This window comes from Lissotriton vulgaris, chromosome 6 (genome assembly GCF_964263255.1).
Source record: "Lissotriton vulgaris chromosome 6, aLisVul1.2, whole genome shotgun sequence".
NCBI classification, from domain to species: Eukaryota; Metazoa; Chordata; class Amphibia; order Caudata; family Salamandridae; genus Lissotriton; species Lissotriton vulgaris.
The window spans coordinates 1,040,345,706-1,040,417,794 of record NC_141694.1 but is presented as its reverse complement, the minus strand read 5'-3'; positions in this window follow the sequence as shown (position 1 = coordinate 1,040,417,794).

Below are 72,089 nucleotides of genomic sequence, written 5' to 3'. Positions count from 1 at the left end.
GCATCTGCCAAACCCTGACCTCTTAATAGTGCACTCTGGTGGAAATGACTTGGGCACTTTGACTGGGGTAGGTCTGGAAATGCTTTTAAAGGACACCTTTGGTCAATTGATGACACTTTTTCCACAAACTGCCTTGGTATATTCCAATATATGTCAAAGACAGAAATGGAACTGGTCCAACCAATTTTGTCCACAATTTGAGAAAGCACGGAAACATGTGAATAAATCTGTTTCTGCTTACATGAGAGACTATCCAATGGTTCAATATACAACAATAACTTGTGTTACAACATGCAAGATATCTACAAAGGAGATGGTGTGCACTTCTCAGATGAGGGGAATAGAATATTCCTCCTGAATTTAAGACTGTGCTTCGGAACCTACTTGTAGGTACCTAAATCAGACACAGACAGAACCCAAAATCTCTTTTCAGGGCTACCCTACCTCTGATCAATCAAAATGATTATTTTAAACTTTTTTCACTATTTTTCACCAAAGTACGCTTCCTGGTACGCTTCCCGGTACGCTCCCCGGTGCACTCCACGGTGCGCGTATCGGGCGCTCCCCCACATATTAAAAAAAAAAAAAATGTTTGGCATACATAAGCCTCCTAAGCCCCCCTCAGAAAACCTAGGGGTCAGGGGCTGTCTACCGTGCCCCCTTCTACCCATTCCCAACGTTGTTTGTCCTCCATCTTGTGTCTCAATTGTTCCGAAACACAAGATGGTGGACTCCCGTAGCGCTCTCGATGTGGGAACTTAATTTTCATAAAAACCAAAGGGAAGATGGGAAATAGCTGAGCTTAATGTAGAAGGTAGGAAGCTAACACTCTGTAATATCTATGGCTCGAACCTAGATGATTCGGAGGCTTTAGTAGAGATAAATATAGAGTTAACTTCTTGGCCCCAACCCATAGTGATTTGTGGGGACATGAACATCAATTTGACTAATACAGCTTTGAAGGAAGGCTTGGTTAAGTACAAGGGCCGAAAACCTAAAGTGTATAAGGCTCTGGTAAGCTTAGTGCAAGATCATGGGTTGGTGGATGTGTGGGGGCATTTAAGATCACAAGACAGTGGTTATACGTTTTATTCTTACCCTCACAAGAAATTGGTTAGGCTTGATTACTTTTTTACCCCTGTTTCAATAACTCAAGGTGCAACAATTACTGTATATCCCAGAATCTCATCAGACCACTCACTGTTACTGCTAGAAATTGATATGGCTCTAAATAAACCTAGATACAACAGCTTTACATTTGATAGGAAACTAATTTTCAATGTGGAGTTCATAGAACATATAAGAAAGTGGATAAAATTATACTTCGAAGCGAACAAGGGGTCTAGCTCTCAGGCAATAATATGGACACGTTCAAAGCTTGTTTTCGGGGAGAGTGTATTAGTTTTTCATGTAGGAGTAAAAAAAAAGCTAGACAAGAGATAGATAGATTATATGGGCAACTAATACACTCTGAGACATTGTTAATGCAGGAGATAATTAATAAAGGAGACTGTTTAACTACACTAGAGGATAAGGTAGCTAGGGATAGAGCGAAAATATCAGATATTTGGGCAGAGGAAAATGCTAGGAAATTTCTCTCTTCCAAGATGGATAAACATGAATATGGAGCGGCAATTGGGAGGAAATTGGCGATTCAGCTACGTATTAAAGAGTCGGCAAGAAATATTGACCAAATGATAGATGCCGCAGGGGTGGTACAATCGGAACCACAAGAGATACTTAAGGTTTTCCAACAATTTTACTCTGCGCTATATGAAGGACCATCTACTTCGGGATTAAATTGGAATATAATATTAACAGAAGGATTAAAAAGGGTGGACTTAGCTGAATCACAGGGGTTAGAGGATATAATTACAGAGGAGGAGTTGGAGAGGGCTGTTAAAAGTTTAGCTAAAGGGAAAGCTGCAGGGCCTGATAGATTTCCCAGCGAAATATATGTACAATTTTATCACGACATTAAAGAAGAACTATTAAAAACAGTGCGAGAAGCCCAGATGGGAAATCCACCAAAAACATGGACAGAAGCTACCATTGCAGTCTTCTGTAAAAAAGATAAACCACCAGAACGTGTCGGGTCATATCGACCTATTTCGCTGTTAAATGTTGATAACAAAATATATTCCAAAATTTTAGCTAATAGGTTATCGGATTGCATCACCCCCTTAGTATCACAGCACCAACATGGATTCATCCCTAGAAGGGGGATGGTAGAACACGTCAATAAAGTTATCTCTTTATTTGATATTGCCTCGGTGAACAAAAATGACCTAGCGCTGATTCTGTTAGACACGGAAAAAGCGTTTGATCGTGTGCAGTGGGGGTATCTCTGAGAATTAATGGGGAAAATGGGATCTGGGTCTAAATTTATTAGAGCTATACAGTCCCTATATATAAATCCTGTGGCCAAGATATCAGTAATGGGTCAGCTTTCTCAAACTGTCATCATATCATGCGGTACTCGACAAGGTTGCCCTTGCTCCCCCCTTTTATTTGCCCTTTATATAAATCCCTTAATCGCGTTATTAAGTCGGAATATTCTGATTCCCCCTTATAAAGCCCAGGACTATTATTTTTCAGTATTTGCATATGCTGATGATATTGCAGTGGCTACAACTAACCCTGTAACTGCCATAAAGGAAATAGAACGATTAGCACAGGTATTTGGTTCTATAACCGGTTATAAACTGAATGAGTCAAAAACCCAAATTCTGTGTTCTGATACGATTATAAGGCAAGACAGCAGGGTGGTCAAAGAAGTGACGTATTTGGGAATCCTAATAAGGGCAAATATGACTGAATTAGTGCAGGCCAATTGGAATACGTTAATGGAAAAAATTACTTCATCTCTGGATAGATGGGAGAGGTTGTATTTAACGATTATTGGACGCTCAAATGTCATTAAAATGAATATACTCCCAAAAGTTCTGTATTTATTCAGATCTACACCTTTAGAGATAGCTAAAGATAAAATACAGGCGCTGCAATCTAAATGTGGTAAATTCATATGGAGCCCTGGCAGACCTAGAAGGGCAATGAACTACATGACGCTGCCAGCTCTATGGGGAGGAATGGGGGTACCTGACTTTTTTCTTTATTATATAACCTGTTTTTTGTTGAAAATTAAAGTTTTGATAACAGGAGAACAAGATAGTACTGATGCTAATCTGTCAAATATCTTTGATATACAGTTAGGGACATATGCAAAGCATATTCTAGTTAAAGAAATCGATGGGAGCTATTTTAAGCGAAGAAGGTTTAAGGTAACCATGGGGGCCTTTAGGGTTTGGAAATAGTATATGAAATATATGGATTTACCGAGAGTGTCATATTATACTCCGCTTAATGCGCATAGGATTTTACCTGGAATTTTCTCTGATGTAATAATCAATAAGTGGCAGCGGAAAGGCATTAAGATCTTAGGACATATTGTTAACGAGAATGGGATCTGTAAATCTTTCGCAGAGATCAAGGATGAATACTCACTGCCCAGATGGTATTTTTTCAAATACTTACAAATTCGGGACTATTTAAATCGAAGGGGCAGGATTTTAATTCAACATCCTGTCATTGAAGAAATTAGGAGATCAGGTCAAATTGGAGTGATTTATCAATACTTGGTCTCTGCGAAGAAAGATGATGTAGAAAAAGTGCAGCTGAAATGGAGAGAATCTTTAGGAGATGTAGAGATTGACGTAGAGGATCTTTTAATTTTGTCAAAGGAGGCGCTCATGTCTGCAAACTTGAAAGCTCAGTTTTTTAAATCGCTATATGATTTATATTATACGCCTAAGCGAATGGCAAAATGGGGAGCTGGAAACAATGGTAAATGCTTTCGTTGTGGGGATGAGGATGCCGGGGCGATTCATATTTTTTATAGTTGTGTTAAGTTGAAGGAATTTATTGAGCATTTGGAAAAATGTATTTCTTTGGTGATTAAAACAACGTTTTTTATCTCTCCAGCAATGATGCTGCTAGGTAAAACTCAAAAAGATAACAACTTGGAAACAACTTTCAATATCGACATTTTATATTTGTCGCGATGACTGTTGCACGTCTATGTATAGCCAAGGAGTGGCTACAGGAAAAATCACCGGATTTTCATCAATGGCGTGCTAAAATGCTGAGCTTATATAACTTGGAGTGGAGTTTATTTTCAATTAAAGGATCAAGGAAAAAGAGACTGGGTATCAAAATTTGGAGCGCCTTTCGGGACTACTATGAATCATGAGTTTTTTTTCTTCTTTATTGAAAGTAAAGAGATGGATATTGTTATTTGATGATCAATGCGCTGTACATTAATTTCTGAGGTTGTTTGCAGTTTACTGTGCTAATAAGAACAATAAAAAAAATAAAAAAATAAAAAAAACACAGGAGACACTTTCACAAAATATAGAATAGGCCCTACTACATAGCAGTCCCTACCATTTACCCAAATTTGGTGGTATTCCATAGAGCCATTTAGGCTGTAGCCCTGTCTAAATATCCTGAGGTAAATTACATGACAAAAACACATATGAAACTGTTGGAATTTACAACCAATTAAAATGTTACTTACATTTTGTACTTTTATGTGCTGACATTTGATTGGTTAAGTACATGAATATATATGAAAAATGAGAAGGAAACACAGCCATGTTGACTAATACTACCTGAGGTACATTTTGAAAGAATTTTGACAGAAAACTTCAACTACTTTGAAAAAGGTAAGTTGTTAATTTGGAAGGGGAACTATGGTGTGCACTTTAAGTTAATTTGGGAAAACGTTTTCTGATAGTTATATACTGTCCCTCTGTAAGAGTTGGAGATTGAGATAGACTTCTCTGTTATAATTATGGATTGAGGTAGGCTTCTCTGGTATAATTATGAATTTACTTAGGCTTCATCACATGCACTTTTTAATAGTTCTACTTCCTGCCTGAAACCATACACTGCCCAAAAATTACTTCACTGTTAAAAACTCAGAAGTACCTGTCTGAACTTAAACCCAACAGTACCCTAACTCTACTGATATAGTTATTTTTTATGCAATTTTCATAAAGAAAATGGAAGGAGAAAAACAATCAACTGTTATTTCTTTCGAAGTAAAGGTGGAAAATCCAGAAGAACAAAAAGAAGAATTTGATTTCATGGATGACTCTTTGGACCAGCAGTTAATAGAATGTTTAGAACAAATTGAATCATGTACTAATAATTATGAGGAAATTCCGGACAATATTATGTTAGAAGTTTAATTAAATTTTGAAAAATAATCAGAAGAATCAATTTATATTTAATAATTTTAAATTATTTGAGACATTATTCATTTTTATGTGTAATTCATGAAGTAGTACCAAATTGATAATATTATAAAGTGAGACTTATAGTATACTGTACAACTTTTTTGTGTTACATAGTGAGTTTACTCATAGTTACTACCTTTCTCCTACTATATTATCTCCAAGGTGTATTTTACATCTCTTTTTCATCTTAAGGGAGCAGGATAGACTACCCATGATCCCCTAGGATTTCTCAGGGAGTGCTTAAAGGATCTGTTTCTGCTTTCCTGACAGACTATGGTATGGATTCCATATACCACAATAACTTCTGTAACAACATGCAAGATATCTACAGAGGAGACGGTGTACATTAAATTTAAGTCTCTGCATTGGTACCTACATGTAGGTACTTAAATAAAAAAACAACAAAAAGATTTTTTTTTTAGAACAGCTACTTTTTTTAAAAACTGTCATTCTTTTTCCCCATGGTACGCTCCCCGGAGCGCGTACCGGGCGCTCCCCCCGCAAAAATCGAAAAAAACAATTAAACAATATATATAAGCAGCTATGTTCTCTGTTGTTTTTACGCTACAAGAGTAGACGCCACACGATGGAGCCGGCCTGAACTACTCTCGCAAGTAAGTGAAATGCCGCCAGAATAATTACGCGCTGTAAATTAGATAGATCCCCCATCGACGGTACTGCTTTCTATACCCTAGTCTACAATTCCATCATAGCCTTTGTAATTTGGGCACTTGGCAAATAGCATCATTGCCAGTTTTTGGGATATTAATCCATCCCAACTCATAGTTATACAAAGGAATTGTGATATCACAACATGGCTGCCCCTTTACTAGAAGGAAACACTACATTGTGATAAAGATGCCCTTCTGTACAAATCGGTTTGTTACAAATCGCCTTAAAAACCTGACCCAAACAGCAAATTTGGTTGCTCAAATCTCTGAGCGCTGTATAGCATTTAATTCATGTAGCAGACTAAACTAAAAAATAACAAATGACTCAATTATACTAATTTGCACTTTTTTATTCAGATTCCTGACTTAATGAAATTGAAGTGTCTGTCATTTACCAAGAAAAGGTATGCTATTACCTTGAAAGTGACTATAATAACAACACTGATTATATAATATGCTAAATACTAATAAGGCTTTAAACCTTTCATTTTAGAATATTTTTAAATAACACTGCCTCTAGACTGGATGGAAGAATATATATTTATTCAGTCCTAAGAAGAGTTCATTCTATTTGGTAAGCTAACTTTCAGGCTATATAATAAAGAAAAATTCTCTGTTCTATTGATAACCACACAGGCACAAAATCAACCAGTGCATATCAATATAATATCCAAAACCCACCATAAACTCGTATGTAATGAGGTTGTTAGGCCCACCACTGTTCCTTTTTCTTAGTCTTAACTACTATTTTTCTGCACAAAGTTATGTAATAGGAAAAGAGAGAAGCAGAGTTCAGTATAGGAAGATGCTATAGGACTCATCCTGTCATAGATGTGTTTTTTGTAAATATGTAAATTTTGTAAAAATGTGTTTTGTGGAAATGGCACGCAATCAGGTGTGCACAAGTCTCTAGGGACCATTATTTGGACTCTATTGTTGCTCCTTTTAATATGTCGAAATTAAATGAAATGTATTTTAAATGTAAAATAGTGTATATATTGTACATATATTAATTGTGTGTATATATATGTATTATTTGTAGCCCTGAAGAAGTCCGTGGAGGATGAAACGAGTTGGCTACATGTGTGAAGAACCAAATAAAGATTGAACTTCTAAAAAACATTTAAAGATTCTGCTACTGAATGACTTTCCATCTTTTGACTTATGAACTGTGACTACTATTGTACAGATTTCCAAAATATTGATTTGTGTGCTGGATCATTTTTGCAAAAATTGTATGTTAGAACAAATTCTTTGTTCTGGGAGGTCTAGGGAAAAGAATCTCCGATCCGTGGCACCATAAAGAACGAGGCAATATACAGGATAGGTGCAATTGTGCTTAAAACCCCTTTTCCCATTGTTCTGTTCTCAAATAGTATTTAACAACGGGTCTTACTCAGACAACAAAAAATAAGTTCCTCAACATGCGCCTTGGCAATATACCCATAATGCCTCATTTAGCACCCTGGAAAAGAGAAAACGCAGCAAACTGCTGCCGACTCTGCTTCACTGGAAAAGAGGACCTGACGCACATAATATGCATCTGCACAAATCTCCTGGATATAAGACGCTCCCTGCTTCAGCCCCTATGGATTCAGAAGGGAACAACACGCTGCAGACAGGCTGTGATGCTCTGCTTTAACCCCGGAGAAATCCAGTTAAACTGCAGAATAACAAAATTCTTTGACATTGTGGCCAAAAGACTAAAAGAAACAGCTGCCGGGCCAACTGGAAGCACTGCCTAAAATAAAAAAAACTGTTAGCATCCAGTCGCCCCAAGGACAGCATCAAACCAAATTTTGTTTTTATTAACTAATAAGGAGAATTCACCTGTTATTTTAATCACAAACACTTTAGCTAGTGATTGTCTTATAATTTGCTTGTTTTAATAATTGTGACTTTTCATTAACTGTACAATAAACAAATCTTAAATCTTAAATCCAAAATGTTTGTTAACATCTACAAACCTGATTGTTTGTATGTGTTATGAGCACTAACAGATGCCTCACCAAGAAACACCAGAAATTGCAAGTAACCCATGATGAAATGTATTCACACCTTATTGAGGGGGCCATAGGACAAACAATGGACTCTTGTACCTAGGTGTGGTGGATGAGGTAATTTGCCTCTGATGGATGTGTCTAGATGTTGGAGAGTAGGGTCTGCTATCCTATGGTCACCCCAAATATTTGCATTTTGCTTCACTGGTTTTCGACTTAATGTGGCTATGGGCCTGCTAATCAGACCCACAGCCTGCTGTTCTCTCTCTAAATTCATACATGTACTATGGGTACATAACCCAATTGGAACTGGACTCCTTGTCAGCCCCTGTACCATGCACTATAGGTGCTCAGGGCATAGGTGCCAACAAGGCCTACCAGGGGCTGCAGCATATCTTTTGCCACCCCTGGTTGGTACTTAAATCGACACAACTGGCTGATCACTCAGCTGGGGCAAGGTGGTGTAATCACCCCTTGCTTAGATATAGTATACCTATATCTAAACCTATATCTGGACACATATGCCTATAAGTCACTCCTATTGCAGGCCTTAACAATCCTGGAGGCAGAGTGCATGGTTTTATGTGAGATGGTGCTCTAGCATGAGCTGAGCCTGTCTGCAGCTGTCGGGACCAATTCCCTAAGCTGTTCCGGGATAATGCCATACCATATACTCTTTAGTGCATTGTAATCCATCGCAGTTATGTGCTAACTTTGGTTTGGCTTTATCAAAACATGTCTTGTAAGGTGTCATACGATTTGGAATGCTATCCCCTCGGCAGTCCTGTTGACGGGGATAGCATTCCACCCTTCTAGAGGGAGAAGACATGTTACTTTACTAAAACGCGGTTAATCCTAACCAGAGCCTAAGCATCACAAAATGGATGCTACTGCCACTGACACAAGTCTGACCTCCTGCTGCTGACCGAAACTTGGCAGAGGAGGCCTGGACAAAGGGTTTCCCGGGGCAGGGAGGTGCTACACCACCCCAGACAGGGAATAGTGTATTGGGGCAGGGAGGGCTGAAAGAAACTAGACAGTGCCTGGGGCGCACAAGGCTTCCCCTTGCTTAATCCGGTCAAACCGGTTCTGGGGCACACCAGCCCCAGTCCCAGCATGACCCTGGACAAAGGGAAAGGGGTGTAACCACCCCCTTCCTGGGTCCCACCCATAGGGGGGACCTAGCAGATAATCCAGCCCCCTAGATTGGTATAAGAATGGGAGCAGTGCCAACGCACTCAGATTATCCTGACTGAAACTTATGAGACAAAACTCTGGACCCTTCGACATCCTACTCGACGTAGAAGACTGAAGAATCTCCCTTTTGGTCATGGAGTGACCCCCCTGTGCAAACAGGCACCATCCAGCACCTCGACATTTGCTTTGGTGCAATTCCAGCCAGAACTCGAGCGACAGAGATTGACAAGACCCAGCGTGCCTGCCTTCTAACAGCCCGATCCACAGTCCCTGCAGAGCTGAGACTTGTAGAGGCGACCTGAAGCGTGGGACCGGCCATTTTGGAAAGACCACGAGGCGCTGACCGTGCAGCTTACGAGGCTCCCTCGAAGCTGTGCATTGGGGTTTGAGAAGCCCCAGCCCTGGGCCACTTTTGCACCGAAGCTCACCCCTCTACACTCACCGAGTGCTGCGTGGGGCCCTTCTGCATCTTTTGGCTTGACGCATTGGTCCGGTTGCTTGCCCGTTGGCTAGCGGCCCCAGTACCAACGAACCTTTGAATCTGGCTTGTGGTTCTGGTTGCTCCAGACTTGCCCTCGCTCCCCTGAAAAGGAGCACCCGCTCTGACCCTCCTGGTCCGAGTAAGATGCGATCTTCGAATCCTGCATGGGTTGCGCTTGCCAAGCTTTGTTTGCTCCAATCCGGAAGCCGACACCGCCGACAGCGAGAGCCTTTGTGGGAGAGCTCGTGATCCACTCCTGGACATCCTCGGTGCCCCAGAGTCTACGTGGCAGCAGAGACAAGCTTCATGACATCGACCTGATTGCGCCCGACATTGCCTGGTTCCTTCCTGGTTCCACCCTGGTAACTGCTGAGTGACCCAGACTCTGTCCCCTCTGCTTTCAGGTCATCTACATCTTCGATCCACCCTTGGATCACACCGGACACTTCTCTTCTCGATGCCTGCAGCATCTTCATCTTCAGGCACCATCGACCTGCGTGACGAAACCCGACACTACTTTACACCCGTGCACCTGCTTCCTGTGGGTGAGGGAACTCAGCAATGCCAGTGCTCCTGCAGTGGTACATACCTCTAGTGTATATGTCTAAAGTTTCGTCCTTCTAGGTCAGTTGGACGGTTCCTTTAATAGTAATTTTGTAACTTTTATGCACCATTGACTTTGCATTGGTGCATGCGTGTGCTTTAAGCGCTGCACCCGAATCCCGCGGGCTTTTCCCGACTTCAGCATTGCTAGTCCCGACTGCTCCCAGCGATTCCTCAGGCCCTAGGCCTGACCACTGTTCGATTAGTGATACTTATACCACTTTTTTAATATATGGTTTGCGTGGCCCCCCGGCCTCATCCATAATTGTGCCACTTTTATATGTTTAACTGTGCTTTTGTTTAAACACTTGTGCCTCTGCACTCATAAAGAGTACAGAGGATTATTTTAGTAATAAATACATATATTTTTATAATATATAACTTGTGTGGTGTCCTTTCATTTGATATTACAGGATTGTGATTGGAAAAACAGCTTGCTTAACACGACCTCTTGAGTTAAGCCTTTAAGGCTGCTTCGTCCATGCTACCCTTAGGATAGCTTGTCTATAAGGTTGACTTACAACCAGACACCATAAGGGATTGTTTTGACTGATACAAGGTGCCCCCAGAATTGGAGACATCATATATCAGGCCAACGTCTCACATTGGTGCCCAGCGGTGCGGATTTGAGCTTGCTGTTGTTTTACCATTGCAATCTTTTTATCAAATTGATCACATCAAGTACCTTAGGTACATATAAACAAAGCTTAGCATATTTAAGTTCTACTGAACTTAGCAGTTGTAGATCAAAGGGCTTAGCACACCCTGCCTACAACTCACTAGCAAGGTACAGTAATAAAACACTTAGTGTAGGTAAGTGCACCACTCACACCTCACTAGCTGTCATGCCTGGCACAGAGGGAGCTCCTGGCTCTCAGCCTGTGACAGTTGACCTTACCAAGGCAACTTCCAGCTATGACAGCCTCAGCCACAGAGTCGTGAGTGCCTTGTGCACTTCAAGGGGGCTGAGAAAGGGCCACAAACCTACCATTCCCATCCTGATAGCCATCCTGGAGAAGGATGATCTTAAGAAGGCTAGTACAGCTCCCTTAGGGTCAGGAGATGGAGTGAATCCCCCAGAGCAGAGACTGAGAATCCCCCAGAGATAGAGGAGGAGCCTGAATCAGATACTAATGAAGATTCAGATCAGGATCAAGGGACCAACCAGGTTCTAGTGGGGAGGCTTAGCCAAACCAACTTGGACCTACATAGGAATGGAGAGGGCGAGCACCTTCCTAGAGCCTATAACATAATTCCCTCAGGTAATAGAAGAATGTGATCGTCCTCAAGGGACTCTCATATTTCTAGTGCCTCAAGGGAATCTCAAAGGGGAATGACTTTCCCCCAGAGGAAAGAACATAGGGCCAGAATGAGGGCTGTCCAGATAGAGAGGGAAGAGGAAGCCTTGGCTCAAGCTAAACTTGCTTTAGCAAGAGAACAAAAGTTGAGTGGATTAGATTCCACTGGTGGCAGCATAGTTCCTAGAGAGAAAGACAGGTCCTATGACAATAGAAACCTGACAAAAAATGTGCCCCCCCTACAAGGAAGGGGATGACATCCACAAATGGATGACTGCTCTGGAGAGAGCCTGCATGGTACAGCAGGTTACTCAAGATCAGTGGGCTGCAATTTTATGGTACTCCTTTTCTGAGTAAGTGAGGGATAGGCTCCTCACAGTTAGACCTGAGGATGCCAAAAACTACTCTGTCCTGAAGAGTGCTCTTATTGAGGGGTTTGGCCTAACCACTGAGCAATACAGGTTGTTGTTCAGAGATACCCAAAAAGCTCAGACTCAGGACTGGACTGATTTTGTTGATTGTGCCACTAAGGCTCTGGAGAGTTGGCTGCAGGGAAGTAAAGTCTCAGACTATACAGGATTTTACAATCTTATAATGAGAGAGCAGATCCTTAATAACTGTCAGAACCAGCTGTTGCATCAATACCTTATTGACTCAGATCTGACCTCTCCCCAAGAATTGGGAAAGAAGGCAGACAAGTGGGTCAGAATAAGGATTAAGCAGTAACCCCAGAACCATGGAGGTGATCAGAAGAAAGCAGACCAGAAGGGTGGGGATAAGAAAGATAAAGAAAAAGACCAGAAGTCTTCTTCAGGCCCACAAAATTCTAATAAGGAGGGTGGTTCCCAGAATGGAAACAAGAAGAAGAAGAATGATGTCCCAAAGAAACCTAGGTGCAATACCTGTGTGTCCATTTCCCACTGGGGGAGTGAATGCACCAAGAAAAATCCAGTTCCTACCACTGCAGCTCCTAAAGCCCCTTCACCCCCTAGTACAGTCAGCAGTGGTGGTACACAACCTAAGGGTATAGTAGGGTTGACCCTGGGTACTGAGATGGAGTCTGGCCTAGTCAGAATCCCTACTCAGGCAGTTCTGCTCTATGATGTGGACATAGCCATGCCTACTACTGTGAGTCCCAGTAACTTGGGCAAGTATAGACAGACTCCTTTAATTAATGAGAAACTGGCTCAGGCCTACAAGGACACATGTGCCAGTGTCACTATGGTGACACCTAACTTTGTGGACCCTGCACAAATTTTACTAGGTGAGAATTACCTAGTGACCAATGCAAGCAATACTATTAGAACAGAGCCACCCAATAATCCCCCCGGGACTGGGTTAATAACAATATATCCATCACATGTGTCTTGACGTTTGGTACAGAATCCACGCAAATTAACAAAATCATCAGACGCAATTGGCATCTGATTAAAAAAGTAGAACCGCAACTAGCCATTCCAAGATTTGCATTCAAGAGGGGAAAAAATCTTCGTGATCACCTTGTCAAAGCCTATGTTGAACCCAAGATCAATACTCTAACAAGTCTGTGGGGTCTAGCACCTATTGTTGGACACTTTCCTTGCGGTGGGTGTACGGCATGTGCAACCACTCAGGCTATTAAAACATGCTGTATTAATGGGAGACAAATCACGTTAAAACATTATTCTAATTGTCTGACCAAAAACGTGATCTATTGTATCCAATGCCCTTGCACCCTTAACTATATTTGCAAGACCACACAGGAAATAAGGAAACGCATCATACAACATCAATCCTGTATCAGGTGCAATGTCAGCACTGCTCCGCTTGTTGAACATTACAACAGCAAGTTACACACCCCTCTGATATGAAATGGTTTGTGATTGAGGTTGTAAAGGTTACAAGGAGAAGACCCAATGTGGAAAAGCTGCTAGCCCAAAGGGAGAATAAACTGATTTGGCTGTGCAACACTGTGGACGATGGGCTTAATGCATTTATTGAATGGCATACATTGGCCACCCTTGTCTGATCCTTCACTGTAAATGACTTTTGTCTAACAGCTATTTTGCTATTTTATGGTTAGCAACTCTGTGTCCTGCACACGGCTGTGTGCTGCTACCTATACTTTCTATTGTTGACCCCTGATGTAGTTCTCAGTACCGAGTAGTTGTCAATACCGATTTTCTTTGATCGTGGCATGCACACAGCTGTGTGCTGTATCTAGTACTTTCTATTTCTGATTTCTGATTGTAGGAAGGGGGAGGCTCTAGTTGGCGCAGTGTAGCACTGGCGACAAGCAGGGACTCTCTCTTCCTCGTCAGGGTTGAGGGTTACCTTCCAGACAACCTCTGCTTACCCTCTAGGTAGTGTGGCTTAAGCAGTCTTAGGCTAATCTTTGGGGCACATAGGGTTAAACATTTGCAATATCACACCATCACAACCAACCCATTACACAATGACACCAAACTGTATTTGTAAAAATATATATCTTTATATAGATTTCAAGCAGGCTTGTAAATACAGTTGTCAAACTTTCAATAGCGGTTCCAGTTTACTTAAGTTCAGGTTGCCACAGTTCTCTCTTAGCAATAAGCAATCTTTTGGGCCTTCTGCCCAGGTTCAACAAGGTTCAGTGTCTCGTAGCGCCTCAATGCGCTTTCCGCTGTCTCCGCTTGCTTCACAGAGGAGATCGGGCCTGGCCGGCCAAAGCTCACGCTTCCCGCGTGGGCCTCGAGGACCAGGAGCTGGGCGAGCCTCGGTTTCAGAGGCGGCTCGCGTTGGGAGCAGATAGCGCGGTGCGAGCTCGAGTTGCAGGACGCTCGCACCGTGAGGATACAACACAGTACCTTTCAAATTCTTGTGGAGCGGGCGGCTTCCAGGGGAGCTGTCCCACGTCGCGTTGCTTTTCCGGGGTCGTTGTTCGCTGCGGCTCTCAGCCGGGCAGGTCACGGGTCATCCGGGGCGGCGGTGTTCAGTGGCGGCAGGGTCCTTCCTTCGTCGTTCGCTCCGACCCTGGAGGCGGCGGTTGTGTGGTGGCGGCCAGTGGCAGTACGGTCCCCAAGTGCAGGACGTACCCAGCCGAGGGCCGGTTGCACCTGTGCACTCACAGCTGAGCTGTCGGGCAGGATACCGATCAGAGGGGAGTTATCACAGGGCGGCTGCCCGTCTTCGCAGGTGGATTGACGGCTCGAAGCACAGTAAATTCGGGAGCTTGGACCGGACGGGTCCTCCTTCGCGTTGCTCTCGGGCTCCCGGTGCAGTTGCGGTCACGGTGCTCGGGCCAGCGGCGGCTGGACCTCACGTTGCTCTCGCTGTTGCTTTGGGCCCCGGTCACGGTGCTTGGGGGGATGTTGATGCCTTGGATACGGGGAGCGTGGCAGGATTGCCCAGCGCTCCCAGACTCCTCCGTCAGTACTGCAGCGATCAGCAGCACACACAGTCGCTTTCTTCAGGGTGTAGCGCCCACTGGTCCTGGGGCGCTGGTCAGGGGGCAAGTTCAGCAGCAAGCCCTTGGAGATCTTTCAGCAGAGTTTGGCACAAATTTCACAAAGCAAAAGTCTTCTTGTAGTCTTTTCTTTTCCTCTCCTTCTGCAGCAAGGCACCAGACACAGGCAAGAGCCAGCACTCTTCCTTGTCCTTGCCGGTCCTTCTCGTCGGGCAGAGTTCCTTCTGTAGCACAAACAGGATCTAATTTACAAGGAGCAGGGCTCCTACTTTTATACTGCATTTCTTTTGTTCTTGCAGACCAGGGGGGCCTTTGCATAGCCACTTTCAGTCCTTGAGTACTTTGTTGGGTGCAATCCGGCTTCTGCTTTCAGTGTGAGGGGCAGGCACATCAGACGCTCCACAGGAGGTGGAGCCAGCATTGTGTGGACAGGGGTAGCCAGAAGTACCTTGTTGATGGGGCTTCACCCTTCCTGGGCCAGGTGTCGGCTGAGTCATCCGTCGCTCCCCAGGAGGGTGGAGCCAGCATTGTGGTGGCAGAGCACAGCAAGATTCAGAGTCAAGAGCCACTCCTACCTCCCACTAAGGTGTAATCTGCGCATTCACCACCTGTCATCCCCCAGCCCTGTCACTCACACATCCCAGACAGTCAGATACACATACCAGCAGAGGCGGGCTGAAATGGTTAGGCAAGCAAATGCTAACTTTCTAAAAGTAGCATTTGCAAACACAGGATATTAAAATAAACTTTACTAAAAGAAGTATTTTATCATCCTGAGTTCAGGCATACTAAACATGACTCTCTACCATGCTCCCTGAGCCTGCTGGGATTATAGAGTGTAATAATTCCAGCAGCCCATTCTGGCCTAACGGAAGCAGGTAGCCTTACAATAGTGAAATACGAATTTAGTTGTAATTCACTACTAGGACATGCCACACACATCAGGGCTTGTCCTACCTTACACCTACAATGCACCCTGCCCGCAGGCCTACCATAGGGGTGACTAATATGCAGTCAAGGGAAGGTTCAGGGGCTGGCGAGTGGGTGCACTTCCCCAGCCGGCATGACAGTACGAGACTGCACGCGGGTTGTGCGGTGGCAGTCCCCAGACACATCTTACGGCTGCTTCTGTGGGTGGCGCAACCAGCGCTGCAGGCCCACTAGCAGTATTGGCATTCACACGCCCTGGCACTCCTAGTGCACTTTACTAGGGACTAACAGTAAATCCAATGAACCAATCATGGATATCAATCACATGTACAATTTACAGTAGGGAGCACTTGCACTGCGGCACGGGTCGGCCGTGGCGCAGTGCCCTGAGTATCGGAAAACCAGCAAAACATCGGAGGCACACCAGTAAAAAGTGGAAGGGAAACTCACGCCAAGGTGCCAGGTCTAACACGTGTCCCCTCCAGCTGAAATGTGGGGGGAACTACCCTTCCCCAGGGAGTTCCACATCACTAAGGCGGAAAAATCTGGACAGACCGTCAGCATTGGCGTGATCTGTGCCAGGGCGGTGTTCCACCGTAAAGTCCATACTCTGTAGAGAAATGGACCACCTCAACAGTTTCGGGTTCTCACCCCTCATCTGCATCAACCATCTGAGGGGCCTGTGGTCCGTCTGAACTCGGAAGTGAGACCCAAACAAGTAGGGTCTTAGCTTCTTCAGCGCCCAGACCACAGCAAATGCTTCTCTCTCCATTGCACTCCACCTACTTTCCCGTGGAAGTAACCTCCTACTGATGAAGGCTACGGGTTGGTCAAAGCCCTCCTCAGTCATCTGTGAAAGAACAGCCCCTACACCATGCTCTGAAGCGTCTGTTTGCACTATGAATTCCTTGGAGAAATCAGGAGCCAGGAGCACGGGCGCCGTGCACATGGCAGTCTTCAGGGTGTCAAAAGCCTTCTGACAGGTGTCAGTCCAAATCACATTCCTGGGCTGCTTCTTCGAAGTCAGCTCGGTCAAGGGGGTCACAATCGTGCCATAGCCCTTGACAAACCTCCTGTAATACCCAGTGAGCCCCAGGAAGGCTCTCACTGCAGTCTGGGTCTTGGGGGGTTCCCAAGCCAGGATGGTCTCGATTTTGGGTTGCAAGGGTGCCACCTTGCCACTCCCCACTTGGTGTCCCAAGTACACCACTGAAACCTGCCCAATCTGGCACTTTCTTGCCTTGATTGTGAGGCCTGCTCTGCGCAGGGCCATCAACACTTCCCAGAGGTGTCGCAGATGTTCTGGCCAGGTGCCACTGAACACTGCGATGTCATCCAGGTAGGCTGCACTGAACTCATCCAGCCCAGCCAACACCTGGTTGACCAATCTCTGAAGGGTGGCAGGGGCATTCTTCATTCCAAATGGCCTAACCCGGAACTGGAAATGCCCATCTGGTGTCGAGAATGCCGACCTCTCCTTTGCCCCATCGGTCAAGGCGATCTGCCAGTACCCAGACGTTAAATCAAACGTGCTGAGGAACCGGGCAGCCCCTAGCCGATCAATGAGCTCATCAGCTCTGGGGATGGGGTGCGCGTCAGTCTTCGTGACTGAATTGAGTCCTCTGTAGTCCACACAGAACCGGAGTTCGGGCGTGGCTCCCGGCGCAGCAGCCTTTGGGACCAAGACCACGGGGCTGGACCAAGGACTGCTGGAAGACTCAACCACCCCAAGGGCAAGCATCTTGGAGACCTCCTCCTTGATGCAGGCCCGGACCCTGTCAGTCACTCTGTAAGCCTTATGCTTCACAGGTAAGCTGTCTCCAGTGTCCACATCATGGACGCACCAATCTGTGACACTCGGAACCAGGGAGAACAGATCTGGAAACTGCCCCAGCAACTGGCGGCAGTCTTCCTGATGTTCGGAGGTCAGGGTGGGTGAGAGGTTAACTCCATCCACTGACCCATCTTTCTCACAGGCCACTAAGAGGTCAGGAAGAGGCTCCGACTCCTCCTCCATTCCATCATCAGTTGTCAACAACATGCCCACTTCGGACCTTCTTAAGTGGGGCTTGAGGCGGTTGACATGTAGGACCCTCAAAGGGTTCCTGGGCGTCTTCATGTCCACCAAGTATGTCACTGGGCTCTTGCGCTCCACAACCTCAAATGGACCTGTCCACTTATCCTGAAGGGCACAGGGTTCCACTGGGGCCAGGACATACACCTCTTGTCCAGGCTGAAGCTCGACCAGAGTGGCATTCTGTTCGTACCACCGCTTCATCTCCTCCTGGCTTGCTTCCAGATTTGCCTCGGCAAGTTGTCTGAAGCGCCTGGTTTGGTTTCTGAAGGCCAGCATGTAGCTATATACATTCTGGGGAGGTTTCCTGGGAGATTGCTCCCAGCCTGCCTTTACCAAACTCAGTGGTCCTCTCACGGGGTGACCGTACAGCAGTTCAAAGGGGCTGAACCCTAGGGACTTCTGTGATACCTCGCGATATGCAAAAAGCAGGCATGGTAAGAGGACGTCCCACTTACGCCTCATTGGACCTTCTAGGCCCATGATCATGCCTTTCAGGGTTCGGTTGAATCTCTCAACCAACCCGTTACCTTGGGGATGGTAAGGCGTGGTGAACTTGTAAGTTACACCACACTCTTGCCAAAGGGACTTCATATACTTGGATATGAAGTTGGTCCCCCTGTCGCTCACCACCTCTAGAGGGAATCCTACTCGTGAGCAAATTCCCATCAGTGCACGTCCCACCACGGGGGTCGTCACTGTCCTCAGAGGGATGGCTTCAGGGTACCGGGTGGCATGATCCACCAAGACCAGGATGAACCTGTTGCCCATGGCTGTCTTGGGGTCCAGAGGCCCAACAATGTCAATACCCACTCACTGGAATGGCGTACCGACCACAGGGAAGGGTTGGAGGGGAGCCTTGTTCCTTCCTCCGCTCTTCCCACTTGCCTGGCAAGTCGGACAGGTCCTACAATGAGCGTCTGAGCTCTTGTGCATTTGGGGCCAGTAAAAGTGGGTGACAAGCCTGTCATAGGTCTTGTCCATCCCCAAATGTCCTGCCAAAGGCACATCGTGAGCCAGACCCAGTAGGAAGGCTCTGAACTTCTGGAGTACCACCAGCACACGGGCTGACCCAGGTTCAGCAGCCTTAGGCTCTGAATACAGGAGGTCGTTCTCCCAGTACACATAATGTGTTTTGGCCTGAACACCATTGGCCTGGACTGCAGCCTGCTGCCGCATACCCACGAGAGAAGGGCATTCTTTCTGCTCCTTGCAGAATTCCTCCCTGGAGGGTCCTCCTTCTTGCTGCCAATGGGTCAGCTCAGGCAGGTCCCCCAGTTCAGCAATCTGTTCCCCTGTAGGCTCCAGGGCATCCCCCTCAAGGTCTGCTTCCTCCTGGACCGTGGGAACTTCAGGGGCCGGTTTCCCGCGCCCCCTGCACCTTCTCCCTAAGGCCGGTTCCTGGGCCTCTCCTTCAGGCCCCAGGACCTCTTGATCACCCCTACTGGCTGCCATTGACCGGGTGGTCACGCACGCCCAGTCAGGCAGACCCACCATCCGCAGGTGAGTCGTCTTCTCCACCTTTTCCCAAGGGGAGTGCTCCAAGTCATTCCCTAGCAAACAGTCAACAGGCATGGTTTTTCTCACACAGACCTGCAGAGTACCAGAGACCCCCCCCCCACTCGAAGGGAACTTGAGCCATCGGACACTGACTCTCTGAATTATCAGCATTGATAACCCTACAGTAGGCATGGCGTACAACCTGCTCTTGAGACACCAGGTGCTGCCTCACTGCAGTCACACTGGCTCCTGTATCTCTAAGAGCCTCAGCTTCCTTACCATTGATGATCACCACCTGCCCATATTTCTTAGTGTTAGAGGGCAGGTAGTTTGTAGGGATCATCTCACTGTCTCCTAGTGAGACTAGGGTCATGTGAACGGGATCTCCACCCCCCGGGACCATCACTTCTTCTCCTAAGTGAACACTAGTCACTTGACGGGGCGGAGCACCAGTGGGTGCGGGTTTTCCAAACAGGCGACACTTGGGGTCACTGGATATGTGCCCCGGCTCACCACATTTGAAACAATTGAAGGGCCCCTTTGGAACAGGTCTACCTGTCGGGCCCAATTCTGCTTTGGGGTTGGGGGAGGCTGAGAACCTTTCTGCTGGTCCCCTTGGGGATTACTTTGGGGGCCTTTTTGGAACCCTTTCTGTTTTCCCTTGTCCCCCCCACTCTTCTGCTGGGGACCCTGCCCACCCTTGGCGGAGTCTCCCACTGGACCCTTGTGGACCCTGGTGCTGAGCCAGCGGTCCGCCTCCTCAGCAAGCTTCCTAGGGTTGGACAGCTTGCTATCGATCAGGTGCTGGCGTAGCTCAGGAAAACAGTGATCAGACAAGTGCTCCCATGCAATTAAATCAAAGAGACCTTGAAAATGATTCACTATGCTACCCTTCACCCAACCATCCAGTGCTCTGCAAAAGTAAGTCACATACTCCACATACGTATTCCCAGGCCGCTTAGTACATCCCCTAAACTTCTGTCTATACATTTCAGGGGTAAGCCCATACCTGTTCATTAAAGCTTCTTTCATGTGGGAATAGGATCTTTGATTTTCAACGGGCAAATCTAGCAAGGTATCCCGCCCTTCGCTAAGGAACCTCCCCCACAACCCCGCTCCCCAATCCTTGTCAGGGACCCGGTGGGAGGACATGGCTGCCTCGTATGCCCTAAACCACTGTCCTATGTCATCCCCCTTAAAGAACTCTTTAACTACATCCTTGGGGATGTGCACTCTTGACTCTACCTGCACCGGCGTTGTGCTGCCACCAGAGGGAGGATGATCCAAGTTTCTCTCCTTTAGACTCATCTCCCTCATTTTCAATTCGTAATCCATTTGGTGCTTTCGCTCTTCCAGCGCCATTCTTTTGGTTTCAAGCTCCAGTTGGATTTTTAATTCTGCCAGCTTTCTTTCATGATCCCTCGTTTCTTTCCTGTCCGCCAGCTCCTCTGGCGACAGGCCTTTACCAAAGCTGTGCACGCTGTCTTGCTTTTCGAGATCCACCAGATCCACAGGTGCCCCCTGCTCCTCAGTGGCATCCTGATCCTCAAGGGCATCTTGATCCTCCGGGGACTTTCTGGACTCTATCCAGGCTTTCAGGGCCTTGTAGAGCTCTGACTTGTTCTTGCAACCGGCGTGCGGAACCTTGAGTTTTTTGCAAAAAAACTTCAGCTCACTCTTTGAGTATTTGTCCAGCTTTGCTGCATCCCATTCCACCTCCAACATCTCAGAGGTCGTGGAATCCGCTCCATCCAGGCTCTTCGTGCCCGGCATGGTTTCTTCGCTAGGGATCTTCTCTCGGCAAAATTACAACAAACCCTGTGGCCAAGTAACTGGACTGAAATCACTGTGCAATGGTCAGAAGTTAAGGTATAGACACTGCAAATGCAAATTCGAAAATCCTCACCGCTGCGTCCAATGTAGGAAGGGGGAGGCTCTAGTTGGCGCAGTGTAGCACTAGCGACAAGCATGGACTCTCTCTTCCTCGTCAGGGTTGAGGGTTCCCTTCCAGACAACCTCTGCTTACCCTCTAGGTAGTGTGGCTTAAGCAGTCTTAGGCTAATCTTTGGGGCACATAGGGTTAAACATTTGCAATATCACACCATCACAACCAACCCACCACACAATGACACCAAACTGTATTTGTAAAAATATATATCTTTATATAGATTTCAAGCAGGCTTGTAAATACAGTTGTCAAACTTTCAGTAGCGGTTCCAGTTTACTTAAGTTCAGGTTGCCACAGTTCTCTCTTAGCAATAAGCAATCTTTTGGGCCTTCTGCCCAGGTTCAACAAGGTTCAGTGTCTCGTAGCGCCTCAAGGCGCTTTCCGCTGTCTCCGCTTGCTTCACAGAGGAGATCGGGCCTGGCCGGCCAAAGCTCACGCTTCCCGCGTGGGCCTCGAGGACCAGGAGCTGGGCGAGCCTCGGTTTCAGAGGCGGCTCGCGTTGGGAGCAGATAGCGCGGTGCGAGCTCGAGTTGCAGGACGCTCGCACCGTGAGGATACAACACAGTACCTTTCAAATTCTTGTGGAGCGGGCGGCTTCCAGGGGAGCTGTCCCACGTCGCGTTGCTTTTCCGGGGTCGTTGTTCGCTGCGGCTCTCAGCCGGGCAGGTCACGGGTCATCCGGGGCGGCGGTGTTCAGTGGCGGCAGGGTCCTTCCTTCGTCGTTCGCTCCGACCCTGGAGGCGGCGGTTGTGTGGTGGCGGCCAGTGGCAGTACGGTCCCCAAGTGCAGGACGTACCCAGCCGAGGGCCGGTTGCAGCTGTGCACTCACAGCTGAGCTGTCGGGCAGGATACCGACCAGAGGGGAGTTATCACAGGGCGGCTGCCCATCTTCGCAGGTGGATTGACGGCTCGAAGCGCAGTCAATTCGGGAGCTTGGACCGGACGGGTCCTCCTTCGCGTTGCTCTCGGGCTCCCGGTGCAGTTGCGGTCACAGTGCTCGGGCCAGCGGCGGCTGGACCTCACGTTGCTCTCGCTGTTGCTTTGGGCCCCGGTCACGGTGCTTGGGGGGATGTCGATGCCTTGGATACGGGGAGCGTGGCAGGATTGCCCAGCGCTCCCAGACTCCTCCGTCAGTACTGCAGCGATCAGCAGCACACACAGTCGCTTTCTTCAGGGTGTAGCGCCCACTGGTCCTGGGGCGCTGGTCAGGGGGCAAGTTCAGCAGCAAGCCCTTGGAGATCTTTCAGCAGAGTTTGGCACAAAGTTTCACAAAGCAAAAGTCTTCTTGTAGTCTTTTCTTTTCCTCTCCTTCTGCAGCAAGGCACCAGACACAGGCAAGAGCCAGCACTCTTCCTTGTCCTTCCCGGTCCTTCTCGTCGGGCAGAGTTCCTTCTGTAGCACAAACAGGATCTAATTTACAAGGAGCAGGGCTCCTACTTTTATACTGCATTTCTTTTGTTCTTGCAGACAAGGGGGGCCTTTGCATAGCCACTTTCAGTCCTTGAGTACTTTGTTGGGTGCAATCCGGCTTCTGCTTTCAGTGTGAGGGGCAGGCACATCAGACGCTCCACAGGCCTAACGGAAGCAGGTAGCCTTACAATAGTGAAATACGAATTTAGTTGTAATTCACTACTAGGACATGCCACACACATCAGGGCTTGTCCTACCTTACACCTACAATGCACCCTGCCCGCAGGCCTACCATAGGGGTGACTAATATGCAGTCAAGGGAAGGTTCAGGGGCTGGCGAGTGGGTGCACTTGCCCAGCCGGCATGACAGTACGAGACTGCACGCGGGTTCTGCGGTGGCAGTCCCCAGACACATCTTACGGCTGCTTCTGTGGGTGGCGCAACCAGCGCTGCAGGCCCACTAGCAGTATTGGCATTCACACGCCCTGGCACTCCTAGTGCACTTTACTAGGGACTAACAGTAAATCCAATGAACCAATCATGGATATCAATCACATGTACAATTTACAGTAGGGAGCACTTGCACTGCGGCACGGGTCGGCCGTGGTGCAGTGCCCTGAGTATCGGAAAACCAGCAAAACATCGGAGGCACACCAGCAAAAAGTGGAAGGGAAACTCACGCCAAGGTGCCAGGTCTAACACTGATGTAGTTTTTAGTTTTTAGTAAAGATTTCCTTTGTTTCCTTTTGAGTTTTAATTATAGAGGCACGCTTTGTGGAGCAAGATACACAGGCTTTTTGACCATTCTAATATGGCCGCCACGCTTTTGATCCATGTGACATCATCATTACACGGCGTTTTAATTCACGCTGTGTGCGGGAAGAGGTTGATGCCGCGACTTTCACGGGGTACTCGAACTTAGCTGAGCCGGTGATCCGTTGTTGCCTGAGTAAGTACTCACCTTTGGTAGTTGTCTCCCTAACTAGAGAATCGGCAGTTCTGTTCAGGATTTAACCTTTAACCGCGACTTGTATATATGTTTTACAGGTCATAAGGTGGCCTTCTGACTTGTAAGTTCGCTACCTTTTTCACGTTTGGGTGCATTGGGAATGGGCGTGCTATAATGTAATGTTTTGTCGAGCTGACTCGACCCTTTGTTAATTTGCAGAACGACCTGGCTGGCGTGTCATTATCGTGAGCAGCATCTTAATGAGCATAATACACTTAACGCTTCCCACGATTGATTGATTTTGTAGCCACTGTCTTGCGCTCTATTAGATTAAGTGTTTGTTTCAGTCACTTGGACCAGTAAGCATTTATTGGCATTATGATGAGGACCAATGCCTCATGGGACAACAGTAGATGGAAGGGTATTGGGGGGGTCCAGTCAACTCCCAGCCTCTATGTGCTTCCTCCTCCCTCCGTGGCCGGAGGGAGGAGGCTGGGAGTTGACTGGACCCCCCCAATACCCTTCCATCTACTGTTGGCCCATGAGTCATTGGTCCTCATCATAATAAGCATACTACATGAGTATCTTGTTAGTAAGGGATGTGTATTAGAATATTAATTTTATATCCATACACATAGTTCCCTTTACCTTCACCTTTTTTTGTAAATACACCCATTGTGGTGACTTTATAGTGAGTGACAGGAGGATCATTAACCCCGGTCCTGACGAAGGGGCATGGAACCCCGAAACATGTCGACCCACATAGGAAAGTAAGCACATAACCCCGCTTATCCTTTCCGACTTCACTTTTTTAACAATACCAGCCAGTGTTTATTAAATAGTTTTTGTATCACTAGGCCAGGTATTTTTTAACATCACCTTCCTATCACTCCTGACCTCACTGACACTCACTCCATTTCACTCACATAGCACCCACATTAAAAAGGTGCTCCAGCGTAGTCGCTTGTCGCAGCACTGCCCCGTCCGGCTGCCGGGCGGGAAGACCCAGATGATGAAGCATGACACCAAGGGCCCTTTTGGTGTGTGAGGGGTATTTTAAACAAATGTGTGTATTCCAGAAACACCAGGATACATACAAACAGACCCCCTTTTGAGGTGGACCCTTTTTGATTATAGTTACTTGTGCATGAGGAGGACGTGCCCACCTCAGTGCCACGCAGCACTACCTCTTCCTCCCTCTTGTTAATCTCCTTACCCTTTGAGTGTATCCACATTATTTGCTGAAGGTGTTTGTGTACTACCACATTATTTGCTATATTTTTTTTGGTAGTATCTTTGTTGCCAGACCTTTATTGTCAAAAACAAGCTATTTATGCACTGACAATTAAAAAACAATCTATTTTTGATACAACTTTGTGTGTTGCTACTGAAGCCCTTTGGTCGCTATAACTAATTAAGTGTTCACAGATGTGACACAGATACTTGTGAAAGTATACTGTTAATGATTTCTTCCTGGACATCTAGCTTACAATGCAAGCAATGCCACTACTACACATAGTGTGGCTGTTGTTAACTTGTCCTGGGGAGGGGTAACTGGCCTCAAGAAAGTTGTTGTGAGTGCAGACCTGCCAGTAGACTGTCTGTTGGGCAATGATCTAGAGAACTCAGTTTGGTCAGAAGTGGAGTACAGGACTCATGCAGAAATGCTAGGGATTTCAGCAAATGTCCTTGCTGTAACCAGGACTCAGGCAAAGAAGTGCCTACCTGAACCTCTGGTGGATCTTGAAATAATAGACCAACAATAATCCAAGAGGAGGAGTAAGAGAGTTAAGGCAGTGCCTTCCCACTTGCCCCAGGTTGAGGATAAGCTCTCTAAGGAGACTGATTCTGAGATCCAAGAGGAGACTGTCTCTGAAGAACTTGAACCTGATCAGGTTGAGTTTCTGGGGACAGGGGGACCCTCAAGGGCAGACCTGGGGCAGGCTCAGTTAACTTGCCCTTCCCTTGAACCCCTCAGACAGCAAGCTGCTGCTGAGGCTGCTGGGAATGCTCAAGGTACCCATAGAGTGTATTGTAAATGTAAATGTAAATGTAAATGTAAACGTATTGGCATTTATATAGCGCACTACTTACCCGTAGGGTCCCAAGGCGCTTCGACCGCTGCGAAACCCTTCCTGGCTTCCCTGAGAGATGGTCCCTTAATGGGTATCTCCAGGGTGAGACCAGGCATCCCCGGCGGTCTGGTGGGGCCGTTAGTGAAGATGAGGCAAGCTAATGCCCAGAGTTGCCGAGTGTGATCGCTGATCAGAGTGGGCACCGAGGCGAGAGAATTATCGAGTCCGCTGACCCTGGTCCAGAAACCTGCCGCGCCGGGAATCGAACCCTGGTCCCGGGCCGTCCTCTGCTCTCGGGTCTGCCGCCTCTAACCAGTGAGCCACACTACTTCCATTGGGATGGTGGGCTCCTTTATTCAGAGGCTAGGGACCCCCAGCCTGGTGCTACCAGGAGGTTGGTTATACCTCTGCAATTTAGGGGCTTCCTTTTTACCTTGGCCCAGGATATTCCCCTTGCTGGACACTTAGGCCATCCAGGACTTGGGATAGGCTTGTCCCTCACTTTCACTGGCCTCATATGTCATAAAAATGTCAAGGAGTTTTGTCGCTCCTGTGTCACTTGCCAAGCCAGTGGTAAGTCAGGTGGCACAACAAAGGCCCCCCTGATACCACTACCTGTGGTGGGGGAACCCTTTGAAAGAGTTGGAATTGACATTGTGGGTCCCATGGAAAAAAACAAACAGCATCTGGGTACAGATTTATACTAGTGGTAGTGGATCATGCCACCAGGTATCCAGAGGCAGTTCCCCTGAGGACCACAACAGCACCTGTTGTGGCAAGGGCCCTTCTTGCAGTTTTCTCAAGAGTGGGCTTTCCAAAGGAGGTTGTTTCAGACAGATGTACCAACTTCATGTCTGGATACTTAAAAGCAATGTGGAAAGAGTGTGGAGTGAACTATAAGTTTACCACACCCTATCATCCTCAGTGTAATGGGCTTGTTGAAAGGTTCAAAAAGACCCTCAAGGGAATGATAAAAGGGTTACCAGAAAAGCTTAGGTGAAGATGGGACATCCTTTTACCCTGCTTGCTCTTTGCTTACAGAGAGGTCCCACAGAAGCGGGTTGGCTACAGCCCTTTTGAACTTTTGTTTGGCCAACCTGTGAGGGGTCCATTGTGTCCGGTGAAGGAAGGATGGGAGTTACCTCTCAAAAAGCCTAAGCTAGATGTTGTGGACTATGTACTTGGTCTCCGCTCCAGAATGGCTGAGTACATGGAGAGAGCATCCAAAACCCTGGAGGCCAGCCAAGAGTTACAGAAAGCTTGGCATGACCAAAAGGCTGTTCTGGTTGATTTCCAGCCAGGGCAGAAGGTGTGGGTGTTGGAGCCAGTGGCCCCAGCAGCTCTCCAGGACCAATGGTCTGGACACTACACCATCTTAGAGAAAAAGGGAAAAGTCTCCTATGTGGTTGACTTTGGAACCCATAGGAGCCCCCACAGGGTGCTCCACGTGAACAGATTGAAAGCATTTGTTGACAGGGAGGAAATGAGCCTGCTCATGGCCACAGATGGGGAGCAGGAGGAAGAGTGACCCTCTCCCAGACTTGTTGTCCCAGAACCCTGATGATGGTTCAGTTGATGGAGTAGCCTTGGCAGGCAGTCTCACTAAGCAGCAACAGATGGACTGCAGACAGGTGTTGCAGGCCCATAGACATATGTTTTCTCTCACATCCAGTCAAACTAACTGGTGCACCCATGAGGTGGACACTGGTGACAGTCTGCCTGTGAAGAATAAAATCTACAGGCAACCTGACCATGTCAGGGCTTGTATAAAGGCTGAGGTGTAGAAAATACTTGAACTTGGAGTGATTGAGCCATCAGAGAGCCCATGGGCCAGCCCAGTAGTCCTTGTGCCAAACCCTCAAACAAAGATGGAAAGAGAGAAATTGGGTTTTGTGTAGACTACAGAGGTCTCAATGCTGTCACTAGGACAGATGCCCATCCCATTCCAAAGGCAGATGAGCTTTCTGATCACATTTGATTTGACAGCTGGCTATTGGCAAATCAGGTTAGCTGAAGAGTTTAAAGCCAAAACAGCATTCTCTACCCCTAGTGGTCATTATCAGTTTGTGGTGATGCCCTTTGGTTTGAAGAAGGAACTTGCCATCTTCCAAAGGTTGGTGAATCAAGCCCTTGCTGGGTTGGATGACTTTTGTGCAGCATATCTAGATGATATTGCTGTCTTTAGCTCCATCTGGGAGGATCACCTGATCCACCTGAAGAAGTTTCGGAAGGCCCTGCAAAAGGCAGGACTGACTATCAAGGCTACTTAGAGCCAGATAGGGCAGAGCAAGGTTGTGTACCAGGGCCACCAAGTAGGTGGGGGTCAGGTTCAACTACTGGAGAGCAAGATCCAGACCATACAGGACTGGGCTCCTGCAACTACCCAGACACAAGTCATAGCCTTCTTGGGCCTGACTGGGTATTACAGGAAGTTTGTAAAGAACTATGGGTCCATTGTGACACCATTAAATGACTTGACATCCAAGAAGATGCCAAAAAAGGTTCAGTGGACAGTTAGCTGTCAAAAGGCATTTGATGACCTGAAGAAAGCCATGTGCTCTGCACCTATCCTGAAGAGTCCTGACTACTCCAAACAGTTCATTGTTCAAACAGATGCTTCTGAGTTGGGGGTGGGAGCTCTGCTTTCACAACTAAATATAGATGGTCAAGACCAGCCCATTGCTTTTATTAGCAGAAGGCTGACCTCCAGGGAGAAACGTTGGTCAGCCATTGAGAGGGAGGCCTTTGCTGTGGTTTGGGCCCTGAAGCAGTTGAGGCCATACTTGTTTGGAACTCACTTCCTAATTCAGACAGACCATAAGCCCCTCTTGTGGCTAAATCAGATGAAGGGTGAAAACCCCAAACTGCTCAGGTGGTCCATTTCCCTACAAGGGATGGACTTTACAGTGGAACACCGCCCAGGGACTGACCATGGTAATGCAGATGGTCTCTCCAGGTATTTCCACTTAGAACATGAAGACTTATCTGGTCAAGGTTAAGTTTATTGTCCCTGCGTTTGGGGGGGGGGTTGTGTAGGAGAGTAGGGTCTGCTATCCTATGGTCACCCCAAATTTTAGCTTTTTGCTTCACTGGTTTTTGACTTAATGTGGCTGTGGGCCTGCTAATCAGACCCACAGCCTGCTGTTCTCTCTCTAAATTCATACATAACTCAATTGGAGCTGGACTCCTTGTCATCCCCTGTACCATGCACTATAGGTGCTCAGGGCATAGGTGCCAACAAGGCCTACCAGGGGCTGCAGCATATCTTTTGCCACCCCTGGCTGGTACTTAAATCGACAAAACTTGCTGATCACTCAGCTGGGGCAAGGGGCTGTAATCACCCTTTGCTTAGATATAGTATACCTATATCTAAACCTATATCTGGACACATATATGCCTATAAGTCACTCCTATGGCAGGCCTTAACAATCCTGGAGGCAGAGTGCGTGGTTTTATGTGACATGGTGCTCTAGCATGAGCTGAGCCTGTCTGCAGCTGTCGGGACCAATTCCCTAAGCTGTTCCGGGATAATGCCATACCATATACTCTTAAGTGCATTATAATCCATCGCAGTTATGTGCTAACTTTGGTTTGGCTTTATCAAAACATGTCGTGTAAGGTGTCATACGATTTGGAATGCTATCCCCTCAACAGTCCTGTTGACGGGGATAGCATTCCACCCTTCTAGAGGGAGAAGACATGTTACTTTACTAAAACTCGGTTAATCCTAACCAGAGCCTCAGCATCACAAAATGGATGCTGTTGCCACCGACACAAGTCTGACCTCCTGCTGCTGACCAAAACTTGGCAGAGGAGGCCTGGACAACGGGTTTCCTGTCGCAGGGAGGTGCTACACCACCCCAGACAGTTGATAGTCTATTGGGGCAGGGAGGGCTGAAAGAAACTAGACAGTGCCTTGGGCGCACAAGGCTTCCCTTTGCATAATCCGGTCAAAGCGGTTCTGGGGCACGCCAGCCCCAGTCCCAGCACGACCCTGGACAAAGGAAAAGGGGAGTAACCACCCCCTTCCTGGGTCCCACCCATAGGAAGGACCTAGCAGGTAATCCAGCCCCCTAGATTGGTATAAGAATAGGAGCAGTGCCAACGCACTCAGATTATCCTGACTGAAACTTATGAAATGAATCTCTGGACCCTTTGACATCCTTCTCGACGTAGAAGACTGAAGAATCTCCCTTGTGGTCAAGGAGTGACCACCCTGTGCAAACAGGCACCATCCAGCACCTCGACGTTTGCTTTGTTGCAGTTCCCGCCGAAACTCGAGCAACAGATATCAACAAGACCCAGTGTGCCTGCCTTCTTTCAGCCCGATCCACAGTCCCTGCAGAGCTGAGACCCGTGGAGACAACCTGAAGCATGGAGCCAGCCATCTTGGAAAGACCACGAGGCGCTGACCGTGCAGCTTCCAAGGCTCCCTTGAAGCTGTGCTTTGGGGTTTGAGAAGCCTCAGCCCTGAGCCACTGTTGCACCGAAGCTCACCCCTCTACACTAACCGAGTGCTGCGTGGGGCCCTTCTGCATCTTTTGGCTTGATGCGTTGGTCCGGTCGCTTGCCCATTGGCTAGCGGCCCCAGTACCAATGAACCCTTGAATCTGGCTTGTGAGTCTGGTTGCTCCAGACTTGCCCTCGCTCCCCTGAAAAGGAGCACCCGCTCTGACCCTCCTGGTCCGAGTAAGAAGCGATCTTCGAATCTTGCGTGGGTTGCGCTTGCCAAGGTTTGTTTGCTCCAATCCGGAAGCCGACACCGCCGACAGCGAGAGCCTTTGTGGGACAGTTTATGATACACTTCTGGACATCCTCGGTGCCCCAGAGTCCACGTGGCAGTGGAGACAATCTTCACAACATTGACCTGATTGCGCCCCACATTGCCTGGTTCCACCCTGGTCACTGCTGAGTGACCCAGACTCTGTCCCCTCTGCTTTCAGGTCATCTACATCTTCGATCCACCCTTGGATCACACCGGACACTTCTCTTCTCGACGCCTGCAGCATCTTCATCTTCAGGCACCATCGACCTGCGTGACGAAAATCGACACTACTTTGCACCCGTGCACCCGCTTCCTGTGGGTGAGGTAACTCAGCAACGCCGGTGCTCCTGCACTGGTACACACCTCTAGTGTATATGCCTAAAGTTGTGCCCTTCTAGGTCAGTTGGAAGGTTCCTTTAACAGTAACTTTGTAACTTTTACGCACCATTGACTTTGTATTGGTGCATGCGTGTGCTTTAAGCGCTGCTCCCGAATCCCGCGGGCTTTTCCCAACTTCAGCATTGCTAGTCCCGACTGCTCCCAGCAATTCCCCAGGCCCTAGGCCTGACCACTGTTCGATTAGTGATACTTATACCACTTTTTTAATATATGGTTTGCGTGGCTCCATAATTGTGCAACTTTTGTATGTTTAACTGTGCTTTTGTTTAAACGCTTGTGCCTCTGCACTCATAAAGAGTACAGAGGATTATTCTAATTTAATTTAATTGTGGGTTTCTAATGCACTAGAATCGAGTCCCGAAGGAGTATCTCTGTGCAATAGACCACTGGGGTACCCGTCCTGGCTTTCCCCATGAGATGGTCCCTACTGGGTATCTCCAAGGTGAAACACCAGGCATCCCCGGCGTATGCGGGGGGCCGTTGTGGAGATGAGGCAATCTAATGCCCAGAGTTGCTGAGTGTGATCCCTGGTTAGAGTAGGCACCGAGGCGAGAATTATCGAGTCCGCTGACCCTGGTCCACGACCCTGCCGCGTCTGGAATCGAACCCTGGTCCCAGTCCGTCCTCTGCTCCCGGGTCTGCAGCCTCTAACCAGTGAGCCACACCACTTCACACTCTAGTAATAAATACATATATTTTTATAATATATGACTTGTGCAGTGTCCTTTCATTTGATATTGCAGGATTGTGATTTTTAAAACAGCTTGCTTAACCCGACCTCTTGAGTTAAGCCTTTAAGGCTGCTTAGTCCATGCTACCCTTAGGATAGTTTGTTTATAAGGTTGACTTACAACCAGACACCATAAGGGATTGTTTGGACTGATACAAGGTGCCCCCAGAATTGGAGACATCATATAACAGGCCAACTTCTCACACTAGGTCATACTACTACGGCTTTCGAAACCTCATCAGCACCTGACTTTCAATGGCGAGCAGTCACTGGCTTCTCGGGGAGGTTAATGTGGGGATGCAACAATCTCAGCCTTCAACAGACACCCAACATTGTAATGATTTCATTGCTTAGCCTCGCAAAAGAGAAGTACTTTAATACAATAGAAAAATAATAATATACACTGCATAAGCTCAGGTTCTCAGACACGGGGCCACTATCCTTTGGGTGAAAATGCGTCTTTTGCTTTTCCATCCACCTCCCTCAGTCGATTTTACCATTAGGGTACACTGGGGTAGGTCACAAGCATAGTCGCATTGTGGTGATGTTCTGAACGGTGCTCATAATATACCCACGAGGAAAGTAAGAAGAGTAACAACCTATCACTCAGCCTACTTTTTAAAGCAATATATCACAACAAATGTGACAAGACCCAACAATGACTGTATCACACCATCAGTTTTCCATATGTTTTAAAAATTATCGATAAGGAACCTTGATCCACGTTTTTGGGGCATGCTTCGTCTTTAGTGTCCTTCTCCCATCCTCGGAGGTGAACACCACCAGTACCAATGCAATCTTGTTTTTAGGGAGTTCTTAATTAGAATTGACTGGATATATGCGGGAATGTAGGTATACTAAAATTACTTCAGATTAAACTCAGAAGATATCTCTTTAATACATGGGCATTTTGGGCAAGATTAAAAACTGAAATGTACAGGATGTCTTTGATGGTAATAGCTCATACATTTGCCATCAAGTGGCAACAAGTTTCAGAGGTAATCAGTGCCCACTTAGGTCAATGGCCTTCATCATGGCCTTCATCAGGGCTGGATAGAGACCCCTCTAGAGAGGAGACAGACTCATGCATTCCTAAACTCACTAGTCACAACACTGTCATGCCTCAATTGGAAGACAGAAGTAATATTCCTATGGTTAGGATAAGAAAAGGGTGGTTAGGATACAGCAAGCACGTCTTGTTCTGAACTTCTGCTGTAATCAAAGTATAGAGGAAAATGAAGCACAGACAGTGATATACCAAAGTGTTAAGTGATGCAGACACAAAAAAAAGCAGAACTAAAATCGCACACATGAGGGGTAAACATGCACACTCCCTCCAAAATAACACTTACCATATGTTACGTTCAGATATGCTTCATGGTTGTAAAGTGGGGGCACTATTTGTAGTCACACTTTTGTATGTAAAGAGAGAGATGTAGACGTTAGTAGGACAAATCATTGGATATATTTGAGGTTTTATAAATTACGAATTTGTTCGTACTCAGCCTCCGTTTGGAGATCGCCGCCATTTTGTGTTGCCCTCACTCAGGCAGCTTGGCGAACGCAATGTTTTCTCGTTTCTGCTTTGCGTGTCAGGTGGCTTCCTCGCCAATGTTTACTAACGAGTGTCAGGGTCTGGCCGAGTACACTAATTCCTGTCTGAGCTGATTAATCCCCGTCCGGACTACACGTCATTTCACACCATTGTTTCCTTTAAGTTATCTTATCTGCTGTCCTTCGCTACACGTCTCATGCATTCTCCTGTTTCTCGACTGTCCTTCTACGACACACAGCTGTGTTTTCTTTGCTAGTAAACTGTGTTTTTCTCTGCTAGTAAATTGAATTGTGTGGATTCACTTGTGATTTGCTTAAGGGGTTGAGTGACAAACATACTCGGGAACTTGAGTTGTTTTGGGCATAAAGTATTGTCTATAATGTTTGCCTATAGCTCATGCTTGTGTGTGATTGCATTTTTGCATTGTGTTGTAGGATATGTAAACCTCTGCGCCACAGAGTTAAGTGGCAGTCTCTTTTGAACCTCGTTGTATTGACGACTTCTAAGACCACTGTACTAGCTGCAGCTAATAAATACCAACTTCTACGCCAGACGAAGAGTCTGTGTCTCTGTTTTGACAAGGCAGGTAAATCCCAGGGATTTCAGGCATACCCTGCGCCACCGGGCCATAAGGCTGCGGTTCTCCAACTGGCGCCCAACGTGGGGCGACTTCAGCGGTAGCGATTGAGCCCGAGGATCGTGAGGAGTCCCGCGGGAAAACTCTGGAGGAAGCGCACCACGTAATCGACCCCTGCATGTCAGAAGTGGACCGAAGGTCTTTGACGGCACGGCTACTCCTCTCCGACGGCTACTGACGACTGTTGCCCTGCCTTGGACCCTTCTGAAGTTTTGGTAGAGCGAGACGATAGACGGACCTTCGCTGGCGCAGAACGAATTTTAGTTAAGTATTTGGTGGGTCGCTCCCACAGACCTTTGTTTTGTTTTTATTCTTAGTCTTTGTTCAGTCATTGCAATAACTGAAGCCAAGGGGAAAGTATGATTGTACTGTTTCACTGACTTATACCCTTTGTTGTTTGTGATCAGTCTAGAGAAGTGACGATGCCTGGGCTGTGTTAGTTCTAAAGATTTTGTTGTTTGGGTTGTACAAGTGATTCCCAGTTGGAGGAGTCATGTCCGATTCCTCCAGTTGGAACTCCGACTTATGAGCTCTATTCGAAACATGGTATTGGTCCCATTACCTTTAACGAAACATGGGTCAGATATACGAAAAATAGTGGAGTTTTGAGTTGGCCACAGAATGGTAACTTTGATCTCGCTATATTGGATAATCCGGAAACAATCCTGTTCAGAAGAAAAGCCCGGCCGGCTATGTTTGACTCCTTTCGCCTCTGGCGTAAAGAAGCCAAACAGAAAGAAATTAAACAAGCGAAAAAGGATAAGAAAGCACAAAACATGTCAGTCCTTCAGGCTGCCCAGCAGTTTAAAGATAACGAAGTAAATGATGCGAAAGAGATATCGGAGAGACAACTTCGTATGCCAATAGATAGATGCTATCCGATGTTGCCTACTTCCTCTTCAGATAAAAGTAAGGGATTGGAAGAAGAACCCCTAATGACTTGCTTATTGAATTCACCTCCGCCCTATGTTCAGAATGCCACTGCACCTCCGTTACCCCCTCCTGTTGCTCAACAAGTGGTTGCTCAATTACCGATTATCCAGCGACCAGCTCACCCCCTTAATGCTTCTCTGTCTACTTCTACTTTGCCTTCACAGCTTGTACATCAGCCCCCCCCTTCTCCCGCTCCTATTCTTCGACATATTATGCCTCAGTCTCCATTGCATTCTGCATCTGTAATACCTCCTATTCTTTCGAGGGATTCCCCTGTTTCACAGAGGAGGATAGCAGATGCTGTTACAAATTTCTTTTCTCCTTTTGTTAGGTCCCTGAAAATGTCTCCGGCTTTTTCTAGATGACAATCTCATTGTCAGCTTCCTTTTGCGGACAAGAAAATAGCTTTGGGTTCTCTCGCTCGCAAATGGATTGAGCATGGGCCAGAATATACTACAGATGATATTATGAGTTGCTTTCATCAATGGGGGGAGCCCACGCAGAGATATGTTTTCAATATTATGTGTAAGACTCTTATCAAAGGTGGGAGGATATGGAGTTAGATAGAGTCCCTTCGGACCTCCTGAAATTACAGGGTGATTTTGATAAAGGTTTTATTGTAGGACACCGAGTTGAGGAAGCGGTAACTAGACCAATTGCGTTTCGAACAATGTTTTTATCCCTGTCCTTTTCCGAGGTTGATTCCGTTAACAAAATGGGTAGTAAGACTTATCCGATGCGTGAAGTCCCTCCCGTATGGAGAAACGCGGTGGTTGGTCCACCTGCTGTCCCTGCTCAATTCCAGCGTTTATGGGTTCACGAACCCTGGAAGAGGTCTGAAGTATTGGCGCTTAAAAAACTCTTCCCGATCCCCGTAAAAATCCTGTAGTATATTACAAAGAACTGTCCCAAACAGTTGATGCTTGTATTATGAATTTAGCCGACATTGATATGTTATTTGGGAATGTTGTTCCGCAAGGTATATGGGCGCGAATTCGCAGGGAAGATCATTTGGCCGAATTAGGTGGTGATTGGGCTGCTATTAGAGCGGCGGATGCGAATCAGGTGGGTGGTGCAAAACCTGAGGATTTGATTATGGCTCTTCCAGGTAGAATAATTGAGTTAATGAAGACGATGATGCCAGCGGTATGAGCAAATTGGGATAAGTTGGCCGCGTGTAAGCAGACGAAAGATGAAAGTGTTTCGGATTTTTCAAACGTTTTGAAGAAACGTTTATAGACCATAGCGGTCAGGATTTGAGTGTAGAGGGTGGCGATTGTTTGTGGACAAGTTTGTATATAATTTACTCCCCGAATTATTGAATAAACTGAAGAGTTCTGAAAGTGCATGGGCTGTCTCTTCTCCTGCCAAAATATTGGCTACTGCACAGTATTATGAGAATAGGGATAAGGAGGAGAAGGAGAAGCAAGAGAAGGAAAATAAGGATTTGAAAACTAAAGTTCTTTTACAGCAGGCGTATCTGCTTCGCTCGAATCAGCATCAGCAGAACTCTCAGTGTCAGCAGCCTCCACAGTTTCAGAGATTGTAACAAAAGCCTGAGTATTTTACGCCGAGACCTTCATTAGACCTTCATTAGGTCCTAATCAATGTGCATATTGTAGAGAGGAAGGACATTTTAAAAGTAATTTTCCAGTCTTGTTACAGCGTAATAATGGGATGTCTGCTTCTCAAGGTCGTGGTAATTTTCAGACAGGATCTAGGGGAAGAGGACGAGGTACGCCTTCTCAGGAGCAGCGTGCTCGTGTCCCATCTACATAGAATTACTTTGACTAGCAGGCAGTTCCGTCTACGCAGTATTACAACGATGATTATTATTTTGAAGAAAGGGCTGACAATTTCCAGACCGAATAGGACAGCCAAGGACGAAGTGAGGGAGTTGTGTTGATTTCAGTAGATCAAGATGGACCATATGTCACTGTTAATGCAATGGGTGTCTCAGAACCATTTCTTTTGGATACTGGTGCGATGAGAAGTTCGATTATTCATTCTAAACTCTCTGGGGCCCCTTTGTCTGGCTTAATAAATACTTCTGTGGGATTTTCTGGTGCTCCAGTTTGTAATCCGGTTTCTTGCCCCCTGCCTGTTTCGATTGGTCCTTATGATTTGGAAGCTCCACTGATATTGACAACTGGTTGTAATGAGAACTTATTGGGTTTAGATTTGCTAAAAAGGTTGCATGCAACATTATTGTGTTCCCCTTCTGGTGTGCATCTCACGTTGGGAAAAAGATTAATGTCCCCTATGTATTTATCTCGGGACAAGTTTCCACCTGAGTTATGTTCTCTCCCAGAAAGTCTTTGGGCCACGGGTCCGAATGACGTGGGCCGTCTTGCGATCCCACCGTATGTCGTCACAGTTAAGGATAATGTTTGAATGCCACGCATTCCTCAATATCGTATCTCTAGTGATGGAGAAAGAGCATTATTGGCCATTGTTGATGACTTCATTCAGAAAGGTGTGGTTGAAGAGACTAGAGGAAATGTCTGTAATAGCCCTGTTCTTCCGATCCTTAAGAGGACGGATCCTTCACAGCCTCCTGTCTATAGATTTGTTATTGATTTAAGGGAAGTCAACAAAATAGTGGTACCACAGTTCCCTGTTGTTCCGGATATTACAGCCCTATTGACAATGATTCCTGCTTCGGCAGCTTGGTTTTTAGTGATTGACCTTAAGAATGCTTTCTTTAGCATTCCCATTTCTGAGGAGAGTAGGGATATTTTTGGTTTCTCTTTAGGTGGCCGAAGTTTTCGCTTCAGGAGAGCTCCTCAAGGTAATTGTGAAAGTCCCTCTATTTACAGTAAAGCTCTTAAATGTCAACTTGATACCTTTCCTTTGCCTCTAGGTGCTACGCTTGTTCAGTATGTGGATGATTTGCTGGTGGCTGCTGATACGGAAGATGAGTGTAGGAGTGTGACTGTGGCATTGTTGCATCATTTGGCTGTTTTGAATCATAAAGTATCGCCCTCCAAGTTACAGTATGTCCGACAAGAAGTGACCTATTTAGGTCATCTCTTGTCGAAGGAGGGAAGGCGATTGACTCCAGAAGGTATTCATGCTATTTCACAGATGCCTGTACCCACCACACAGAGAGAAGTGCATGCCTTTTTGGGTATCACTTCCTATTGTAGACAATGGATTCTCAATTTTTCACTTTTGACGAAACCATTGGTGGCATTAACGCTGAAAGATACGCCCCATCCGCTCCCTTGGATAGATGAATGTCAGAAAAGTTTTGTTGATTTACGCACTGCCCTGTGTTCCGCTCCAGTGTTGGGTACCCCAGATTATAGTAAGATCTTTACACTGTACGTTCATGAGAGAGAAGGTTGCACGTTGTCAGTCTTGAGACAGCAATTCGGAGATAAGCAAAGGCCATGTGCCTATTTCTCCGCTACATTAGACCCAGTAGCTAAAGCTTTGCCCAGTTGTCTTAGAGCTACAACAGCTGCCGCAATTTCTATTAGACAGTCTGCCGGATTAGTATTAGATAACACACTCATTGTTATGGTTCCACATGCAGTGGATACTTTGTTAAATAGAACCAAAACGCAGCATCTCACGAGCGCTCGTTTGTCTGGTTATGAGCTGACACTTTTAGCGAGCCATGTACATATCAAAAGATGTAACACGTTAAATCCAGCTACACTGTTGCCACTCCCAGATGAGAAAGATGATCAGGAAAAGCATGATTGTTTTCTTCGAACAGAAGAAGAAACGAAGTGGAGAATTGATTTAAAGGACACTCCGCTCAAGGACCCGGACGGGATCCTATGGGTGGACGGTTCTTGTTTTAAACTTCCAAATGGAGAAACTACTTCTGCCTATGCTGTTACTACCTTATGCACTATTGTTGAGACGGCACGTATTGGACATAATTCAGCCCAAGCAGCTGAATTGATAGCTTTGACTAGAGCATGTGTACTGTCGAAGGGAAAGAGAGTGAATGTGTATACAGATAGTCAGTATGCGTTCGGTGTTGCACATAGTTTTGGAAAGTTATGGAGAGAGAGAGAGGATTTTTCACCTCTCATGGGATAAAGATTCAGCATGGTCAGTTGGTAACTGATCTTCTTGAGTCACTTACTTTGCCAGCACAGATAGCGATCATAAATTGCAGTGTACATAAGAAAATTACAGATGATGCGGGTCGTTAAAATGCGTTTGCAGATGAGATAGCGAAAACAACAGCTAGAAACAACACTAGTCGAATGTATGTGGCAGGCCCCGCAAATTGGGTGAGGGAAATTGGAATGTGTGAAGATACGATTGACAGCGTGAAAACGATTCAGGGAGAAGCTACTGAGAAAGAATTGAGTATGTGGAAAGAATGGATAGGAATGTTAGATCCAACGGGTTGTTGGACAGAGTTGTCGGAAGATCAGCGATGGTTGTTACCAGATGCTTATGTATTGCCGGTGTAACTATGGCTCATGGCCCAGCTCACATTAGTGCAAAGGGTATATGTAAGCTTTTGGCTCCGGTATGGCAGAATGAAGTAATCCCGAAATGTGCAGAAAATGTGGTTAAACATTGCATTGTTTGCTTAATGCGTAACCCAGGAAAAGGAACCCCAACTCCAGCAGGCCATTTGCTTCTCCGTCATATCCATTTGAGGTGTTGCAGATCGATTACATTCATAAGGATCGCTGTAACAAACTCAAGTATGTTCTGGTGGTGGTATGTCTAATGACCAAACAGTGACTGTTTGAAAGCGACGCACTGTGCACAAGCCCCCGTGGGGTGCTACGTAAACCACACTTAAATGTGACACCACATTTCAATATTTGAACAGTAAATCAAAATTTAAACAACCATTTCTGAAATATTGTCCATGCCCCTTCGTGTTGGGGTCAAAAATCAAAAACAATTCAATTGAAGCACTTTGTAGCTTTAATGCCAGTTTTTTCTTTGTGTTCTATCTTCATCAAATACATTACATCATGTACTTGTTCCTCTTAACATCATTTGCTTGTCAGTCCCAATGCATTTCGGTATGGGATACCTTCATCAGGGGAATACTAAAAATAAAACCAACACAATAACGATAATCAAAATTTCAACTGCGGGAGCCTAGATCTCCACCTCGTGTACATGCAAAACCTAGTGCCCGTTTGTCATAACAAGTCCCATTGTTATCTTTACCATGGTGTCTGTATGTGTAAGTCTACAAAACCATAAAGTGACCATATATACATAAACTGCACAGACTTCAAGTCAGCCTACTTGACTACTAGCAAATGTGATTGACAACGCGAAAAGATGAGCTTATCACCTTCCTGAAAAAATAAGTAAACATCTCATGACTATATGTGAACCACATTCTTTGAATCCTCTCAAAAACTGTGTAGTTAAAATGTCGCCTACCTTTCTTGTCTGGCGTGTATCCCATATGTGTAGATTCCCTATCGTGAAGCTCGATGTTGAAAATGTCTCCCGTGTTCTGAGCTGTACAAAAAGTACCGTTATTACAATCTCTCCCTTGCGTTTGTAAAAACCTTCCTGCCCTTGCCCCAGAACAGTATCGCCTACCTCTATAGCTTCGGTGGGTCCCTCGCAGCTGGGTTGCCCTCGGGGATGCTCCGTGTCAATGCTCCACTGGTTTGTATTCGATGGGGAATTTCAAGACATTATAACCCACTCGCTAGTGTGCCTCCCCTATCTCACCCCTGAACTGCTGCTTACCTAAAGCGGTTAGGTTTAGCCCTTCTCTCGTCTTCTTGCGCGGTCTCCAGAGAGAGTGTGGAGTCTTATGAGCTACCGCCTCCTGACTACTAGATGTCGAAAACGGACTCGCTAAGTAAAAACGGGCGCCATCTTGGAATGGTGTTAAAGGCGATAAACGCAATGTGTGATAATCTATAGTAATATCGTGCTTGATAAAAAAGATGAGAAAAAATATAATAATATAGTGTCTGAAGAGATAAAAGTGGATATGACCAATGTAATAGATAACATAGTCAATTATGAATCCTTGTTATGACAAAGTGGCATTACATGCTGTGTAGAATTGGTTACAAAATGACAATTATAATAAATATACATTACAGGAAACACGTAAATTCGATTTTATCATTAAGCCCACAAGGATCAAGCGTGTTCAAACTACGGATCCAGTGTGTTTCTCTCTGAGACAACAGGCGGTTGGTGTCAGCATGTGACTGATCATCTATACTTTCTAACACTGTGAATCGCAGTTGAGGGATAGTATGCTGTCTGTCTTTCCAGTGCATGGCTAGATTAGACTTCAGGTTACTAGTTCTAATCATGCTTTTGTGTTCCGTAATGCGGACTTTTACTTTTCTGGTGGTTTTCCCCACATATACCAGCCCGCAAGGGCATTTAATGGCATACACAACCATGCTAGTGTTACAGTCTGATGTGTGCCTTAGCTGTATATGTCTCCCTGTATGTGGGTGTTGGAAACTGTCCCCCACCATGACATTGCCGCAGTGGCCACAATTGTGGCATTTCACCATACCTCTGTGTCTGACATTTCCTGTTTTGACCTGTGTCTGTTTCAAAATTTCTTTTATGTTTTTTGATCTAGTGTGGGCAAACAGTGGTTTGCCCACAAAGACCGTCTTGAAGTCTGTCTCTTGTTCAATCACCTCCCATCTGTTTAGGATACTTTTCTTGATGGACCTGCACATTGTGGAGTATTTAATGACAAACACCTCCTTCTGGAGTGACGACTTGACAGTTTTGTCTAATAGTTCCTGTCTGTTTTTAAGGCTGGCTTTAAATTTGGCTTGTTGCAACACTTCTTCCGGGTACCCTCTTTGTTTATATGCCTGAGCCATGATCTCCATTTCTTGGAGGCCCTGTGCTTCTTGTGAACAGATTCTACGAGCCCGTAGAAACTGCGAGAATGGTAAATGATTTTTTAAAGATGGGGTGTGGAAGCTGCTATAGTGTAATGCGCTGTTGCGGTCTGTGGGCTTCTTGAAAAGCCTTGTGTGTAATTCAACTCCCTTCTTCTCTATGAGTATGTCCAAATAGTTAATTGTATCAGCATCTATTGAGTGTGTTATTTTAATTTGATCGTGACAACTGTTCAACTCAATCAACATATTTTCCAGAACTTCTTGTGTACCTTCCCACACCATCAAAATATCGTCGATGTACCTGACGTAAAGCTTAAGGTGTTGTGTCCATTTTGGGTTTTGTAGAATGTTTTCATCTTCGTACTTTGCCATAAATATATTTGCTAAAGTCGGTGCCCCTGTAAAACCCATGCTGGTTCCAGTTCTTTGAAGATAAAAACAGTCTTGCCATTTGAAATATCCATGATATAAACAAAAATGTAGCAGTTCTAGAAGAAACACATTGATACTTTCGTCATAATCATGTCGTAACAACATCCATTCAACTGCCTCTATTCCCTCCTGAAGGGGGATAGAGGTGTACAAAGCCGTTATATCAACAGTGCATAGCAAAATGTTTTCTTCTGGTGTTATTGTAACCTCACTTATCCTCTTCAAACAATCAGTGGTGTCCAGTATGTACGTGTTCCATTGTTGTACTAAAGGTTGCAGGTAGTGGTCTAAAAACTTGCCTAGAGGTTCATGCAGTGCCCCACACCCCGCCACAATTGGCCTGAATGGTGGGTCCACTGCATTTTTGTGCATTTTGGGCACCATATATATGTGAGGTCTCTTCGGGTATTGGACAGTAAGGAATCTACTTGTTTGTTCATCTATCCACCCCATTTCCAGTGCTTTGTCAAGAATGATTTTCAAAGTAGTTTGAAAACGGGCCGTAGGGTCCGTGTCTAGTTTGATGTAAGTATCCTCATCAGTGACATGCTGATTGACCTTAGCCTGGTAATAAGAGTTATTGAGCACAACTAGCGCTCCTCCTTTGTCTGCTGGTACAATCTTTAAGTTGTCGTTCTGTGCTAGTTTTTCAAAGTCTGGTGTTCTGATTTAGTTAAGTTGTTCTTCCTGCTCTTCGTAGTGGATAACTGTTCTACATCTTTCTTTACCAACGTTTCAAACAGATCCAAAGTTTTGTGAGAAAATGGAGCTACAAATGTACTCTTTGGTCTAAAACCTTGTGGTCTGTCTTGTGTAGTGCTAGGATCTGAATTTAACGTGTGGAAAAACCACTTGAGACGAAGTTTCCTCATGAACTTAAAAAATGAAACCTCTGTTTCTAGTCTATTGGTGGAGTATGCCGGTACAAATGACATACCTTTATTTAACAACCTTGTTTCTATAGGACTTAATTGATAATCTGAGATATTCATTACTAGTTCCTCCGGTTTCTTGGCTTTTTTTGGACCTTGTCCCCTCCTTGTCCGTTTTGTTTTGTTTGGGGTTGTTCTATGGGAGGGTGGTTGGATGTTTGACCCCCCTCTAAAAAAGCCTGTGCCGGGGTTGTGTTTGTGCTTCCCTGTGCTCCTGCCTCTTGACTCGTACTGGGAGTGGCCGCCAATGGTGTTCGGGTGGGTAAAGTATCTTGTTCAGTTGCTACACTCTCTTCTGACGAGGATGCTGGTGTTTTTTTATTATAAGCTCTTCTTTGGGCATACTGGTCTGCCCAAGAATAGACTTCGTCTAGCTTATAATCTATTGTGTCACGTTTAAACTTACGTAACTTGCGTTCATGCACTTCCCTAGTATGTTCTTCTAGTTGTTCGTTGATGTTCTTAAGAGTCGTAGCTAATTCTTCCTCGGTTAACCTTGTTGATAATTCCGTGTTGAGATCCTGTATTTCAACTTCAAGTTCTTTTAAGATGTTTGAAAGTTCTTCCACTATGAGTAATATCAAATCTAAAGAACACTTGTTCAATATGGCAAACCATCTTAGCATGAACGGCTTGTTGAACTTGAACAACAGTGGTCTAAGTGATATACGCAATCCGCGTGGAATGCGCTTTACCTTGTGGTACTGTATTAGCGTAGTGGCATGAAGCCTTTGGTTGATTTGCTTTCTTAATGTATATTGTAACTGTTTGATTATTTGTGAGGTGGAACCGGGTTTTCCCTGAAATTCCCTGACATCTTTTATCAATGCGTAAACACTCTCTGCTTCCTCTTCTGAATAAGCTTTGACATCTGCCTGATTTGTTGTTAAGTGAGAAATCTCATCAAAATCCATTGTGTGTGGGTGCTGAGTGCCAGGAGTGAGCCCCTGGGGTAAAGAATTCTATAACAAGATCGACACTCTGCACACCTATTTACAACCAAATCTTAAAAAGTAAACAATTTTTCTTTTTTGGTGCAGCTGGTGGTGGTATGTGCCTTTTCCCGCTGGATAGAGGCCTACCCCTTGAAAGATAACACTGCGTTGTCAACTGCTAAAGTGTTAATTAAGGAATTCTTTCCTAGATTTGGTTTGCCGAGCATTGTCTGGAGTGACAATGGAAGTGAATTTGTGGGCCAGATTATGCAGAAAGTATGTTCTGGTCTTGGTATTAGACAGAAATTCCACGCGGCAAACCATCCATAGTCAGCGGGTTTGGTTGAGTGTTACAATGGTACGCTCAAGCTTAAGCTAGCGAAGATTCAAGCCAGTACAGGTCTTGCTTGGCCGGATGCTCTGCCCCTAGCTCTTTTGTCAACCAGAACTACCGTGCACTCTCGTATGGGACTTAGCCCATATGAAGTGGTATTCGGACGCCCAGCAAATGTTTGGGGTGTTCCTCGTCCCAAAAGAAACTCAGATATACCATATCCTCTGTTAATTGACTATTTGCACGATTTGACTACTAAATTGAGTATTATTCGTCAACAGGTACAAAGTGTTCTGCCAGAGGTCTCCACAGACCCAGGTCACACCATCGATCCCGGCGACTGGGTCTGTGTGAAGAACTTTCAACGGACCAAGAATTTGGAGCCTAGGTGATCCTCACCTACGCAAGTGCTGCTCGCTACTCGCATGGCTGTCAAGGTGGTCAGAAAGCGCCATTGGGTGCATGGAGTACACTGCAAAAAGGTGCCACTTCCATTACCCTTTGACCAGTGGACCCGTAGTGGTGTAAGAGAATAGGACACTGCAGCTGTTCCTTTTTTTGTCCCGTTTAGTGATGCTCAGATTTATGGGACTCAGTCTGAAAAAGAGGATGATGATATTCTTCAAGCTGCTGTGCCTGTGCATCGTCGAATAGACACCACCAACCCTGAAATACTGTTTAAAGACCAGACCGTGCAGAGCAAAACACGCTACAATTTAAGGCCAAGACCCAACGAACTGAACTCTTGAACACTTTTTATTAATTAAAGACATTCTTTTGTCCTTTTTGCTTTTTTTATGTGTAATATTAGAATTAGATGTGCCATCTATCTCTGTCACAGGGTCACGGTAGGTGACTCAGACTGTAACCTGATTCTGTTCTTTAGTAAGTGGCTAGTGCCTCAGGTATACAGAAGTGATTAGCTGAGTGATTGGAGAAGAGTGCCATGAGCGACATTTTTTTTAGATAAAGATGGATGGTACATTATTTGCAGGTAGGGAAAATAGGAAGCAAGAAATGAGAGTAAAATACTGTAAACTATTACGTAGCCAATTTGGCTTAGCTTTGTGTGTTCCTATGTTTTTGTGTATTTTATTAGCCTGCACAGGATGGATTGTTCATATCTTACAGTCAAGAAATGTTGCTAACACTACGACTTCTTTGCCTTCTCGACTTTCTGTCTTTTCACACAAAATGCATACTTTACCCCCACATGAACAGATAAGGAGAGCTGAGTATATGAATAATACGTTTATTCAGTTGTTGCACCAACGTCAGTTGGCTATTAATATGACTGACTGTTGGGTGTGTGGACTCATGCCACATAATACGCAAAAGGGAATGCCATATCTGGTTCTTCCTTTTTCATACGAAGGTTCAGCTTGGGCCTATTTGACAATGTCTTCGTCCGCATACCACAACAGACTTAGAAGTCCTGTGAGAACTCCTGGGAATGGATTAGATTTTAGTCATAGTTCCTTGATAAAAAAGCATAGTGGTAATGGCCAAGATTGTAGAGAAGAGTAAGATTCCATTGGATGAAAAGAAGGCTTATGATGGATGGAATCTTACCCACTATGTCTCCATTCTCAGCGATAAAACTAGAAAAGGCGAGTCTTCCCCAGTGTGGACTGTGCCCCCTAATGGAAATCTTTGTCTCCAGATTAATAGCAAGAAAATTGATGATATCCAGAAATGTACATATACATATGTTCTTTCGTCTTTTGATTTCCCTCCACCAGTTCCATCTCAAGGAACATACTTTGTTTGTAATGATCGAGCCTACACTTGGTTACCTTCTAACTTTTCTGGAACTTGCTACATTGCTTTTCTTCTGCCCCCTACATATACGGCTTCGTCAGACGATCACAGAATTAGACATAGCAGAGGCGTATTCGATGCCAAAGACACGGCAGAACAAGAGGGAGGAGATTTCCTTAAGGGATTCCTTCCCTTTTGGGGTCCAATGGTTAACAGCAGACACATTAGACAATTGGTTGGAATGGTTGAGACCACTATTAATGTTACTGCAGGTGCGATAGGTAACATTACAGCAGAGTTTCAAGCGGACCGTCTTATGACGCTTCAGAACCGAATTGCACTAGACGTGATCCTAGCAGATCGAGGAGTGTCTGTAGATTGATCGGATCTAGTTGCTGCATTTATATTCCAGATGATGCTCCAGCAGTATAACAGGCCATTTCCGAATTGCACACAGTCTCTGTGTCGATACATCAGGATGAAGGAGATTGGTCTTTTATGGGATGATTTTGGGGAATACTGTCAACTTGGGGATGGAAAATCTTAACGTTCCTTGGAGCAATCCTAGCTGTCATATTCTCTTGTTGTTTGTGCGTTCAGTGTGGTCCTACAGTGTGTGGCCTGTTGGCTACCTTGTGCGTTCCACGATCTTCTGCTCAGAAAACAGAGAATATTAGAATGATGGTGCAGCAACAACTTGAAGATTTCATGAATATCAGTATTGACTCTGACTCAGATTAGCATGAGTTGGTTTGTTTTTTGCCTGAGTAATGGCAAAAGGAGGGTCTGAGGTTTTGTAAATTACAAATTCGTTCGTACTCAGCCTCCATTTTGAGATCACCGCCATTTTGTGTTGCCCTCACTCAGGCAGCTTGGCGAACGCGATGTTTTCTCGTTTCTGCTTTGCGTGTCAGGTGGCTTCCTCGCCTATGTTTACTAACGAGTGTCAGGGTCGGCCGAGTACACTAATTCCTGTCTGAGCTGATTAATCCCCGTCCGGACTACATGTCATTTCACACCATTGTTTCCTTTAAGTTATCTTATCTGCTGTCCTTCGCTACACGTCTCATGCATGCTCCTGTTTCTCGACTGTCCTTCTACGACACACAGCTGTGTTTTCTTTGCTAGTAAACTGTGTTTTTCTCTGCTAGTAAATTGAATTGTGTGGATTCACTTGTGATTTGCTTAAGGGGTCGAGTGACAAACATACTTGGGAACTTGAGTTGTTTTGGGCTTAAAATATTGTCTATAACGTTTGCCAATAGCTCATGCTTGTGTGTGATTGCATTTTTGCATTGTGTTGTATGATATATAAACCTGTGCACCACAGAGTTAAGTGGCAGTCTCTTTTGAAACTCGTTGTATTGACGACTTCTCACACCACTGTACTAGCTGCAGCTAATAAATACCATCTTCTATGCCAGACGAAGAGTCCGTGTCTCTGTTTTGACAAGGCAGGTGAATCCCGGGGATTTCAGGCGTACCCTCTGCCACCGGGCCATAAGGCTGCGGTTCTCCATATTGAATCTCATTGCGGTAGCGCTGGACTAGGGTCAAAATGCATACCGATCAGGCAAATGGTCATATTGCTCAACACAAATTTATAGACAGAAAAATCATAAGGGTTTTATTAGCTTGCATCATGATTTTAAAAGAGTTAGTGTATAAACGGCCCAGTTTGTACAATTTTGCATGATAACTGCAGTGTAATCTTCTAGCCCAGACATAAAAACAAGGGTCCATGTACCCCTATGGAGGAGATGTCTGTTGCTGTGCTCTTCACAGTCTCTAAAACAAATGCTTCACTTTTTTACATATAAGATACAGGAATATAGAATTGCCCAGGTTTTTGCCGTCCACATACTCTATGGTTTAGATGACTTCACTTGATTCTCATCCATGGTTGCTCCAAAATGATTCCGAGCATTATTCTGACATCAGTTGTCATGTTGTGACAGGTAATGTTGGGATGAACTCCTTTGGGCTCTTGAGATCTGTGGTTTTGAGTTCAATATAGGAAGACATGCTGGTCGCATATGCTGCCATCCCTCTACTTGTTCATAGGAGCAGATGCTGGGCTGTGTAGCAGAGTCCAGTAGTGACTGCAGGAGGACAGCTGTCTTCTGGCCTTGTTCTAGGTACACAGTGAGTCAGCTTGAGGCTGGGTCACAATCTATGCAGGGCCTCATCCACTTGGGTTGATTGGAACATTGACAAATCAGCTGGACAGTAAAGCAACTATGCAGCTTGCTTTTGGTATCAGGTTGAATGGCGAAAGTTAGGCCGCTTATAGGCGTTTCATAGTACAAAAGTGGAGGTGTAGACCAATTGGGCAAACTTCCAGTCGGGCCTCAGACAGCTTAACAGTCACTCAGGCACATAGTGATCAAGTGACTTTAGAAAGCAGCTTCACTTAGAGCAGCTTAGTCTGCTGAGGCACAATAAAGTCCTCCAGGCACCCTTATGTTGTGACAAGGGCTTGTCTGCAGCAAAGACCATTTGGGCATACTTGGGAAAGTGTAATTAAATAAGCAGACAGATTTTGATGCGTGAAATCACTCTTGCATGCTTAGGCAGCACTGTGGATCCTCAGCTTAACCTAGGGTGAAAAGCTCCTATCCAGGAGTATGAAATCATATTCTTGTGAGTCTCTATTACATCGATCCAGAGCATTGGGGTCAATTGCTCTTGCCCACACTGGTAGATCCTCCTGCAGGGTTGCCTCACTCTTTCCCTCTTCTTTCAGATAGGGTACTTTGATGTGTTCCAGGACAGGGAGACCGCTCTTCCTCCATATCAGACTCCTAGTGATGTTCCCTTACTTTTGGGAAGCTGACTGTCCGACAGCCACCAGCTTTGGTTACACAGAAGTCCTTTGGAATTCTCTGGAACACCCCTACTTGGTCAGTGGGAACCTGTAAATGGAACAGCAAGTGGTCAAACAACTCTCACTCTAACACAGGTACAGCAGACAGGAGATATGTATTCTCTTCACTTTCAGAACCCTTTGGGTCATTTCCCATTTCATGCGTTCCCTCCCAGCCTGTCTTCCAGAATGATGCTCCACAGAGAAGGGAATTCTCCAGGATGTGGCACCCACATCGGAGGCACAATGGGCTGTGAGCAGTCTGCTATCAAGAGCCACAATGATCAGGAAGAGAGACTAAATGCTGGTCTCTTCTAAAGGACCCTTCATTCTTTTAACAACAGGAACTGCTGTCCCACCCTTCATCCCACTGTCCATCAAATGGCAGTATAAAGGACATTATTGAATTAGTAAGGGAGTGCTTTGCTTCTCATTTCCCTCTTCAGTGTCTAGCTCCCCTCTCCAATATCAGAAACACCAGCAACACACTTCCCCTATCTGGGAATCTAACCTCATCTTGTGCATATGAACAGACCAAGAGCACATGCCCTCTTCAATCTGGTTAACCCAGATACACATTATGTGTGCTACACGCAGACCACATGTGTACATACAACCAAACAGACACTGGAATATTAGTGCAAATGCTCAAGTTAATTTGTCGCAGTGTACCTTAACGTGAGTGAGTGGCTAGGACACCACTCCCCTGACCCTCCTGTAAAAGGGTCTGGTCACAATATAGGACTACTAAAACACAATATCCTACTAGGCATGGGCGGAAAATCCGTTTCGCTCGCGGATTTTGCGGATTTTCGGGAAATTCGCAATCCGCGAGATTCGCGAATCTCCCGCAAAATCCGCAAATCCGCGAGCAGCGGATTTTGCTCGCACTGCTCGCACTGTTCGCGTGAGTTCGCGGCTTCCCAGTACAACTTCGCGCCCCGCGAATAAGTGCAAAATTGCAGAAATACGATCTAATCAAAACTGAAACTACTTACCAGGTTCAAAAGTTCAGGCTCATCATTAGTAGCCATTTCCTGTAGTGCTTGCTGAGGGGCCCCTCCAGAGTTCAGTTGCCAGTTGCAACTATTATGTGACCCTGCTCTGAACCTCAGAATAGTTACACATATGCCACAAAGGTCCTGAATTACAGCTAAGGGAGACAAGCAGGAGCCAGGCTGGCAGTTCAAATCCATTAATCAGCCCCTAATTCATTATTGTCAGTTGGGGCAGGGCAGGTGTTGTAACTAATTTTGCAACAATGAAAGCACTTAGCAAGTGCAAAAGTTCACTAATCAGGAAGCACTAAGGAAGCAGGTGCCAGCTAAAAAAATATTCTGTGACACATTAATCAGCCCCAAATTAATTCAGGTCACTTGAGGCAGGTAAGGTGTGCTTGCGTTGCCACAATAATGTACACTGACTGGACAACCAGAGGGTGCTGTGATGAAACAGAGGGTGGCATGGGTGGGCCAGAGGGTGGCATGAGTAGTCAGAGAGTGGCAGTGGTGACAGAGAGTGGCAGTGATGAAGAAGAGTGTCCCAAACAGGCTGGACACGTAGAAACAACAAGTTCGCAAAACTTGCGACCCGACAGGTAAGTTCGCAAATTGCGAAATTGTAAAAACCCTCGCGAACTGGCAGAAACACGGGCGAACACAAAAAAAAAAAATCCGCAAATTCGCGGGAATTCGCGGATTTTGCGGATTGCGAGTTCGCAAATCCGCAAAATTCGCGAACGCGAGATCCGCAAAATTCGCCCATGCTTATATCCTACCACCACTGCTCTACATGTTAGAAACCATTAGAGGAACAGTAGTCCACTGCATGCACAGGCAGTGCACTTGGTGTGCCCCTTCAGGTCCAGAAAGGCTCCAGGACTGTACTCATGTCAAGAGATAGACATTCACACATGACTTGGGCCTAAATTCTAAAACCAAGGATTCCAGGTAATTGTATTTGGACACTTAGGGCAGGAGGCATGAGCAAACCCCACGCAAGGAACATTGTGTGAGGAGGCAGGTGGGGTCTTTGAAGGGGCATACCCATGGAGCAGGCAGGACCTAATGATAAGAACTGCATAAGAGACACTTCTGTTCCCTACACCCAAACATTTCTCTACCATCCCCCCTCCAAACAAAGCTTGCTGAGGCTGCTGACATTGTCCTGTGCGCAAAACCAGTCAAGATGGCGGTCGAGCTTTAACATGCTCCCATTACCTGGATTGTATCGTCCTGCCTGACAGCAGTTCTACCAGGCCCCTCCATTTGCCCCCTAACGAACCGTGTGCACACATCCTAGCCATTCTCAACTGAGAGCGGTTTGAGGGAGCCCCTGCAGCAGGACCACCAGCAGGGTATCCGGGTCTTAAATGGCAGCTGCAGGACTTCTTACTGCCGGCCACAGAGCGGCTTGAGATCACAGCCTCCCTGCCAGGCAGAGCCGGGGGTATCACTATGAAATGCAGATCCCTCCATTACGGCGATCTCTGTCTTGCTGGCAGTGTGCTGTGGGGCCTAGCTGCTGTAAGTATAGTCATGGCACAGCTCTCCAACATCAGACACTGATAGCAGCTGGGGGTGATAGAGCAGCACTGGACCAGAGTGGCTGTGGCTGGCTGGGGGATGATCCTGATATCGACGGTGGGGCATTGTGGGCCCTAGGCGCTGCTCAGACTGGTGGCATGCAAGGGACGTGGCGTGCCTGCAGCCGAGATCGTTTGCTGCTGCTGCCACGGCAGGCGGCTTGCTGTGCAGGGTGCGTGGGCCTGTTTCTTTGCCTACCTGAGCCCTTGCCTCCACCCATCCAGAAGTCGGAGTCTGCGACAGGGGTCTTTGACCTGTTCTCCCATCTGTGACAGAGGATAAATAAGCCCAAGACTTGCTGATATCCATGGTGATGAGTTGTTGCTGTCCTTTGGACTGTGTCTAAGGACTCCGGAGCCTACATAGACAAAGCAATGTGCCTGCAATTAAGGGGGGCAATAGACCTCTGGTGGGGACACACGCTGTGCGGAAGCGGCGTGTGGCCTTAGAAGGGTGGGACTGAGCTCCATCAGCAGTGGGGGGACATCTGCCCAGGTTTGCCCCCCTGAACTCTTAGAGGGTGTCCGCTGCCTGTGGTGCTGGGGATGTCTCCGATACATCTTGGTTGGTGGCAGCTCAGGGGTGAGGTCTTGAGGCACCTCGGATCAGATGCTGCTGTTTCTCATGACACCGGTGGGACATCTGGCGGAGTGCTGTGGGTTTCTCTGCCCTATCCCACATTTGTCATTTGCTGTGAATCCCCCTTTTGCGCTGGCCTTTCGCTTTTCTCCTGGGAGACTAGGACTGGCGGCAGCCGACTGATCTTTACTGGGGAGACAGGAGACCAGGGTTGCACTTACATGAGCAGACTTGTCAGGAGTGGTAATGTATTTCACCCTGCTCGCTTGGTTAGACAGGAAGGGCGCAGAGGGCCGAATCACTTTATTTGCTGCCTCTTTAGGTCGAGCCTAAACAGCGCAGCTGTCAGGTGATCTGTTGTATATACTTTGTGGGGTCTGACCCATCCCACCAGAACAGATTGGCCTATGTCTCTGTCATTCCAAAATCATAGCCTGCAATTGGCTAATGTTTTCTGCATGCATCACCATTTCTTGTGAATTAACTCCCATGGAGTATTGGCTCGGGAACAAGCAGCACCGCGCACGCTGCTTGCGTGCCTGTATCTTGTTGATTGTTTTTTGCTGAATACACTTTTGGTGCTCTGACTCCAATCAACTAACTCCCTTCAGACGCACAGCGCATGTCCCTGCCCCATGGAGTATTAACAGGGCAGCAAGCAGCGCCACGCACGCTGGTTGCATGCCTGTATATTCTTGATTGTTTCTTCCTGAATACACTTTTGGTGGCTGACACCAAATCAACAGATGCACAGCACCTGACCCCTGGAGTATTAACAGGGGAGCAAGCAGCGAAGCGCACGCTGCTTGTGACTTTGTGTTGTTGTCATTGTACTCACGGTCTGGGCTGTCATACATGTGCGTTCAGGCTTAGTGTGGGTCGACAATCGGCCTTTTCACGCGCAGGCCAGTTGTTAGTTAAGTGGTAGAAAGCAGCTTCAGCGCTCTGCACAGGCGATTTTTATCGCAATAATAGATTAGGGCAAAACTACTCTCCTCACCTCCCTCCCCCTGCACTCACCCCCTCACCCCTCCAGTGGTGTCTTGCAGTTCCCGCATTTAGGATTAGAGGTGGTGAGAGGATGGCAGAGCTTGCGGGTCGGACCTCACAGGGCTGGTCATACGCGCTTTTTTATTGGCTTCCCACGCATAAAGCTCTGCAAAGATGGCAGACTTCCTGCGCACCTGTTGTGTGCTCCACGTCTGCTTTCCACACTGTGTGCTTAATAACCGGGAGGCCGAGAAGCAAAACAAGTCAAGGGAGGTCGATAAAATCCTTCAAGTGGAGATTACTCGCATCAAGCGGCTTGTGACGATCCTGCAGCTGCAGGTGAGAGTGGCAAAATGACCTTCCTCAAGCAAATGCGCATTATTCATGGGCATTTGCCTTTGACATATGGGTAAAGGAGGACTTTCAAATAACAGCAACCTCATTAACGGTAAGGCTACAGTGGGCCCTTCTGGGGGGTACCTGGGTCAAGGGACAATGGGCTGGGATACTTCCATGACTCCAGAGCACTATACCTCAGCTCCTCGAGACAAAAGTGCTTTGCAGCCTCTGAGTTGCACAGGAGTACTTTGATACGGATGAGGGGAGGGAGTGGGCATGGGCCACGGAAGGCAGGAGATAAATGCAGCACCCTCGTCCTTTGAGAAACAGTTGGGGCATTTTGTGACTTACCTTGCTGCCTGCCCTTGCTGTCTGCCACAGCCTCTGCCCGTCTCCCTCCCGCCGCCGCAGCCTCCATTCTCTAGCGGCTGCAGCTTGGAGGGGGATCACAACCCCCAGGCTCCTTCGTGGCCACCAACATTCCCGCGCCTGGAGGCATACTTAAATGAGCACAGCCCCAGTGGAGCGGGCGTCCTTTGCCAAACTGTTGGGGCATTTTGTGACTTACCTTGCTGCCTGCCCTTGCTGTCTGCCACAGCTACTGCCCGTCTCCCTTCCGCCGCCGCAGCGGCCGTCCAAGGCCGAAAGAGGCTAGGCTGGGCCCATTCTGTTTAGGTTATCATCATAATATTCGTTGGACTCATTAGGACTTGCCAGGACATTTTAAGTACCTCTAAGCTAAAACGGACTTTGCAGTAAGCTTGCTACCTTGTGGTCAGTTCTTCGTTTTATGCACATTTGCATCATGTTATACTACACAGTTATCACTTATTAGTCCATCTGCACTTAATGGGGAAGAAGAGAGTACAGCCAATTCCTGTAGATACTTGTAACACCATAGATAACTATCTAGTTAAAGCTGTGAGCGCTCTGGCCAAGGAAATTGATCGTACGGAAAGGCCTCTATCACTGGGGCTAAGTGTATAATACAGGGTGAGCAAGCAGTGTTAAGTCCCTATTTGATAGTAAGCCCTGTGGTTTCCCCAGGTCCTGACCAATAAGTGGGTGCAGTCAGGATAGAAGAACATAGCTTGCGTACTTCAGGAATCCCTAACTTATCACAAGTAGTTATTCCTATCACCCCTGTTAATACGATTGAGCCAGTTGTTGTAAGGAAATCAAAAAGGGGAGGGGGGCAGAAAAGTACGAAAGCAAACATGGCCATTAGCAACTCACCTCAAAGCAATATGGTTACAACAAGGTCAAAATTTACTAGACCAGAACCTTCGAATACTATTGACCTTGAGGCTATCTATTGCAAATTAATTGAGCTAATGAAACCCATTCATGACAAAATTGACAATATGGCCAGGGAGGTACATAAACTTAGAAATCAGATGGAGAAATCCAGCACTGCAGCTCATCTTGATGCTCTAAAGCGAACTCAAAATATGGATAACACATTAGTTAATGCGCGTCAGAACAGTATAAGTGCACCCAGACAGGTAATCGCCCAGCAAACTGCCCCCAAGGAAAGATCAACAAATGACCCGGTCTGTAGGGACACTGGAGTAACCAGCCGCCAAGGGTCAACCACTATGGACACTTTTTCGGAAAGACTATCCCCTAATGGTCTATCATCACCACAGGGCAGACAGCGTTGACAGAATGTAGCAAGCAAGGTAACCCAGAACCCAATACGTTAGGCAGTTCAGAGCCTGTGCGCAAAAAACAGAATGTAATTCCAACTGTGATAAATTTGCCACCTGATTGTGGTACCTATGTAGCAGTCCTTGCGAACGTTCCAAAACTAAAACCCACCCAAACTGAAAATCATGAAATGTTAAAAAATAAAACCTTGCACTGGCTTTCTAGGTATTGTGGCTTTCCTATGTATGGGGTTAACCAGATAATTATGACCCAAAGAGTAGGCTGGTTGGGCCCCCTTGAAAAGAAAATTGAACGTGACTGCGTAATTATTAATTTCAGAACACCAGACTGGGCTAGGGATTCCATTATGAATGCACCCCCCCTCTAAATGGGAGTATAATACAACCTTACTCCCACTAGATTTTTTCTATAGGGATCAGACAGGTAACCAGACCAAAGTGCATACAAATAATTGTTTCAGAGTTAACCATTATTCCAAAGCCCACAATTTGTTCCCCTCATCTAAAATTCAGGATCGCTTCTCTATCCCAACTTTTAATAGATTTCAGGCATTTGAACAAATTGAGGACATTGATTGACTCATGGGCCATTATGCTCAGAAGCACTTTGTTGATGCAACATGCCGTGAAACGGGAACTGATGTTCAGGCCTGTATAGTTAACCCTAGGGAGATATTGACTAGATCTGAAATTAATCCTAAAGTGGTCAGATTGAACAGCACAGCTAGCAAACCCAAGGAGGTGGTTTTAAATAATGATATACAGATGGTTGTAACTATGGTACAATATAATACTACACCGCCAGTAGTTACTAGTATACTTGATAGTCTAGTAATATCCAGATCCCATACTATTTTACATGACACAACCGAAGAAGGCCTTAATATTATCACCTGGAACATAGCGGGCATTGGTGGGAAATTAACCAACCCATTTTGGAAGGATTTTACCACACAAGGGTATGACATAATCTGTCTCCAAGAGACATGGCATAGAGAGTCAATTCATGTCGAGAGTTACACATCTTATTGTGTAGACGCAGCAACTTCTACTGCAGGTAGGGCGAAAGGTGGTCTCCTAACTTTGATATCAACTAGGTTAACTGAGTTCAAACTTGGGAGTTGTTCCGAGGTTGCACAGTTACTACGCTTGAAGCATCATAAAGGCAGGGATTTGGTCATAATTAATTTTTATAACAATATCTTTGACACCAGCAGGAGATCGATAGTGCAGGATATAGGGAGGGAGATAGATGAAATCGTAGTCAAGTCTAAAGATTTACAGGTTATTATCTGTGCCGGAGATTTCAATATACAGGCTTGTAGATATGCACAAAAGGGGATCTGTGGATTTCTAGGCGAGCAGGACCTCAGAGGCAGTGCCCCATATAATCACTGTGAGAAGTTGGCCTGATATATGATGTTTCCAATTCTGGAACCACCTTGTATCAGTCCAAACAATCCCTTATTGTGCCTGCTTGTAAGTCAACCTTATTAGACAAGCTATCCTAGTGGTAGCATGGACTAAGCAGCCTTAAAGGCTAAACTCAAGAGGTCGTGTTAAGCAAGCTGTTTTACCAATCACAATCCTGTAATATCAAATGAAAGGACACCACACAAGTATATATTATAAAATCATATGTGTTTATTACTAAAATAATCCCCAGTACTCTTTATGAGCAAACGGGCACAAGCATTAAAACAAAAGCACAGTATAACATATGAAAGTTGCACAATTATGGATGTGGCCACTCAAACCATATATTAAGAAAGTGGTATAAGAGATACCACTCGAACACTGGTTAGGCCTAGGGCCTAGGAAATCGCTGGGAGCAGTCAGGACTAGCAATGCTGAAGTCGGGAAAAGCCCGCAGGATTCGGGTGCAGCGCTTAAAGCACACGCATGCACCAATGCAAAGTCAATGGTGCGTAAAAGTTACACAAATAGAGTTTAAGGATACTTCCGCTCAACCTGGAAGGATAAAACTTTAGACACAGACCCTAGAGGTGTGTACCAGTGTGGGAACACCGGCGTTGCTGAGTTACCTCAGCCACAGGAAGCGGGTGCATAGAGTCAAAGTGGCGTCGGGTTTCGTCACGCAGGTTGTTGGTGCTTGAAGCTGAAGATGCTGCAGGCGATGTGAAGGAGAAGTGTCCGGTGTGATCCAAGGGTGGATCAGAGTCGTAAAGTACCTGAAAGCAGAGGGGACGGAGTCTGGGTCACTCAGCAGTGACCAGGGTGGAACCAGGACGGAACTAGGCAATATCGGGCGCAATCAGGTGGTTGTCGAGGAGCTTCTCTCTGCTGCCACTTGGGCTTTGGGGCATCTGCGATGTCCAGGAGAGGGTCACGAGCTGTCCCACGCAGGTTTTCACAGTCGGCACTGTCGGCTTCAAGATCGGAGCAAAAAACACTTGGCAAGAGCAATCCACACAGGACTGGAAGATTGCTTCTCACTCGGACCAGGAGGGTCAGAGCGGGTGCTCCTTTTCAGAGGAGCGGGTGCAAGTCTGGAGCAACCAGAATCACAAGTCGAATTTCAAGTTTCGTTGGCACAGGGGCCACAAGCCAGCTGGCAAGTGACCGGGCCAACGCGTTGAGCCAAAGGAAGCAGAAGGGCCCCACGCAGCACTCGTCGAGTGTAGAGGGGTGAGCTTCAGTGCAAAAGGGGCTCAGGGCTATGGCTTCTCATACCCCGGTGTACAGCTTCGAGGGTCACTCGTGAGCTGCACGGTCAGCGTCTCATGGTCTTTTTAAAGATGGCGTGCCCCACACTTCCGGTCGCCTCCACGGATCTCAGCTCTGCAGGGACTGTGGATCGGGCTGTAAGAAGGCAGGCAAGCTTGATCTTGTTGATCTCTGTTGCTCGAGTTCTGGTGGGAACTGCAACAAAGCAGACGCCGAGGTGCTGGATAATAATAATAATAATAATAATAAGGCATTTATAGAGCGCATGGCTGCACAAAACTGTGTATCCCCGCGCTTACTGCTAAAAAAAAACTATCAGAGGGAAAGAGTCGGAAAAGAATCATAACTTGAATTTATTGCGGGAAGAGGTGAGTTTTTAATTTAGCTCTGAATAGAGTTTCTGAGGGTTCCATTCGCAGATGTACTGGGAGGGCATTCCAATGTTTCACTGCTAAGTAGCGAAAGGATCTGCCCCTCATTTTTGCTCTGGAAATGCGGGGAAGTTTGAATTGTGTCATACCAGATGATCTTAGGTCTCTGATCGGGCGATGAATGGTTAGGAGATTCCTGAGGTAGATAGGTCCTTTATTATGGGCAATCCGATGGGCGTAGCAAAGGCTTTTAAATCGGATTCTTTCCCTAACAGGGAGCCAGTGCAATTTGGAAAGGGCAGCTTTGGAAGATGTTCTTCTGGGAAGACCCAGCACCATGCGAGCGGCAGTATTTTGAATGCATTGTAGCTGGTGTAAATGCTTCTGGTTAAGGCCTAAAAGGAGAACGTTTCCGTAATCTAAATGGGGTGTTATTAGAGCGTGTACAATGGTTTTTCTGGCTCCAATAGGGATGAGATCAATGATTTTCCGCAGGGTTTTTAGCATGCCAAAGCACTTGCCTGTTATTTTACTGACTTGGGATTTTCCCGGAAGATCCGAGTCAATCATAACCCCTAAGTTTTTGACCTTTTCTACAGGGCAGGGGAGTTCACCCAGGGCCGTAGGCCACCATGCCTGGGACCATATTGATGTTTTGTTCCCTACCACCAACACCTCTGTCTTGTCTCCATTTAAGCGGAGGCAATTGTTGTCCATCTAAGTGGCTACAGCAGCCATGCAACCAGAGAAATTGGTGGCATATTTCTCGCTGTCTGGGGTGAGTTTGAACATTAGTTGGGTGTCGTCGGCATAACTGACAATGCCCACCCCAAAATTCTCTACAACGTGGGCCAGGGGTTCCATATAGATGTTGAATAAGGTAGGGCTCAAACTGGAGCCCTATGGAACCCCATGGCTCACGTCACGAGAAGATGATTTAAAGGGTGGGCAGTGCAGCTGAAACGATCTTTTGGTGAGAAAAGACTCGAGCCAAGCTAATGCATGATCTTTCACTCCTATATCCGAGAGTCGAGACAGCAGCCTAGAGTGAAGCACAGTATCAAAAGCTGCGCTTAGGTCTAGCATGACCAGCGCTGCTGTCTCTCCCTCGTCCACCATCCTACGGATACATTCCGTGGAATACAGAACAGCAGATTCTGTGGAATAGCCAGGTCTGAAACCCGATTGGGAGGGGTGGAGTATAGTTTCCTTTTCTAAAAAAACCATAAGCTGTTTATTAACTATTTTTTCTATTATCTTGGCACATTGCGGCAGTAGAGAGATGGGCCTGAGATTTTGGAACTGAGTGATAGGGATATTGGGTTTCTTTTTTAAAGGTATGACTTGCGCTGTTTTCCAAGCCTCCGGTACATTACGTTCTTGAAAGGATAGGGTTATCATGTTTCTTATATGATCTATAAGAAAGTTTTCCATGATGTCCTTACTTTTTACCAATGGGCACACATCGCTAGGGGAACCTGAATGAATACTCTTGATGATGTTAATAAGGTCTTTTTTGTCAGGTGTAGTGAATTTGGTAAGTGTGGAATTTTGAGTAGGGGAGGTTTTAGTCATTGCCTCCTTTCCTAATTTAGTGGGTTTGGGGAAGGTAGCATGAATTTTCTCGACTTTTTCGACGAAGAAATCTGCTATTTGTTCACATATATCGTTGGAATATGTGTCTTGCGTATCTAAACGTTTGGTATCTGTTAGTTCTTTATAGATACGAAACAGTTCCTTCGTAGGGTTGTCCGCCTCCTCAATTCTGGTTTTAAAAAAGACGCTTTTTTCCTCTCCTACCATTTTCTGGTATTTTTTTAGTTCAGATCTATAAATTTCCTTAAGTTGGGAAGTGTTTGCACAGGGTGGTCACTCCTTGACCACAAGGGAGATTCTTCAGTCCTTTATGTCGAGTAGAATGCCGAAGGGTCCAGAGTTTCATTTCAAATGTTTCATCAGGATAATCTGAGTGCGTTGGCACTGCTCCCATTCTTATACCAATCTAGGGGGCTGGATTACCTGCTAGGTCCCCTCCTATGGGTGAGACCCAGGAAGGGGGTGGATACACCCCTTTCCCTTTGATCCAGGCCGCGCTGGGACTGGGGCTGGTGTGCCCCAGAACCGGTTTGGCCGGATTATGCAAGGGGAAGCCTTGTGCTCCCCAGGCAGTGTCTGGTTTCTTTCAAACCTCCCTGTCGGTATTAATCTCACTGGGACCTGGCTCTTTTGAGGTTTCCTGTTACTTCGCGGAGAGGGGGATATTACGAATTTAACTCACTGTAAGTACCCTCATTGGGGACCGTTCGGAACCCCTTTGGCGAGCATGCCTGTTTACCGTGTTTGGCACTATAATGATTTCATGCGTTTTTGCAGATCTTTCAACGCAACGAGTCACGGATGTAATCATCCCGTGAGTATCGGATTCAGTGACTTACCAATTCCCTGGTGGCCTACCGACCTTTAATCCCCTGGTGGTGTGTTACTATCGGCACTTTTTCAATCGTGTTAACCTTCCGGCGTTTTTTAACTTTAATGCACCAGTTTCGTTTTGAGCGCTTTGGCACCGTTTTCTTGCACAATGGTCTGGATCTGTACGATTTCTTTATTTCTAACCTTTTTGGGAACAGTACTTGGTTTTTACTATTGTCTCACGCCCAGCTATGAGTTACACTCATTTTCCACTTTCACTTCCTAAGCATGGGGTCAATCACACCACAGTCAGACTATATTGGTGTAATAATTGTGTGATATAGGTGAATCCTAGTGACATCATGGTATTTTCTTTTATGTTTGTAGAGCTGTCCCCTAAGGAAGGGCTAGTCATTTGCCCGAAATGCATTGGGAGGATTTATAACTGGATGACTTTTTGTGTTGGATGATGTTTTGTGCTTCTTCAAGCATTGATTTATCAGGAGTATAATGTATGTGAAGGCTTCCAGCCCTATTTAACAGAAGTTACAAGAAACTCCCATCGCTTTGCACTAACACGCTTAAGATTAGACACTGCGCATCACCTTGTGGCCTTTCCTTACACTAGATGGAACAGTACCTCTCCATGCCCTTGCGATGGTATTTCCAAACAGAACTGTTGTCATTTTATGTTGTTTTGTAAATTTGATATCTTTTTTAGGAAATTTTATTTAAAACCCATCTTTTCAAAATATAAGATACGATTCACCAAGGCGTCTACGCAGATAATGTTTGAATTGGGAAGTCCAGATGTATGTTTTTATGTAGCTACATACATTTTAAGATGTATGTCCACAAGGAAATCAATAATTATATGAACATTCAGTACCAGGAATTAACATATGCTACTTTTAGTGGGAGAGACGAGCATTCATTTCAGTCTCAGTACGCGTTTTCAGGTTACTAGCATGCGTATTAATAATATTGCGAGCTTTGCACATGTGTTATAAATGAAATTTCACTTTATTATTGCAAGTTTTGCACATGTGTTTTTAAGGATATTACACGTATGTGTTTTTGAATATTTGCATGTATTACTTTACTATTGCGAGTTTGCACATGTGTTATAAAGGAAATTGAACTTTACTAGGCGTATTTTGCACATAAAAGAGTACTGTAGTTCCTGCACACATCTCTCGACTGTTTAATCATCCTTGAAAAATTTAATTTATGTCTAGGTGTTGACATTGCTGGGTTCATTTTCTACTACAAAAATTGTATTATATTTCCTACATGTAATATTGTGTTTTATGCTTTGTCTGCTATATGGTTATATATATATATACTGAATAAAGCATTTTGAACTGAACTGAACTGAACTGATACGGATGAGGGGAGGGAGTGGGCATCGGCCACAGAAGGCAGGAGACAAATGCAGCACACCCTCCCCTTCTCACACCGTTCTGACAGAGGAGCTGCGAGCCCTTCTCCAGGTGACAGGAGCCGCGGTATGAGAAGGGAGTAGCTAACTTAAGCCATGGGCTTCCGTCTGAAAGAGGTGGCTAGTGGACACCTGGAGAAGCCTAACAGTGAACCAGGCCTGAGCCTTGTGAGGAGGCTTTTCTGCATCAGTCAGCCAGCGAGGCCGAGCTGCCTGCTTAACAGGGGAACATACCGGTACGCACCAGACTCATGGAGTGAGCTGGGGTAGATCAGGACTGGTTTGGGGAAGGTACACTAACAAACAGAATTGTTGAGCTGAAACAGAGACCTCCTCACAAACCTAGCTCCCTGAAGCAAGGCTTCACAGTTCATGAAGCGCCCCTGTGGACTCATGCACGGATTGTAGGATCATAGCCTGAGGAATGTCCATACCATCTCTCTAGCCGCAAGGTCCCCTCTCCTTCTTCAGACGCTGGCTTGGGAAAACAACGGTGCCTGGGATTCCTGGCTGCCTCCTGCTACCATCCTCCTCAGACACAGCCTGTACATTTTTTCCCATTGGACTCCTACCTTTTCCATCCAGGACAGCTTTACAGAATCAGCGCTTATTTATTTCACACATATCTATCAAGTTTCCTAAGAATTCTAAGAAAGCAAACAAACATTTCCGTTGCTGTTTTTTTTTTAAATTGAAACATTCTGTACCATACATTTTTAACATTTCAAAATCTGTGTGTTAGACCTGGCACCATTGACGTGGGTCTCCCTTCCATTTTTTTTTGCTGTTGCCTCTTATGTTATTGCTGGTTTTAGATGCTTTGGGCACTGTGCCACTTCTATTCAGTGCCACAGTGCAAGTGTTCCCTATGTTAAATTAATATATGGATTAGTGACTGCATGATTGGCTTATTTGGTTTACTTGTCAGACCCTAGTACAATGCACTGTGTGTGCCTAGGGCTTGAAAATCAAATGCTGCTGGTGGGCTTGCCGCACTGATTATGCCACTCACCGGGGCAGCTTGTAAAGTGTGTCCCAGGCCTGCCATTGCAGAGCCCTTGTGCAGTCTGGTACTGCCATGTTGACTTGGTAAGTGCACCCACTTGCCAGTTTTCAAACCTTCCCTTTTCCACATATCAGACACCTCTGAGGTAGGCCCAATGGCAGGGTGCATTGTAGGTAAAAGGTAGGACATGCCCAGATGTGTGTGGCATGTCCTAATAGTGAAATACAGCCATTTTGTTTTTCACTTTTGCAAGACTACCTGCTCCCATAGGCCAGAATGAGCAGATTGAATATAGCACCTTCTAATCATACCTGACCCTGGGAACATGGTAGAAAAACAAATTTAGTATGTCTGAACTCAGAAAGATAAACTACATCTTTAAGTAAAGTTGGTTTTAAAATTCTGTGTTTGAAAATACCACTTTCAAAAAGTAGGTATTTTCTTGCCTAACTATCCAAGCCTGCCTCTGCTAGTTTGTGTATTCCATGTCTGGTTTCTGAGTGACATGGGCTGGGGGGTCTCCAGGAGACAGGGTGAGTCTGCACAAGGCTAAATAGACCTATCTGCATGAGGAGAGGTGGGAGCACCTGGGTCTGAATAGGGCTGTGCCTTCCTTCCACAATGCTGGTTCCACCTACTGTGGTGTGTCTGAGGACCCTTGCCCACACTGACAAAGGAAGAAGGTGTGCACTGGCAGAATGCACTCAGAACTGGTTTGGACTAAGTACAGACACTCTCTGCCTTCAGAGACAAAGGATTTGTGTGTATAAAAAGGGGGACCCAGACCCCGGAACTTTAGATCACTTCTGGGAATCAAGACAACACTTTACTGAGAAGAAGAATCAGGAAGCTGAAGGAGGAGACCACCCCTGTGCTGTGTGTTTGGGGGTTGGCCTGCAATGGTTGCTTCATTGCCAAAGAAAGGAGAAGAGGACTGAGTGTGCTTTTCATCAACTTGAAGAAGAATATCCAAGGGCTTGTACTTTGAGCTTGCCTCCTGCCTGAAGTTTTAGGGATACAAGACTTAACCAACCAGCACCCCCCCCCCCGAATTCCCTTGCTGGGAATTGAAGTGCCTGCTGTTGTGCTGGGCCTTCTGAGAGACTGCATATTGGTAGGAGCTGGAAGCGCGACTCAACGGCGAGAAGCGTGTCGCTGCCACAGCAGTTGCCGCTGCATCACCAAGGAAGCGTGCCGCCGCTGTCGCCATCGCATCATTAAAGTGTGTTGCATCACCGGAGAAGAGTGCAGCCGCCATTGCATTACCGGAGAAGCGCGTCGCAGGGCCTGTCGCGGCTGAGATCACCGAGTCGCTGCGTGGTCATCGAGCGTGCACGCATTGCATCAACATTGTTGCATCGTAACCAAGACGCCATTTTGGCACATCACACCACAGAGAAGTATCGCATCGAGGCGCCATCTTGTCGCATCATACCAGAGAGAAGAAAGAAACCAACGCATCACCTCCCCACACAGTAAGGAATCAAGCAACAACTCCCCTGTGCAGCAGTAAGGAACCAACGCATCCATTCCCCTGAGTGTAAGGAACCAATGCATCACCTTCCCTGAGACCCTTTTGTTTGCTTCGCGTTACGCATCCAAGGTACTTTGAGAGTCAAGTGTTGCATTTAAATCTTAAGAGAACTGAGCTATTTCCTACCATTTTAAAGTCTATTTTTGATTACAGTATTCTGGATTTTTGTTGTTTTGTCTTGTGTTAAGTCTAGTAACGAATACTTAATGTTCTAAATCTGTGTGGTGTCCATTTGTAGTGTTTTCACTGTATTACTGTAAGTGTTCACAAATGCTTTACACACTGCTTCTGAGATAAGCCTGCCTGCTCGTGCCAAGCTACCAAGGGTGTGAGCAGGGGTTATTTTAGGAGTGTAGCCCCTTACTCTGACTAGACACAACAGTCCCTATTTGGACAAAGGTGCAAACCATTGCCAACTAGAGACCCCCAAATCTAATGCTGTGGATTTGTTGGCAGCATAAAATCTCAGTGCCTCTGATGCATGCACACCCATCGTCATATCATATGAATATTTTTAAGATGTGTGCCCCTGTTTTAAGAGGTGAATAGATGCCTAGCTCACAAAAGCAAGATCGATTATAAATAATCACAACTAAAGTCCTCTCCATTGCTGGTCTTCTTCTTACTCTCCTTTCTTCTGTGTCACGCTGCTCTTCTCACTCTCCTTTCTTCCACCTCACGCAGCTCTTCTCCTCACTCTTCATCCTTGGGCCTCACGCTGCTCTTCTCCTAATTCATAGTCCTTTGGCCTCACGCTGCTCTTCTCCTCACTCTCGGTCCTTGGGCTTCATGCTGCTCTTCTCACTCTCCATCCTTGGGCCTCATGATACTCTTCTCCTTACTCTTCGTCCTTGGGCCTCATGATGCTCTTCTTCTCACTCTTCATCCTTGGGCCTCACAGCTGCCCTCCTCCTCACTCTCCATCCTTGGGACTCATGGCTGCTCTTCTCCTCACTCTCCGTCCTTGGGTCTCACGCTGCTCTTCTCCTACTCTCCCTCCTCAGGCCCCACACTGCTCTTCTTCTCACTCTTCTTCCTTGTGCCTCACACTGCTCTTTTCCTCCTCACTCTCCTTCCTTGTACCCCATGCTGCTCTTTTCCTCCTCATTCTCCTTCCTTTTACCCCACGCTTCTCTTTTCCTCCTCACTCTCCGTTCTTCTGCCTCACGCTGCTCTTCTCACTCTCCTTCCTTCTGCTGCTCTTTTCCTCCTCACTCTCTGTTCTTCTGCCTCACGCTGCTCTTCTCACTCTCCTTCCTTGTGCCTCACACTGCTCTTTTCCTCCTCACTCGCCTTCCTTGCACCTCATGCTGCTCTTTTCCTCCTCACTCTCCGTCCTTATGCCTCACGCTGCTCTTCTCACTCTCCTTCCTTGTGCCTCACACTGCTCTTCTCCTCCTCACTCTTCGTCCTTGTGCCTCACGCTGCTTTTCTCCTCACTCTCCTTCCTTCTACTTTCTGCAGCTCTTCTCAATCTACTTTCTTGTGCCTCAGCATCAGCACAGCACCACCTCGGCAACAGCGCAGCCCCCTTCGGCATCAGTGCAGCATCACCTCAGCACTGCATCAACTCGGGTTCACTCAGAACCACCTGAGCATCAGTGCAGCACCACTACCTCAGCATCACCTCCCCACCAGCACACTACCACCTCAGCATCACTCAGCTCCACCTCAGTATACCCTCTGAATCTATCATCTGTTCATTTTTCCCTAGTGTCAGTCTGCTGCTCATGTTGCAATTCAGGTACTATTTCCCAACCTTCACGCTCTTGTTGTCTTCTCAGTTATGTATAAGGTAACAAAAATACTTATAACACTTTTTTATTATAACTTTCAACATACTGCACAGCAGTTACAATGCTCTACAACATAGCTGAAACACATTGGCAAAGCCAATTGCTCTGGCTAAACACATATAAGGTCCCTAAGGCGAGACCTAATGGCTATGCCAATGCTTGTTTTGTTTTGTTTTCCTTTTCCTTTAGTTGGCTTATATGTGGGATCACATTTCAAATGCTGGAGACTGCTGTCTGGCATTGTTATCCGTTGTCTGTGCAACTGGGGATATTTCATTGTTTTGACAATTTTGTCGGGATGTTTAGTAATTTGTGTTGTTTTGGGCGACAGATGCTCCTTGGGGGGAAGTGTAGAGGGGGGACTTCTTCTATGCTAATTGTAGATCTTATGGGTTGTTGGTTTCTGTTTCCTAGTTACTTTGTTGCCCTTGATGCACACTAGTCACTGAGCCCCCAATGGGCCCCTTTCGGGTGCCCCATGGCATATCCTTCATCACAATGGATGGACCTGCAGCAGCAGCCCTGTCAGGGAAACACGCTATACTTAGCTGAAATGTAAATGGTGGTAACAACGGGATTAAATGGAGGGTGGTTCTTGGTGTATGCCCAGTGACACCACCCTGTGGTGCTCCTGTTTGAAGAAACACACTTATTGGAGCATGAACTGCTCTTTCTTCGGGCGTTAACGATTACTCCATGGTTTATCACTCAGGATTCACAAGGGACCCAACAGGCGCAGTGATCCTTCCCCATAAGACGTTTCCTATGGTTGTTCACACAGTAGTCTGACCCATTGGGAGGTTTGTGGTCTTGCAGGGGATGTAGAATGACTGGCCCTGGGTGTTAGGGAGCATCTACGCACCTAGATTGCTGGGTGACAAATTGGAGGCGGTTGCGGTCCATCTGACTTATGTCACCCTCAGCTTTACTCTGTTGGGAAGTGACTTTGACGCTGTGATGGACCCTGGTTGGGACACAACTTCTGGTTTGAGGGCGGCCTCCTCTACACGCCTTCGGGACTGGACTGTTGCCCTGGATGTAGTGGACGTTGTAAAGTGTCTCTGACTTTGCAATGTCGCCAATGCCACATCACAAAATCTCTACTCATCAGGGGTCCCAGAACGACCTGTCTAGTGAATATTCATTTGTGGGTTTCAGCTTAAGGAAATGTTCCCCTCTGGGAAAAGTTCAAAGGGGAACATGCAGTTGTCCAGTGGGCACTGCCTACTTCTACCAAAGTCATCCAACACCTTTAACAATGAAGAAGGTAAATGGGAACTCTTTTGAGGTGTCATCGATTGATCAATGGTTTGCAATTATAATTGATGTTGCAAACCAGTGGTATATTGTGGTCGAAAACCTATATCATAAGGAATTACAATTAGAGAGGATGCTCCTTTCATGCTCCTTCCTAAATGGGATTTGGGACGAGTAGCTAAACCCCATTTGCAAGTTGGAAAGGCTTTACTGATTTGCAAAATGTGGTTGATGCATACCTAAAAGGCATTTGGCAGATGCAAACGTTGTGATTTTGAGTATTACACGATTTGCAAATGCTAAATGGCTTTGCACATCTGGTACTTGATTCCCTGTTAAAGGGTTCCGGTACCTGGCTAGTGCTGTGTGCAGCACAGCTTTGAGGGACAGAACTCTCTGAAAGGCAGCAGCGGTGGAATGTGGAGAGTGAACAATCAAAGGAAATGCAACTTTCGGCTGTTTAGATGAGTCAAATAGTTTCCAAAAGGTTAGGAGGGTCCACTACAAAAGACCATATGTCAGCTAGAAGCCTTGTGCCATGTTTCCACACACAAAGGATTCCATTGCGCATGCAGCCAGGCCACATCAAATGTTGCCTTCGAAATGTATGAAATGTAGCATTTTTCGACATGGAAATATTTGCAAATCTACAGAACCTTAATGGAAACCATTTTCCCCGGCAGGGAAATACACTACTTAATATACCTTTCAAACACAGAATAAAAAAACTCTCACCACCAGCCTGCATGACCCTGGAACATCGACATACGCAGGCATCACTTTCGATCTACTGTTTAAAAGCAAAGGCACTCAGCAATGACAGTTTCTGCTTTGAAAAGTGTACCATATGGTACCCTAACCTTTCAAGAAAATCAAAACCCCTCTGATGCGCAAAGGCGACAGTACCCTCTTTGCATTTTACTAACAGGGAGTAGGACCTTTCGAGCCGACTCACACAAGCATTTATGCATACATGATTTATTACCTTAGGGCTACTACTTGTCACACTGCTAAATACCTCTGTGAATCTGCAAAATAGTAGGCGGAAAGGAGGAGGACAAGAAGGCCAGAAAAATGTCCTAAAGGGAGAAATCATGGATGGAAAGGAAACTGCAGGAGTGGCATAAGGAGTTTAGTGATGAATAAAAGAGCAATCAAGACTAGACATCAGCGGTATTCAGTAACCCTGCCATTGAGTAGCACCGCTCACTGGCTTCCAAGCAAAACTTTGGGCCTTGGTATATACCTTTACAAATTAAGCGGTGAACGTGTATTAATTGACAGGATAGGTTGGGGCAGTCGTTTCACGGTGAATTCTGAACACGAAAAAGATTTTTGGCGAAAGCGAACCTTGTAGGCGTCCCTCCCTTGTCATTCGTCATTTGTAATATAGCGTAAAAACTCCTCGTCGCAGTCTCCGAAGGGCAGGCACGATCTCTTGCAGCCCGCAACTCTTTCCAGCCGCGACTCATCGTTTCCATTCTGCCTATTAGTTTCTCGAACGGGAAATGTGGTCTGACCACTGGCACGGTAGCACATATTTGATAGGCTTAGCTAGCTTGTCAACGTCAATGCCCAGTCTGCCGGAAAATGCAGCGTTTGTTTGACGCCCGGAGCAAAATTACGTGTCAACGGTTTAATGGCCGGAAATGGTTTTCGCAGCGGGTTTGGAATTACGGTGTAATGCTTTGTTTGTTACATTTTAGAAATGTATTTTCAGTGCTGCCTTTCTTGGTGTCATTTGCAAACGTACAACACGTTTTACTGCAAATAATAGTGCTTACCTAATGTGCGTCTGAGGCATCAATATGAGCCTGCTCTGCGAACAGTAGGGCCTTCAGTGAGAAGCAAGGGCAGACGAGATAATATCCCCACAGCAAAAACAGTTCAGCAAGACACACTTGTAAGATCTCATATGAAGTTATTCATTTTTAAAATAGTATATTTGAGAAGAACAAATGGAGATCCAATTTCAGACATCGCTTTTTGTTAGGAAACAAAACAATGGCTAGTTATATCTCAAAATAGTCTTTACATTTTGCATTGAAGGAGACAGTCCAAAGAACAGCACAACTGTGCCCCCAAATGGAAGGTCACAATGACAAAGTTGAGCAATTGGACCTAGATCTACATTTAGGCCCAGATTCACAAACACTTTGCATAACGTTTGCGTTACTTTTTCAACGCAGACCTGGCGTAAAGACTTACAAACAATTTGCGTCGGGTTTTTATTACCTTTTTAACACAGTCCTAATGCAAAGTGCTGGTTGGTAATATAATGTAACTCAAATCACGATTTGAGCTGGATTGTAACACCAAGAAACGCAGTGCAATGCAGTGTCCTATGTAACTTGGGGTCAAGGAGGCATTCCATGGCTGCTTCAGGGGTCTTCTCAATGCATCTACCCATGGATTGTGATGCAAATCCATACCTACCAAGGCCTGTAGAGTCATATCACCACACTCTTGAACTTCCCTGAGGCTGCTGTAACCGGGTCAAATCTCCTTGTTTTTTCCTCTTTGCATGTGTGCTGCATCATGCAGCACACAAAGAAAGCGAAAATTGCCTTTCAGTATAGTTTGTGAGCAGGCAGGGACGCCTTTCTGCATAGAAACTATGCTAACCACAACACAGACACCCTTGCAAAATGGCGCAAGGGTGTTTTCATTGGCCTATGGCAACATAAAGTACTCCAGCACAGGGAGAGAGCAGAGTAGCATCACTCCACACAACGCAGCACAGCAACTTCATTTGCTGCTCTGCAACGCTTGAATTATTGGTAAATCTAGGCCTATATTTGTATCATGCAAATTCAGAAAAAAGCACAGCAATGTTAACATGTCTGACGTTTTCAGGTTTGGTCTTTATGTTGAGTTTATGTCTCCCCAGCCTCATAATCTCATTTCACAGATACTATACTGTGGTAATAACGTGACATTTTAAGTTACATATACCACTTTGAGAGACAACTATGAATTAAGTATCAATTGTTGGTTTGAATGTGTGTTGCCAGTTAATTGTGTTTTTCGTTTGTTTATATTTCTTAGTACAACTATTGTGAATATATAAGCATTGCATCTGGTGTATAATTTATGGTTACAGAACTGGTGTGTGAGTTATAGATTGTGGTCCTAACCATAATTTGCGAAATGCAGCAGTTTTTCATTTTTAAGCTTGCAACCATGACGGCACCTGTGGTATTTTAAAATGATTTTTTAATAATACATGTTAATATGTTGCAGCCAGAGTTAACAATAACTTTACTTTAACCTTTGACTTTTTCAGTGATTTTCTTTTTTTATCATTTGCCATATGGAACAATATCCTGTGCTCAAGTAAACATTAGCAATATGCCTCTGCAACTCATGGCCTTTGGTTGTGCCCAAGACATTTTAAGTTATGTATTTGATGACATCACTGTGGACAGCTAAAAATACAGCATTAATGACATAATTGATGACATCATCCAATGAATGTGACAGTTTGCTATACACTTTCATACTTGACCAAATTTTCTATAAGTTCTGTAGTGCCAAAAGGTGTAACCTTTCAAAATATATACAGAGCAAGAAACATATATTCACCTTTGGGAATTGCCCTGTCTCTAACAGACCCTCATCATGGCCCCGCTCCAACCCCCTTCCAATCCAGCCTCTCCCTTGCCCCACCTCCCCACCTGCTCCCCCCCTGCATCCTTTCACACGTGTTTCCTTTGTTATGTACCAACCAATGTCACAGTTAACAGCTCAGTATTATATTACATAAGCATTTGAATCATTGTTGTATATCTCCACTGTATTAATAAAAATAAACAATTACGACAGAGAAAAACGTAGAAAAAAGGGTTTGATGATTGTGTACTTTTTAGGATGCACCTGTTAAATACTACATATGACATAGAAGTTTAAGTCAGCAGCTTCCTTTCTACGTATTAGCCACTGATAAGGCATACACACAACTCTCTGTAGTTTGTAAAAATACCTACCTTACACATATTCCTGATAGGAGCAGAATGGTGTACACAATTAGGACAAGACTTACAGTCATAGTGCGGCTTGAACTGTTTATAAGTGAGCCACCCTTTTCATTATACATTCTTCAATAATGTATAATCAATCAATCAATCAGGGATTTATAAACCGTGCTACTCACCCGTGATTTTTCACTGAAATTCAGAAAATAAATATCTTCACCATATAAATCTCCAGTTTATATAGAAAGTGTTGGTAGCACAACATGACAACTCTTTAACGTTTGCATGTGCATAGAAATTCACAGATGACTATTGTATTGTAAAGATGAGCTTTACAGCCTGATTCATGTACATGCCGTTTTGCGTGTCCCTAATAGCGAATAATAGCGACTCGCTATTGAGAAAACGCAAAACGGCATTCATGTATTTTGCGGGGAAAAAATAGCGACTCGCACGCGGGCGCTAA